This window comes from Chlorocebus sabaeus, chromosome 23 (assembly GCF_047675955.1).
Source record: "Chlorocebus sabaeus isolate Y175 chromosome 23, mChlSab1.0.hap1, whole genome shotgun sequence".
NCBI lineage: Eukaryota > Metazoa > Chordata > Mammalia > Primates > Cercopithecidae > Chlorocebus > Chlorocebus sabaeus.
Window position 1 is genome coordinate 51140296 of NC_132926.1, and position 72089 is coordinate 51212384.

Consider the following 72089-nt stretch of genomic DNA (forward strand, 5'->3'; position numbering starts at 1 on the left):
GTAGATCTATTTTTGAATTCTCTATTCTGTTCTTTTAATCTATGTGTCTATTATTTATCCAGTACCACACTGTGTTGTCTACTACTCTGAATCCTCAAAGTGTTTTTTCAAAATTGTTTGGGCTATTCTAGTTTCCTTGTCTTTACATACAAATTTTATAGTCAGCCTTCTTTCTCCCTGTTTTTTTTTTTTGTTCTTAGTCTACATGGCTATATCCAGTCACTTTCTTTCTTTCTTTTTTTTATTATACTTTAAGTTCTAGGGTACATGTGTTCAACGTGCAGGTTTGTTATATAGGTATACACGTGCCATGTTGGTTTGTTGCACCCATCAATTCGTCATTTACATTAGGTATTTCTCCTAATGCTATCCCTCCCCCTGCCCCCCACCCCTTGACAGGCCCCCGGTATGTGATGTTCCCTGCCCTGTGTCCATGTGTTCTCATTGATCAATTCCTACCTATGAGTGAAAACATGTGGTGGTTGGTTTTCTGTTCTTGTGATAGTTTGCTCAGAATGATGGTTTCTAACTTCATCAATGTCCCTGCAAAGGACATGAACTCATCCTTTTTTATGGTTGCATAGTATTCCATGGTGTATATGTGCCACATTTTCTTAATCCAGTCTATCATTGATGGACATTTGAGTTGGTTCCAAGTCTTTGCTATTGTGAATAGGGCTACAATAAACATACTTGTGCATGTGTCTTTATAGTCGCATGATTTATAATCCTTTGGGTATATACCCAGTAATGGGATGGCTGGGTCAAATGGTATTTCTAGTTCTAGATCCTTGAGGAATCACCATACTGTTTTCCACAATGATTGAGCTAGTTTATACTACCACCAACAGTGTAAAAGTGTTCCTATTTCTCCACATCCTCTCCAGCACCTGTTGTTTCCTGACTTTTTAATGATCGCCATTCTAACTGGTATGAGATGGTATCTCATTGTGGTTTCGATTTGCATTTCTCTGATGGCCAGTGATGATGAGCATTTTTCATATGTCTGTTGGCTGCATAAATATCTTCTTTTGAGAAGTGTCTGTTAATATCCTTTGCCCACGTTTTGATGGGGTTGTTTTTTTCTTGTAAATTTGTTTAAGTTATTTGTAGATTCTGGATATTAGCCCTTTGTCAGATGGGTAGATTGCAAAAATTTTCTCCCATTCTGTAGGTTGCCTGTTCACTCTGATGGTAGTTTATTTTGTTGTGCAGAAGCTCTTTAGTTTAATTAGATCCCATTTGTCTATCTTGGATTTTGTTGCCATTGCTTTTGGTATTCTAGTCATGAAGTTCTTCTCCCTGCCTATGTCCTGAATGGTATTGTCTAGGTTTTCTTCTAGGATTTTTATGGTTTTAGGTCCAACATTTAAGTCTTTAATCCATCTTGAATTAATTTTTGCATAAGGTGTAAGGAAGGGATCCAGTTTCAGCTTTTTACATGTGGCTAGCCAGTTTTCCCAGCAGCATTTATTAAATAGGGAATCCTTTCCCCATTTCTTGCTTTGTCAGGTTTGTCAAAGATCAGATGGTTGTAGATGTGTGGTGTTATTTCTGAGGCGTCTGCTGTTTTCCATTGGTCTATCTCTCTGTTTTGGTACCAGTACCATGCTGTTTTGGTTATTGTAGCCTTGTAGTACAGTTTGAAGTCAGGTAGCATGATGCCTCCAGGTTTGTTCTTTTTGCTTAGGATTATCTTGTCAATGCGGGCTCTTTTTTTGGTTCCATATGACCTTTGAAGTAGTTTTTTCCAATTCTGTGAAGAAAGTCATTGGTAGATTGATGGGGATGGCCTTGAATCTATAGATTACCTGGGGTAGTATGGCCATTTTCACGATATTGATTCTTCCTATCCATGAGCATGGAATGTTCTTCCATTTGTTCGTGTCCTCTTTTATTTCGTTAAGTGGTGGTTTGTAGTTCTCCTTGAAGAGGTCCTTCACATCCCTTGTAAGTTGAATTCCTAGGTATTTTATTCTCTTTGTAGCAATGGTGAATGGGAGTTCACTCATGATTTGGCTCTCTGTTTGTCTGTCATTGGTGTATAGGAATGCTTGTGATTTTTGCACATTGATTTTGTCTCCTGAGACTTTGCTGAAGTTGCTTATCAGCTTGAGGAGACTTTGGGCTGAGACGATGGGGTTTTCTAAATATACAATCACGTCATTTGCAAACAGGGACAGTTTGACATCTTCTTTTCCTATTTGAATACCCTTTATTTCCTTCTCTTGCCTGATTGCCCTGGCCAGAACTTCCAACACTATGTTGAATAAGAGTGGTGAGAGAGGACATCCCTGTCTTGTTCCGGTTTTCAAAGGGAATGCTTCCAGTTTTTGCCCATTCAATATGATATTGGCTGTGGGTTTGTCATAAACAGCTCTTATTATTTTGAGATGTGTTCCATTAATACCTAGTTCATTGAGAATTTTTAGCATGAAGGGCTGTTGAATTTTGTTGAAGGCCTTTTTCTGCATCTGTTGAGATAATAATATGGTTTTTGTCATTGGTTCTGTTTATGTGATGAATTATGTTTATTGATTTGCCTATGTTGAACCAGCCTTGCATCCCAGGGATGAAGCTGACTTGATTGTGGTGGATAAGCTTTTTGATATGCTGCTGGATTCGGTTTGCCAGTATTTTAGTGAGGATTTTCACATGAATGTTCATCAGGGATGTTTGTCTAAAATTCTCTTTTTTTGTTGTGTCTCTTTCAAGCTTTGGTATCAGGATGATGCTTGCCTCATAAAATGAGTTAGGGAGGATTCCCTATTTTTCTATTGATTGGAGTAGTTTCAGATGGAATGGTATCATCTCCTCTTTGTACCTCTGGTAGAATTCGGCTGTGAATTCATCTGGTCCTGGACTTTTTTTGGTTTGTAGGCTATTAATTATTGCCTCAATTTCAGAGCCTGTTTTTGGTCTATTCAGAGATGCAACTTCTTCCTTGTTTAGTCTTGGGAGGGTATATGTGTCCAGGGAATTTATCCATTTCTTCTAGATTTTCTAGTTTATTTGCACAGAGCTACTTCTAGTATTCTCTGATGGTAGTGTGTATTTCTGTGGGATCAGTGGTGATATCTCCTTTATCATTTTTTTATTGCTTCTATTTGATTCTTCTCTCTTTTATTCTGTATTAGTCTTGCTAGCAGTCTATCAATTATGCTGATCTTTTCAAAAAACCAGCTCCTGGATTCATCGAGCTTTTGAAGGGTTTTTTTTTTGTGTGTCTCTATCTCCTTCAGTTTTGCTCTGATCCTGGTATTTCTTGCCTTCTGATAGCTTTTGAATTTGTTTGCTCTTGCTTCTGTAGTTCTTTTAATTGTGATGTTAGATTGTCAATTTTAGATCTTTGTTGCTTTCTCTTGTGGGCATTTAGTGCTATAAATTTCCCTCTACACACTGTTTTCAATGTGTCCCAGAGATTGTGGTATGTTGTGTCTTTGTTCTCATTGTTTTCAAAGAACATCTTTATTTCTGCCTTCATTTTGTTGTTTACACAGTAGTCATTCAGGAGCAGGTTGTTCAGTTTCCATGTAGTTGTGTGGTTTTGAATGAGTTTCTTAATCCTGAGTTCTAATTTGATTGCACTGTGGTCTGAGAGACAGACAGTATGTTGTGATTTCTGTATTTTCACATTTGCTGAGGAGTGCTTTACTTCCAAAGATGTGGTCAATTTTGGAATAAGTGTGATGTGGTGCTGAGAAGAATGTATATTTTGTTGATTCGGGGTGGAGAGTTCTGTAGATGTCTATTAGCTCAGCTTGGTGCAGAGCTGAGTTCAATCCTGGATATCATTATTATCCTTCTGTCTCGTTGATCTGTCTAATATTGACAGTGGGGTCTTAAAGTCTCCCATTATTATCGTGTGGGAGTCTAAGTCTCTTTGTAGGTCTCTAAGGACTTGCTTTATGAATCTGGGTGCTCCTGTATTGGGTGCATATATATTTAGGATAGTTAGCTCTTCTTGTTGAATTGATCCCTTTACCATTATGCAATGACCTTCTTTGTCTCTTTTGATCTTTGTTGGTTTAAAATCTGTTTTATCAGAGACTAGGATTGCAACCCCTGCTATTTTTGCTTTCCATTTGCTCGGTAGATCTTCCTACATCCCTTTATTTTGAGCCTATGTGTGTCTCTGCATGCGAGATGGGTCTCCTGAATACAGCACACTGATGGGTCTTGACCCTTTATCCAGTTTGCCAGTCTGTGTCTTTTAATTGCGGCATTTTTTGCATTTACATATACAGTTATTATTGTTATTTGTGAATTTGATCCTGTCATTATGATGTTAGCTAGTTATTTTGCCTGTTAGTTAATGTAGTTTCTTCCTAGCATCGATCGTCTTTACAATTTGGCATATTTTTGCAGTGGATAGTACAAGTTGTTCCTTTCCATGTTTAGTGCTTCCTTCAGGAGCTCTTGTAAGGCAGGCCTGGTGGTGACAAAATCTCTCAGCATTTGCTTGTCTGTAAAGGATTTTATTTCTCCTTCCCTTATGAAGCTTAGTTTGGCTGGATATGAAATTCTGTGTAGAAAATTCTTTTCTTTAAGAATATTGAATATTGGCCCCCACTCTCTTCTGATTTGTAGGGTTTCTGCCGAGAGATCCACTATTAGTCTGATGGGCTTCCCTTTGTGGGTAAACCAAGTTTTCTCTCTGGCTGCCCTTAACATTTTTTCCTTCATTTCAACCTTGGTGAATCTGACAATTATGTGTGTTGGGGTTGCTCTTCTCAAGGACTATCTTTGTGGTGTTCTCTGTATTTTCTGAATTTGAATGTTGGCCTGCCTTGCTAGGTTGGGGAAGTTCTCCTGGATAATATCCTGAAGAGTGTTTTCCATCTTGGTTTCATTCTCCCTGTCACTTTCAGGTATGTCAATCAAACATAGATTTGGTCTTTTCACATAGTCCCATGTTTTTTGGAGGCTTTGCTCCTTTATTTTCACTCTTTTTTTCTCTAAAGTTCTTTTCTCACTTTATTTCATTAATATGATGTTCAATCACCAATACCCTTTCTTCCAGTTGACTGAATTGGCTCTTGAAGCTTGTGCATGTGTCATGTAGTTCTCATGCCATGGTTTTCAGCTCTATCAGGTCACTTAAGATCTTCTCTACACTGTTTATTCTAGTTAGCCATTCGTCTAGCCTTTTTTCAAGGCATTTAGCTTCATTGTGATGGGTTCGAACATCCTCCTTTAGCTCGGAGAAGTTTGTTATTACTGACCTTCTGAAGCCTACTTCTGTCAGCTCGCAAAAGTCATTCTCTGTCTAGCTTTGTTCCATTGCTGGCGAGGAGCTGCGATCCTTTGGAGGAGAAGAGGTGCTATGGTTTTTAGAATTTTCAGCTTTGCTGCTCTGGTTTCTCCCCATCTTTGTGGTTTGATCTACCTTTGTTCTTTGATGTTGGTGACTTACAAGATGGGGTTTTGGTGTGGATGTCCTTTTTGTTGATGTTGATGCTATTTTTTCTCTTTGTTAGTTTTCCTTCTAACAGTCGGATCCCTCAGCTGCAGGTCTGTTGGAGTTTGCTGGAGGTTCACTCCAGAGTCTGTTTGCCTGGGTATCACCAGCAGAGGCTGCAAAACAGCAAATATTGCAGAACAGCAAATAATTGCTGCCTGATCCTTCCTCTAGAAGCTTTGTCCCAGAGGGGCACCCACCTCTATGAGGTGTCAGTTGGCCCCTACTGGGAGGTGTCTTCCAATTATGCTACACGGGGATCAGGAACCCACTTGAGGAGGTAGTCTGTGCATTCTCTGAGCTCAAACACCGTGCTGATTCTCCAAGTTTTTATCCTACTTACTTTTCTTCTCCTCTTTCCTTTGCTACTTTCTAATATCTAAATATTGGAGATACCTAGGATTGAGTCCTTGCTTCTTTTATTTTTCTTATCTAACATTCATTCCTAATGTCATCTCACTTCATATCATGGATTGAAACAAGAGCTATTAATACATACACTAATAACTCCTCAAATTATATCTCTAAAATGTTGTGCTTCCCTGAAATCTAGACTTGTAACAACTACCTACTTATCATTGCTACATGGATGTCAAACTTAACTGGTCTAATATGGAACTCTTCACCTTCCTCCCCAAACTGACTTTATTTTCATTTTAGGAAACAGCATCTTTGTTTTGCTTGTTGTTTAGGTCAAAATTCTTAGAAGAAGTCTTAAGCTTTTCTTTTTCTCTCACCTCTTCATCTGATCCAACAACAAGTGATGTTGGCCCTAATTTCAAATTGTAACTGGACTCAAAGCATTCCTCATTTATTTTTATTCCACTGTCTTGTTCCCAAGCCACTATCATTTGTCTCTTAGATTGTTGTGGCAGCTTCCCAGCTGCTTCTTATTTCTCCTATCCAGTTGTAGTCTTGTTAACACAGTGACTGGAAAGCTCCTGCAAAAACATGAGTCAGTCATGTCACTTCTTTCCTTACCAACATTTCCTGGCTTTTATGTCACTCAGAGTCAAAGTTCTTTTTTTTTTTTTTTTTCCCAGATAGTCTGTTGCCCAGTCTGGAGTGCAGTGGCATGATCTTGGCTCACTGCAACCTCCACATCTGGGGTTCAAGTGATTCTCCTGCCTCAGCCTCCTGAGTAGCTGAAATTACAGGATGCCACCACGTCCGGCTAATTTTTGTATTTTTAGTAGAGATGGGGTTTCACCATGTTGGCCAGGCTGGTCTCGAACTCCTGACTTTGAGTGATTCACCTGCCTTGGCCTCCCAAAGTGCTGGGATTACAGGTGTGGGCTACTGTGCCCGGCCAAAAGTCAAAGTTCTAGATGTCCCTCAAGGCTTCTGTGATCTTTTTCTCTTATTTCTGAGAACTTATTGACTATTCTTCCCCCATTCACCCAAATCTAGCTGCCTTGACCTTGCTGTGTCCTTTTCCCGGAATACACTTTCCTCAGTAAGCTGCCTGATTTGCTTTTCAGACTCCTTCATGTCTTCATGTAAATGTTTCATTCACAGTGAAGCCTTCCCTTGCTACCCTAACTAAAATTTGCACCCTTTCAACAGTCCCTTTCCCATTTCCCTATTTATTTGTTTTAAAATCACTTATCCCATTTAGCATACTATTTAATATGCTACTTATTTTCTTTTGTATTTTTTGGCTGCCATCAGTGGAATATAAGCTTCAAGAAGATTTTTGAATGCTTGATAAATATTTGCTGAATTAAAGAATGAATCTATTTTTATTTATTTTATTCTTAGATCAAGTTCCCTAGCAATCCATTTCTCTCGTAACAGTTACAATGATATTTTAGAAACATAAACTCAAACATTTCTCTAACTTGAAATGAAAATGAAATCTTTCACTGGGCCTGCAAAGCACTGCGTGATGTGACTCCTGCTTACTTCAGAGAATTTATCTTGCTTCACTCACACCCTTGCTACAAGCTCCAGACACCTGCTTTTCTTAATGCTCTTGGAGGACACCACATTCCTTTCTGCCCAGGAGCCTTTACATGCCTGGTTCTTTCTGCTTAGAATACCTCCAACCTCTGCCTGGTTCTTTGGGTGACTTTAATTTCAGTCAGAGGTTAGTTTTTAAATATAACTACTTCATTATTAAAACTGCTTTTGCTGAGGTTAAAAGGGATAAAATATACTTAAAACATCAGAAAATCCAGTGACAGCATGATAGTTCCCAGCTTCATTAAACGAATTTTATTCAGGGTGTTTAGTACTCCTTATATTTATTCAAGATTTTAGTGTATTTGACTACAATATAGATTTTCACTTGGGTGTACTCACAGATACAAGGGAGTATCTCTATTTTTGGGCAAGAGATTAAGAATAAAAGAGGAAGAAGGAGAGGGGAGACAGAGAAGATGAGAGAGGCAGATGCTGTAATAGCAGTCTTCTCTTGCATCTGACAATATAAAGAGGAAGATGAAACAATCCCTACAAACAAAAAAGAGCATAGTTTATGCGCCAATCTTAAAACCGCCAGGCAGTGTTACTTTATTGATCCTTGCAAAGTCAGCAAAGTAGATGTTAGGAACTGTGTTTCTTTATTGTGCTTCTCAATTCTTTGGTGAAAAGCATGTCCTTTGGGACCTACTGCAAGGAGGCAATAGCAAGGAGGTGTGTGGATAGTAGTGCATAATGAATCCACTCTAACATTCCTATCTCTCTGGGCATTTAGATTTTGTTTCTTTATATTCTAAGAAATTTTTGGCATCTCAATCTCACATTAAATACATAATCTTGGCTGGGAGTGGTGGCTCACGCCTATAATCCCAGCACTTTGGGAGGCTGAGGGGGGCGGATTGCCTGAGTTCAGGAGTTCAAGACCAGCCTGGCCAACATCGTGAAACCCTGTCTCTACTAAAAATACAAAAATTAGCCAGGTGTGGTGTCACATGCTTGTAATCCCAGCTACTTGGGAGGCTGAGGCAGGAGAATCGCTTGAACCCGGGAGGCGGAGGTGGCAGTGAGGCAGAGGTGACAGTGAGCCGAGATCGTGCCATTGCACTCCAGCCTGGGCAACAAGAATGAAACTCCATCTCAACAACAACAACAACAACAACAACAACAACAACAGCAACAACAAAAACCCCCAAAACAAATATATAATCTCTGGTAAATATATTCATATTAATAAATTAGGTCCCACTTAAAATTATATTCCATCCTCTGATCTAGCACTCTTAACATCCATTCCCACATTCGCAATTATCTTGGAGTAAAAGTGGTCTCCTACCTTCTCAGACATTGCAGTATCCCCTAGAATCACTGGACTTGACTTATATGAGTAGATGTAATAAGGCATCTTATTAATAAGATGCCTCTAGCAAAGCATCTGCTTCAGATGGGTTATTACAACGTCTCCAAGCAAGAGATGATGAGTCTTCTCAGAAGAGACTCAGAATGACCCAGGGATCAATATTCTTACTTTCATCTAAGTCTACCCAGATGTCCTCATTTCAAGGATCTGAGTTCTACTCTTTTCACATTAGTGTCCTACCTTTCACAAAGGAGAATGTGAGTCTGTGAATCAATTTCTGTTATAATTCTTCAACCTGCATAATTAAATTTTGTGTCTGATTTTAAGCACTATCTATAATCTTTAAGAAATAAAAGATTCTCTTGGCCTGCCATAGAAGTTCTCATTTTCTTGAACTTAGATTTAAAAAAATCCTTATTTATTGCTTTTTGTAAGCTTTCCAGGAGGCATAAATAAATAAATAAATGAATAAATTTGTTTCACCCCACAGTTTTGTAGTCACCACTACTGCCATAAAAGTCAAATACAGGAGCCCCCTTTTTTCCAGGACATTTGCTTAAAGGTACCTCATTTCACTGTATTACAGATTACAACTTAAAATATGATACCATTGTATGACAGATGATCAGTATCCCATTTTTAATTGACAGGGAATTCAGCACAACATTCAAGGCTAATGGAATGACAAAAGTCCTGGGATTTTATTTTTGAGGATCTGTTTTCCGATCTCACTCATAGTGGCAAATGCTGTATCAGTTGGGTTCAGTTAGGAAAAAGAATTGCACTAGGAATTTCTACACCATAAGCTTACCACTAAGAATTGAATGCATAAGTATTTGGAGGGTTGACAAATCAAAATCAAAGCATGGAAGTCAGTTAGATAAAACAATTACAGGAACCAGCTGCTACCTCTGTGTCCAAGCAACAAAAGGATACTATAACCTAGGATTTTTGAATGAGGGGTCCTGCAGAGTTTGGTCTCAGAACTTTGCATATCTGGATTCTGCCGGTAGTTGTGAGGGAGTGTAATGGGTTTAATTTCATCAATGTTGGAAGTTACTGGCAGCTAGAACCAACTGTTGATGCTGAGGTGAATTGCCACTGCTCTGGCAACACAGGCAACAATGGCAAAAATCCCAAGAAAACAAAACAAAACAAAACAAAAACAGAAGAAAGCCCTTCTCCACTCCTTCTGGCTTCCAATCCCTTCTATTGCCTCTTATTGACAGACCTAAAGAGCTGGCTGACAAGTGAGTCTGGAAAATGTAATTTGCAGGTTCTCAGTGCAAGTGTTACGTAAGAGAATATAGAAGAGTAGAGCTGGATGACAAAAGGTACATGACATTCAACAAAAGAGTTATAGAGGCAGTGATTTTTTGAAACTGCCACCTAAAAGATGAGTAGGAGTTAGGCCAATAGGTAGAAAAAATATTCAAATCAGAGGGAACCACCTATGCAAAGGCCAGGAGAAAGAGAGAAGGGCATGTTTAGGTCACTAAAAATGAAATTCATACCATTTTCTTTATATGGCCCAGGAAACTAGTTAATGGACACTCCTAGTTAGAGACTGAGATCTAAGCAATGGTTCTTATGTTACTGCTGATGTGTTCTGATATTATTACACTAACAGAAATTTATGGATTCACAGACCATTCACATTTTCCAAATTCAGCATCTAAAGAAACTGCAAAAATTTTGGCTAATGTTTGTAATTTTGTCCATCTGTTCTTCTTTCTCTTTCTCTCTCTCTACACTCTCTCTCTCTCTCTCTCTCTCACACACACACACACACACACACACACACACACACAAGGCCCTTTGTATCTGTGGATTCTGCATCTGTGGATTCAATCAACCTCAGATAAATAGTATTCTGAAAAAAACCTACTCCAAAACAATAAAAGTGATACAAATAAAAAATTCAGTATAACAACTATTTACATAGGATTTTCATTGTATTAGGTATTATAAGTAATCCAGAGATGATTTAAAGTATACAGGAGAATGTGTATAGGTTAATATGTAAATACTACACCATTTTATATAAACAACTTCAGCATCCTTGGATTTTGGTATCTGTAGGAAGTCCTGGAACAATTTCTCCATGGACACTGAGGGACAGCTGTATACACACACACACACACACACACACACACAGAGTTTAAAAACTTTTTTTGGAATAAGAAACACTAAAGGAAATCAAGAAAAACCAGATTCATGTAATGTTCATGTTTTTCTGTTTTAGAGGTTTATTTTTCATAGAAATTTTCTATGAAAGGTAATGTGCATTATATTTCAAAAGTTTTCATCTATTTCTTTTCAGTCCTGGTGAGAAGAACTATTTTATATAGCTACATGATATAAGGTGATTTCAGCTTGTGTGACTGCAGCCCAGTGATTTCAAAGACTTTTAATGGTATCAAAGACTACATGTGGGGTGAGCCTCTGAGAATAGGGGTGCTTGCTTCATGCACCTGATCTGCTGCGCCCGCGGGCTTCAGGAAAGGGAAGAATGCCCAAACTGGTTGTCTAACTTAGGCTACTGTGTTTTACTACTTAGATCTGTGCTTATATAGACATCTGGAATGGATACCTGGGTACCAATATCCTATGGCTAGTAAGGCCTTGCAAAGCATTTCTGATTTTTACTTTCTTTAGAACTCATTGAAGCATCAGATTCCTCAGAACTGGCTTGCTCCATGTACTGAGTACATGATACATGGCACATTAGCTACAGGATGACATACTGATTTATGCATTTATGGTTTTGTTCAATCATCCATCATCACTAATTGTCAGAGATAAAGGTTTAATGTGTTTCTGTGACTTCCCGATGTGTCATTCTCTTTTGCTTTTAGGATCTAAAAAACTTGAGAATACTTTCTCTTTTTTTGCTCTTTCATATAATTTTTCTTATTGTCACCTTGTACATATTAGCTGTGGTTAATTAAGAAAGGCTTTTCCAACTCTACTGTTTTCTTTCCTTATGCATTATGTAACTAAGGCATCCAGCTTACCTAATTTTATCCTTCATTATAAACAAAAACAAGAAGCTCAATTAGAAAAAGAAAAGAACCTATTATACCTCTTCCCAGGTGTCTGCATTTATTAGAAGAAATTATTTCTAACAGAACGGGGGAGAGAGATGAAAACACACATTTTTGGATGATTGTGTGGGGTCCTGGGAAAAAGTACGACCATCTCTTGTTGGAGAGTGTATTAGCAATCACAGCTGTTCATTAGTGGTCAGACTTGAGTAATTAAGAGATTAATTAGAAGAAGAGATAAAAATGTGTTCACATTCTAAGAATAAATCACACTAATGAATAAATAAATACATTCTGATGAATAAATGAACACATTTATGCTTTAATATATGTGAATTTCACTGTTAAGTTCTGCAGATAATCTCCAAGCATTTATTAATAATAGATACATCACATAGATTGTATTCAAAGCAAAAAGCTTTGTGTTGTATTCAACCAAAATGAAAAAGCTGCTATGTAGTTCCACATTGCAAAGAGTGCTATCAGTCACATCCCCATAGCACTGGGTAAGAAAAGACACCTTCCATTTCATTATCACACCTGGCATACCTCTTTACCTGCCTCTTATCCATCTAGATAAAGAAAATAAAAGGATCTTTGAGAAAACTGAGTTATCAGTCTGTGAGAGAGTGCTGTAGATTCTCCTTTTATTTTTGGATGTAAAGAGGGTAGATTATTTTGATTTAAGCCAAGTGAAGGAGTGACACTCCAAGAGATCCACTCACAGAGACTGGGTGTGTCTGAAGAAGGTGTGAATGGCGCTGAATTGAAAGTTGGATGTTTGCTTATACAGTGGGTTTGAAATCAGGATGTGGAATATGTGAGACTAGGGGAAAGAGAGTTAAGCATTAAGGAAGTTACACCTCCAGTGTTTAGTAGGTAAAGGACGATTCTCTCATGGACTAGATGGGCACTGTGAAAGGGAACTGGGCTTCAGCCATGTTGCTGGAAGCAAGAGGTCATGGACTATATGGCTGAGGGGTGGGAAGTCAGGGTGGATTGCGTGAGGTCTCTCTGAGTAGATTGTCTACATCAAATAACTGAGTGTTCTCTGCGGGGCTTCCTGAAGAGTCTGCACATACTCTTACATGTATGATAGTGGGCCCTTGAACGTCCGTGACACAGAAAGCATCAACCATCAAGGAGCATGAGGAAGTCAGAGATATTCTCCCCTCTCCTCCTATTTTCACCAAGGTTCTAAACCATGGAGAAGGGGCAACCCAAAAAAGGGAGAGGGGGAAGAGGGAGAGAAGTAGAAGAGCTGACACTGTCACTCTCCAAGTGCTGGCCAGTCCTAGCTAGGGAAAGATTAGTGCATTAAACTGCATTTCAGGGTTAAGTTTTGAACTGTGTTTAATGTTACTAGACATTTAATGTTACTAGACTCAGGGTTGTTTTATAACTGAAATTGACTATGAAGCTTTCCATTCTGTCTGAAATGTCTTTAAGTGGAAGGCAAAGGAGACTTGGTATAATTCATTGAAGAATAAAGGTTGGAAAGAAACAAAAATTCTTCTCATGGCTATAGTCCATTGAGTCAGACCATTCAGTATAGCGTGAAGAACTGTATGGTCTTATTCCTGATAATTTCTCTAGAATCATCTTCTAACATAATCTTCTGAATTCAGGTCACTTTAGTTCTACTGGCGCCAAGATCTCTCCCATCTTAGATTGCTGTTCCCTCTGCCTGGAAGGTTCTTCCCTGGATCTTCACAGCACTGGCTCCTGTTTCCCTCAGCTCAAATATCCGTGTCTTAGAGAGGTATTTCCTGACTGCCTGTTTAACTTCGTGAGCCTCCCTGGTGCAGTTACTTCATATCATTACCCTGTTTATTTCCGTCATGCTATTTGTCACTATCTCTAATTATTTTACTTACTTGTTTACTTGTTTATTGGCATTGTATCTGTCTGTTTTACCTCTGTGTGTCCCAGTGGCTGGGCTATAACCACTCAATGAACATGGATTAATGAATGAGTGAAACAAGCTTCAATAATTCAAGATAACCTTAAGGTTATTTGTAAACAAGCAGAAAAAAAAAGGAACCCAATTGCTGTGTAACCCTCTTCCAAATGTAAACTGGTGGCTAATGATATAATTAATTGGGGCTCTACCTTAAGGCTTTTCACTGTAGGGAAACAGATGTTTCATCAGTTCTGGTTTCCTTGTGACAAAATCATTCCCTTCAGAAAAAAAAATGAAATAATAATTTGTGTTTACGATGTATTAGATGCTTTAAATATTTACTTATTTACTTCTACAAACTCTTTAAGGTCAGCATCGCAGTTTTGTAGATTCAGAATCTAACTATTTCATAGAATTGGAATCTAAGACTTCCAATGAGTATGTGACTAGTAATTTGTTGTGTCAGTACTGCATGCCAGCCTGTTTGGCTTCAAAGTCCGTGGTCTCCCTGTAACATTGTATTACTTTCCATCATAAAAATCTCAGGCCACTAGTGACATCATACATGACATCACTGGTGACTTTATGGACTTGAGATGGCCCTAACTCACTGTTTATGACTTTGGTTACAGAATCAAAGGCTTATTATAACAAAGTCTTGGATTGGTTTATCTTGTTTTGCATGTATTGTTTGGACAGAATCTTAAAGCCCTAAAGAATATAAACTGTAGAATCATCTTTCACTAGTTGTCTAAGACAAGGATTGTCTGTGCAAGTGATTTACTGGGAAGTGTTTCCAGGAGAAACTGCTAAGGGTGTGAGGGAGGTAGGACAGAGTAAATCAGAAGCCAAGCAAGGGGCTAGTTTCAGGCAAAGTCCTGGGGAGGGTGTAGTGAATTCCTGCAGTGGCATTGCTGAGTAGAAGATGCATCTCAGCATTGTCTTGACCTGAGGGGAGGAGATGGGCTTCCATATTTCCCTGCTAGTCCTGGGCTGGAGGATGAAGGTTGGGAGGTACAGAGGTAAACCTCTAGGTGTTTCTATGGCTTCCTGCTATTGCAGCCCAAGCTGTGCCAGGACTCAAGAGCACTTAGTGGAAGACAGTCCTGCATAGAGAACTTTGGAGGTAAAAGCACACGAAAGCCTGAAGAAGGATATGTGGGGATGGCAGAAGCAGTCCTGGGGAATTGGGGAAGCACCAGTCAGTGCCCACTATATCGATCATAGCTGTCTCATTTTAAAGGAAAATTTAAAAAGTCGTCTCGTACAATACAAAAATGGAAAGTTTATATTTGGTCATGATTGGGCTATTTCATTTAAGCTCCAGTGATAATTCTTCTCAGCTGGATATTTTTAAATGAAGGTAGAGAGTGACATGGTGTTTGCCAAGTTGGCCTTCAGTGGAAATGGCATGTGGTTCCAGTTGAGACCTGGAGCCATAGGGAACAAGGCATGAGAAAATGCATCGGTCACTGATTTACACACATTGACTGCCCTCTGACTCTGTCTTTATTGTCTCTTCACCCCTAAACCTCGGCACATTTATTGCTTCAGAGGCCAAATGTGCTCAAGGCAATCTATGGGATGCTTTTCTTTCTGGCTGCTTCTTTGTACTGAGAACTTTTGTAGTTCTTTCATCACTCACAGTTAGACTTCATTTCTGTTCTACAGTTTTCTGATCCTCCCTAGCAATTCCTTCCTTTGACATGCCGGCAGAATTTGGCTCTCTTATTCTTTAGCTTTCCCTGTCTTGTGTCTCTGTGTGTGTTTAAATTACCATCGTGCCCTTATTTTTGTTGAAAGAACTTAAAATGACAACTCTGATAGTGCATCAACTTACTTTTATTTCTTTATGTTCCTTCCCAAATTCAATACTTTCATTTTTCCTTTTGTGTATAAATTACTCTTTAATAGCTTCAGTTTAATTTGCTTTCAATTTTTGTTACAGCTCAAATTAATTTAACGACAAGAGGAAAACCTAAAAGAAGTTTAAATACCGTGGAATCCAATTCATGATTATTTGTCAGGGTTGAATTCAATTTACAATTATTTCCCAGAAGTGATTCCTTATCTCAGAATAAAGGTAATAATAACATTCTAAATATTTTCATATGCATTTCGCAAATTATTGACTAAGCAGTAAATGCTGAATTTACTCATGATGCTTAATTTTTTGTGTCAACTTGGTTGCCCCCTGGTTCCCAGATATTTGGTCAAATGTTATTCTGGATGTTTCAGAAGGTGTTTTTGAATGAGACTAACATTTAAAGCAATGTCTTTCGAGCACAGTAGATTACCCTATATAATGTGGGTGGGCCTCATCCAGTCAGCTAAAGACGTTCATAAACCGGACTGACCTCCCTTGAGCAAGAGGGTATTCATCAGACTGCCTCTGAACTCAAACTGCAACTCTTTCCTGGGTCTCCAGCCTGCTGGCCTACTTTTGGACTTGTTAAGCCTCCACGGTCACATGAGCCAATTTCTTAAAATCTATCTATCTATAAATCAATCTATCTATCTATCTATCTATCTATCTATCCATCTATCTATCTATCTATCCATCCATCCATCCATCTATCTATGTCTGTTTATCATGTTGGTTCTGTTTCTCTGGAGAACCCTGATTAATACATCTAGCTACGGTTTTGTTTTGTTTTGTTTTGTTTTTTAAAAGACAGAGTCTCACTCGATTGCCCAGGCTGGAGTACAGTGGTGTGATCTCAGCTCACTGCAACCTTCACCTGCTGGGTTGAAGTGATTCTTCTGCCTCAGCCTCCTGAGTAGCTGGGACTACAGGTGCATGTCACCACACCTGGCTAATTTTTGTATTTTTAGTAGAGATGGGGCTTTTCCATGTTGGCCAGGCTGGTCTTGAACTCCTGACCTCAGGTGGTCCACCAGCCTTGGTCTCTCAAAGTGCTGGGCTTACAGGTGAGCCACCATGCCCAGCTACATCTGGCTATTTTAAATTACTCTGTTAAAACCCTGTCCTTTCAAAATGGGAAAATGTTTTAGGTGAAAGGGTTTGATCATAATGTTTCAGACATCATAAATGCTGAGGGTGGTCTACTTTTGATCATTACTATGGTTCGAGTGTGTCCTCTAAAACTCATGTGTTGAAAACGTAATCCAATGCAATTGTGTTGGGAAGTGGGGCCTTTTGGGAAGTGTTTAGGAGATGAGGGATCTACCCTCAGGCATAGATTAATGTTGTTATAAAAGGGCTTGACAGAGGCAGTTTGGCCCTCTTGCCCGTTTATCCTCTGCCATGTGAGGACAAAGTATTCCTCCCCTTTAGAGGACACAGTGTTTAATGCACCATCTTGTAAGTAGAGAGCAGCCCTCGCAAGAGGCCAGACCTTGATTTTTTACTTCCCAGCCTTCAGAATCATGAGAAATAAATTTTACTTCTTTATAAATTACTTAGTCTGTGGTATTTTATTATGGCAGCATAAATGGACTAAGACAGTGATTTGCAAATAAATGTACACGTTAAAGGAAAATGGTAGCAAAGGCCAGATTCCACCATCCTTAGCCATTAGTTTTGACTGAGTTTTATGCTTTGTCACTTTTCAGCCCTCTCTGCAGTGAACAGGCTATAGACTGTCTGCCTTCTGAAAAAGGCTTTAGTATTTTTTTGGTCAAATTTGATTAATGTACAGTCTTTTTTTGGAAAAAAAAATGGTAAATATCCAATGTTAAACTATAATCTGTATTAGAATAGTACTTAAATATAAACAAAATAGAAATAAACAAAACTCTTCTATTTGGTTCACTGATATAACCCAGCATCTAAATTAGTGTCTGGCATATATTAACTGTATGAGTTCATTCACTGGGGAATGAATGAGTGGAGGAATGATTTTAGTTCTTACAGAACTATGAAATTCAAAGCAAATTTCAATATTAAATGTATAAAAATCCAATAAACTGAGATATTTAATAATATTAATTTTGTGTATGATATTGTTTTATAAAAATTAAATTTCTGCTTTCAGTCTGAATGTGGTACTATTGTTATAGTTTGAAAATGTTTGGCTTTAGCATTTCTGTTAAAATCACATGACTCAATTCTTTTCCAGTTTTATTTTATCCTGAATTACTATAGCAAAATCTATATTCACATGTTGTCTTTTGGTTTTTAGTTTATATCAATGCATTATTTTAATATACATACATCTAGTGGTGTGATGGCAAATGTTTACTAGCTCTTTGACAAAAACCAAAGTTTGATAACATAAAGGATGTGCAGCACACATAATCTTTATTGTAAATTTCATATAGCTAATTGATTCTCACAGAATTTTTTTTTATTTTGGGGGAGTTCTTTTATCTTATATAATCGATCAGTGCAATTCATGAACAAGTGTAGTTCCTATCTGAATATTGAATGGTATTTTTGTTTACATTAATGTAACATCAAAGTGAAATGATAAAGATGTATGTTGGAAGTTCACTTTTAAAAAAATCAATACGGTGAGCAACTTACTTACTGAATCAGCTAATAGTGTTTGAATACTGGAGGAATATTTTTTAATTAAAAAATATTTAAGACACACTTTGAAATTTAATCTCCATTGTTAACATTTTTCTACCACTTTCTTAGGTCTGGACAATCAAGAAACAATAAGTCAAATCTTGATTTGCAATGTGTGCTGATTTCAAGCTACCAATGTGATATCACTGAATAAAGAATGGGAAAAAATGAGCAGTAGCACACCATTCCATGTGTTTCTACCATACAGATACATTAGATGTAAATAATCTCAAGGGTATATATAATAGTAAAATAATTAGGAAGTGATAAGCTTTGAGTGTTTATTACTTTTCCTTTTCATATAATCTATTTAATTTTAAGTTTATGCAATTTGATTTTTAATAAAGGTTCTGCTTAAAAATGAGATCTACCATAATTATGCACCTCTCTCACTATCTCATGATAATTAAAGTGATATTATTAGATGCTAAAGAGACCATAAATGCAAACAAAGGCAATACTGTGGGGCAATACTTCATAATATGGTGGTCATCCAGAGGCTTTACAATGTGCCTATGTACTTCTTTTTAGAATTTAAAAATTCGTATGGGAACTCTAGAGCCACAGGGAATACGTGTATGAATCCCAGGGCTCTTTGGCTTCTCACTGGCCCAGTGCTAAATTTTCCTCCAGAAGGCAGAGGAGTGCTGTAAGGGGACTCACATGTGAATGTGATGCAGCAGCATCTCCCTTTAATGCTGCTGCCAGGGCATCATCTGTGGAATTTAGAAGGGCCCAATAGTATCTTACACTTTGAAGCAGCTAGAAATCCCATTTAACACCCTAATCAATAAGGAAACTCTTGAAAAGTGAGAAGGCTGTGACAAAAGCCAGGTGAAATTTAAAAATTGCTTCCTTCATAAATTACTATCCCAGCATGTCATTTCTAGGACAGATTCAGATATATGAGCTGAGATTTTTCTTACAAATTCTTTGAACTAGAGATCTAGATCTCAAGATTTAAAAAAAGTGATGGGCATTCCTAGAAAAGAAGTGATGGGCATTCTTCTTGCAAAGAAAAGAAAGTGGAAGTAAGAGGAACTGTTTATAATATGGACAGCTTTTAGGCAACGTCCTTTCTGCCTGGAAACTACCTATTTGCAACTGAATATTTGATTCAGAATGGTGTGATGTGTGATATACTCTGGTGAAGATCTTTTCTTGGAAAGAAGGACAGTAGATGGTTGCCTATGATAGAGAAGTAATTGTGAATATGCCTATGCTTAAGTAACTTTATATTGGAGGACTTGGTCACCTAGATATTTAGATTATTTGCTTTAATGAGAATTTTAAAATCACTCATAGATTTTTGAGAGTATACATTTTGTATGCAGTCTTGAAGTTGGTGATTTATATTCCTGCATCAGTACTTCAGAAGATCTCTTAGCATCTTCAGGAATATTACTCAATTTTTAAAATGGTATTTTGTATTAATTTTTATTTTTAAATACATTAATATGTCAAATTTAGAGAAGAAGATTTCAAACTTACTAAATAAAATCAGTGCCCAGTTAGGGTTACAAGAAGGGTGGAACCTGGTTTCTCTGCCTTGAACACTTTTTGCTCAGATGTCTTTCATGGCTAATTTCTTTACCTCCTTTAGGCTTTTGCTCAAATGTAGCTTTCTTATTCAGACTTTTCTGCTACATTAATCTGTTTTCATGCTGCTGATAAAGACATACCCAAGACTGGGCAATTTTACAAAAGAAGGAGGTTTATTGGACTTACAGTTCCACGTGGCTGGGGAGACCTCACAATCATGGTGGAAGGCAAGGAGAAGCAAGTCACATCTTACGTGGATGGCAGCAGGTAAAAAGAGAGCTTGTGCAGGAAAACTCTGCTTTATAAAGCCATCAGATCTTGTGATGCTTATTCACTGTAATGAGAACAGCATGGGAAAGACCTGCTCCCATGATTTAATTACCTCCCACTGGGTCCTTCCCACAACATGTGAGAATTCAAGATGAAATTTGGGTGGAGACACAGCCAAACCATATCATCTGCCTATTAAAAAAGCGTATACCCCCAGAAAATCCTGTTCCCTTCCATGATTGATTTTTCATCTTAGCATTTATTACCACGCAATGTACTATACCTTCTTGTCACTCTTTCTTATGGTCCAGACATAGGAACATAAAAATACATTTTAAACAAAATTGTATTTAAATAATAAATATCAGTTTGTATTTTTTTTACTGAATGATATAACTCTGGGTATTTGTCGTTGTTTGCACCTCACTATTCCTAACTGCTGTTTATTAGTATTCCCAATAAAGATATACCATAATGGTTTATTTATTCTCTTGCTGATGAACATTTCTCCCCAGTATTTTTGCCATTGCAAAAAATGTTGCAATAAAGATCATTTTACAACCTTCCTTTTACATAGTCACAGGTTTTTTAAAGAATATTTAAAAGGGAGTAGAATTTTGGGGTCATGGGATATTGTTTGATTTGATCTATTATCCATAAAGAAAAATCACTTCAAAACATCCATTTATTATTACATTTATATTAAAACAAATTTATTATCTCTTATAGTTCTCTTGGTTGCTTGGGCTCGGTTGAGTGATTCTCATCTGAGTCTTCTTGTGGTTGTAGTCAGATGGCTATTGGGCCTGGAGTCAGTCATCTGAAGGCTCGAGTGGGCTGATAGGCAAGAAGGCTTCTTTATTTACATGTGTGGAGCCTCATTTGGGATGACTGGAACTGATAGGCGCTAGTCAGACATCTTTCTCTTTCTATGTGTCCTCTCTACATGGCTAGCTTGTCCTTCCTTATAGCATGGTGATCTGAGGATAGTCAGACTTCTTACATGAGAGCTAGCTTCACCCAGAGCAAGTGTTCCAAGGAGTAATGTGCAACGATTCTTATATCCTGGACCTGGAAGTCCCTCAACACCATTTCAGTTGCATTATATGGTTAAATAGGGAGAGAGGGGAGGGGACTACGTAAAGATGTGAACAGTGCAAGATAGGGCTCATTTAGGGGCCATATTTGGAGATTAGCTACCAAGGACATGGGTTTCTCATTATATTTTAGCAGGTTGGGATTAGAACTAATGTCAAATTAAAATGGAGATTTAGTGAAAAACAAGCTGCTAATTAATAGAATAGGTGTATTTAACCTTGTAATGCTACTTATATAGTGACTTCCTACAGTCCCTGAAATGATTTTGTGTTCCCAGTTGGTCCACGCAAGGTGTTTCCAGGGAATTAAGCAATCTAGATCCAAGAGTCTAGACATGTCAGACCTGGAAATGACCCATATGTGTTTTTAGTTTCCTTTTAACACTTTATAGATGGGGGAAATAGGGTTCAGAGAAGTAAGGGTTACAGTTCAAGGTAATTAGTATAAGCAGTTTGTAGCAGGACCAAAAAATAGTACTCAGGACTCTTTCTGTGTTCTTTCCCTTATGTTTTATTTTATTATAAATCAGCTTCAGTGAGTAATAGTGAGTGCATCTACTCTAGGAAGATGTTTGTATTCATGTAAGTTTAGTAATACTGGAAGTGGTGTAGGTGGTAACTTTTATTACTTAGTAAGTAGGGTGCAAGTTTAATCCTTTTTTATAAACTATTTGCAATGTTTTTTAAAATGACCTATCCCTTAGAAATACTACATGCATTGCTTAATTTCACTTGGTAATATGTTCCAGGGAATAAAATAAAAATTTTAACATATGTTTTGTATGTTTTGTGGTTGAAAAACCAGGGATCAACTTGTTTCGCAAAACTGAGTCTAGAAGCTGGCTGGGAATGATTTTTGGGTCCCAGTTCATGGTCCACCACTGGGTGGTGAGTGTTGGAACTGCCAAAGAAACAGGGATGCCTGGTACCTGGGATGAGAAATAATTGGAATATACCAGGCATGATACTTCTAAGAAATCTATTTTGGTTTTTGGAATACAAATATATTAATTTCTTCTAAAACTTTCCTAGGAGATATGATGCAGATGTTATGGAGGGTGGGTGGGCACTAAATGAGTTCCATGGTTCTCTTGGAGTTCAGATGCTGTTCATTGGCATATCCCAGATTCAGAGCTTGAAGTGGAACTGAGCTATTGAGCTCAACTACTCATCAGGAATTCTGTTGGACTGGCAGGAGATAAACCTGGATGATTACCAGAAGCAGCTGTGGGCCAGATGGGACTGGCAATGCTTGCTGCAGCCTAATTCCCAGGACCTTCTGTGCTCAAGAAGAAAGGCATATGCTTTGTCTCCCTGCTGCCTCCACCCAAGACCAAGCTAATTCCACCCTTCGTTCCCTTCTCTGTTCTCTGTCTTCTCCTCCCACTCAAACTTCATTCAGCATCAGTGCCAACTTAAGAGTTCCTTTGTAGCTTTCTCTGGCAACTCCGTCACTCTCAAATCTATTTCACCTGTTAAATTTTTTTTTTCAAAACAGCATTAAAAAGTGAGTATATTTAATCATACCAGCTCATAATAGAGCAAATTGATGAATAGATTAATAATTCATGTTCCAGCATTAACTGGCAACAGAGAAAGTTGGTCACAGGAAGGCAGAATAACTTCATTTTCTAAGAGTTAGAAACTCTTAGAAACTTAGAAAAGGGGCTCCATAATCATTTGGCATCTACTTGATGATGTATCTGTGTTTAGAAATCTCCTAGATTCCTTGTTTAAGGTCTTGGTCAACTGTGGCCACAATGTAACACAGTTGTTTGGGGTTACTCTCTGTACTAAGCTGTCATCTGCATAGGTTCCTTTGTGTGTGTGTGCAAGGTAATCTTGAATCCTTGATGATCCTTAGAGCCACCCAATACTCCTGCCCCATTTCCCAATTTTAGCCATTACACAGTCAGTTATACAACGGATACACTTGGTATAGACAATTCATCATTAACTGTGCTAAATCTAGTTTGGCATTAATGGAAAAGTTGATAAAGTTGGTATCAATTAGGATGTGCTATGGTGGGCCCAGCTGTGTATTATATTGTAAGAATAAGCAAGAAGAGGGTTGGGAACTTCTCTTTTCTTCAGTGTGCTGGTATCTTTCTTTCCTTTCTTTTTAGGTTTCAATCTACCCTTTTTTTAAGCCTCTGATCTCTGAAACTAAGCATTCACTTTATGGTTGCATAATTCCTTGCTTTTTGTTGCTTCTCTATGTTCATCCCATACTCTTACTTCTTCCAGAATCCTTACCTGTTAGATTATTTAGAAAAATGTTTGGAATAACTTTTCCCCTTGGGTTAATAGTTGCTCTACATCAATGTTTCAACTCAGTAGGTGTGTGTTAGACTCATCTGGGCAGCTTGCAAAAATGCCTATTTCCAGACTATGGTCCAAATCAATCAAATCATAGTCTCTGAAGGTGAGACTCACCCACTTGCTTATTTAAAAAAAAAAAAAAAAATCCCTAGGCACTTTGGGAGCCCGAGGTGGGTGGATCATGAAGTCAGGAGATCGAGACCATCCTGGCTAACATGGTGAAACCCCATCTCTACTAAAAATACAAAAAAATAGCCAGGTATGGTGGCAGGCGCCTGTAGTCCCAGCTACTCGGGAGGCTGAGGCAGGAGAATGGCATGAACCCAGGAGGCGGAGCTTGCAGTGAACCAAGATCATGCCACTGCACTCCAGCCTGTGCGATAGAGTGAGACTCCATCTCAAAACAAAGAAACAAACCAAAAACTCCCCAGGTGATTTCAATGTTTAGCTAATTTGTATACTACTATGTATACACTGTAAGTCCGAAGGGGGAAGGGATGGGAGTTAAACTCTTTTTTGTATGCCTCATGGTCCTTAGCACAGGCTTGGTCACAGAGTGGTGATTCACAAGCCTTAGTGCTTGGTTCACTGCTGGGAGAGCTCAGTGCTCACAGGTGTGATGAATCAGGTACTTGGTTGCCACACTTCTTTAGCAGTCCAGAGAGGCAATGACCAAGGTGTTAAGATATAGGCTCTGGATTGAAATCTGGGTTAAAATCCTGGGTACCACTAAGTAGCTATATGACCTTGGGCAACTGAATTGAACTCTTTCTGCTTTAGCTTAACCATCTGCAAAGTGGGAAAAATTATACTGTTTACCTCATAAAATTCTTTTGTGGATGAATTTTTTAAAATTGCAGTAAAAACCATAAAATCTCAATTGACAAATTTTCAATTGTATATAGTACAATATGTTTAACTGTATGGATATTGTTGTACAGCAGATCTCTAGAATGTTTTTCATTTTTGCATGCTGAAACTCATACTCATAGTATGGCAATTCCCTATTTGCTCTTCCCCTCAGCCTCTGGCAATCACCATTCTAATTTTTGCTTCTATGAGTTTCACTGTTTTAAATACCTCATGTAAGTAGAATCATTTGTATTTGTCCTTCTGTGACTGGCTTATTTCACTTAGCATAACATCCTCAAGGTTTATCCATACTGTACCATATGACAGTATTTTCTTCTTTCTAAAAGGCTAAATACTATTCCATTATATATTTATACCATCTTTTCTTTATCCATGCATCAATTGTCAATGGACAATTAGATTGTTTCCATCTCTTGCTTACTGTGAATAATGCCACAATGAACATGAGAGCTCAAGTATCTCTTGCTGCCTTCAAAATTTTCTCTTTGTCTTTGACTTTTGACAGTTTGATTATAATGTGTCTCTGTGTGATCTTTGGGTTCATCCATGACGGACTCTGTTGGGCTTTGTGAATCTCTATGTCCATTTTCTTTCTCACATTTGGGAAGTTTTGGGCCATTATTTCTTGTAATTCTTTCTTTCTCTGTTTTCCTTGTGAGACCCCATAATGTATATATATTGATGTGCTTGCTAGTGTGCCATAGTCCTTGGCTTTCTTCCCTCTTCATTTTTCTTTTTGTTCCTCTGTTAGGATAATTTTAAATGACTTGTCTTTGAGTTCATTGATTCTTTCTTCTGCTTCAAATCACTCTAGTGAATTTTTAAAGTCAGTTATTTTATTCTTCAGCTCCAAATTTCTATGTTTGGTACTTTGTAGTATTTTCTATCTCTTTGCTGTTTTCCTGAGCTCATGGGGAATCCTTAGGAAGATCATTTTGAATTCTTTGATAATTCATACACCTGTGTTTCATTAAAGTTGGTTTCCCGAGATTTATTTTATTCCTTTGGTTAGGCCGTGTTTTCCTGTGTCTTTAGATGCCTTGTTACTTTGTGTTTGGATGCACACATTTGAAAAAACAGCTGCCTCCCCTAGTATATACTGGCTTCATACGGGGACCTTCACAAATCAGAGTGGCTAGTGATTCTGGTGACCTCTCAAAGATTTTTTGGTGATGTGTCTTCTCTGGACTTGTGCATGTAAATTCTTAATTACCAGTTTTCTTTTTTCTGAAGCTCATTATCTCTTCCTCCCTCTGGTGTTCATCTGGAGTACTGCAGGTTCTCTGGAGCTGTCATTGGTCACCCAGGTTTTATTCTCAGTGGCACCCTGTCAGGGTCCCAATAGCATTCTGAGTCAGGTTAGGCAGAAATTCATTTCTCAGGCAGATACTGGAGAAGCTGGAACATTGGACACATGTTCCACTACCTCCTTTCCCCCTGAGGGAGAAACTACCAAGTTGCATCAGCCTCTGTCTTCTGCACCACAGGTCCTTGGAGTAGCAGTAAGCTACTCAGCTGGTTTTTTTTTTTATTATTTATTTTTTTATATTTTATTTATTATTATTATTATACTTTAAGTTCTAGGGTATATGTGCATAACTTGCAGGTTTGTTACATATGTATACTTGTGCCATGTTGCTGTGCTGCACCTATCAACTCGTCAGCACCCGCCCAAGGTTATTTATAGATTCAATGCCATCCCCATTAAGCTACCAATGAGTTTCTTCACAGAATTGGAAAAAACTGCTTTAAAGTTCATATGGAACCAAAAAAGAGCCCGCATCTCCAAGACAATCCTAAGTCAAAAGAACAAAGCTGGAGGCATCACGCTACCTGACTTCAAACTATACTACAAGGCTACAGTAACCAAAACAGCATGGTACTGGTACCAAAACAGAGATATAGACCAATGGAACAGAGCAGAGTCCTCAGAAATAATACCACACATCTACAGCCATCTGATCTTTGAGAAACCTGAGAGAAACAAGAAATGGGGAAAGGATTCCCTATTTAATAAATGGTGCTGGGAAAATTGGCTAGCCATAAGTAGAAAGCTGAAACTGGATCCTTTCCTTACTCCTTATACGAAAATTAATTCAAGATGGATTAGAGACTTAAATGTTAGACCTAATACCATAAAAACCCTAGAAGAAAACCTAGGTAGTACCATTCAGGACATAGGCATGGGCAAAGACTTCATGTCTAAAACACCAAAAGCAACGGCAGCAAAAGCCAAAATTGACAAATGGGATCTCATTAAACTAAAGAGCTTCTGCACAGCAAAAGAAACTACCATCTGAGTGAACAGGCAACCTACAGAATGGGAGAAAATTTTTGCAATCTACTCATCTGACAAAGGGCTAATATCCAGAACCTACAAAGAACTCAAACAAATTTACAAGAAAAAAACAACCCCATCAAAACGTGGGCAAAGGATATGAACAGACATTTCTCAAAAGAAGACATTCATACAGCCAACAGACACATGAAAAAATGCTCATCATCACTGGCCATCAGAGAAATGCAAATCAAAACCACAATGAGATACCATCTCACACCAGTTAGAATGGTGATCATTAAAAAGTCAGGAAACAACAGGTGCTGGAGAGGATGTGGAGAAATAGGAACACTTTACACTGTTGGTGGGATTGTAAACTAGTTCAACCATTATGGAAAACAGTATGGCGATTCCTTAAGGATCTAGTACTCAGCTATTTTTTGTTCTTAGTGATTCCCAAACATCGAAAATATCCTGTATCCCACAAGTACCCAAAATAGATGGAACAGAAGCCAGGCCCGCAGGCAGCCCTCTGAAAAGCTGGAAATGTCGGATAGAGACGGCAACTCTTTTCCTCCCCAGCAAGAAGTCCGGAGTTAGGAGTTTTCTCCCACTTGTGCTGTGCTGAACTGGGGGTAGGGGAGAATGGCAAGTGAGTTTGTTATAATTCTTACCATCACCTTTTGCTTAGTGGCTCCCAACTTGGTGCTGTTTCTTGTCCATGCTCATATTCTTGAAAGACAGAAACCAGTCCCTTGGGTAGCCCCACAAAATGTCTGAATATTAGGCCTATGTTCCAGTCTTCTCTTTCCTTCCCCAGGAAGATGCTCGGAGTTGAGAATTACCTCATGATCACTCTGGGCTATGCTGGGGATATGGGCTCTGTTGAGTGATTGCCACAAATTTTCCTGTTGGTCAGTGTGACTGGTTTCATGCTTCCCCAGGGTGCAGGAGCCTCTGATCTAGCTTCTGGATTTCTCACAAAGGGATCTGGTCCATGTGTTGTTGTTGAATCATTGTCTGTAGGGGAGAAGAATGGTTTGGAGCTTCCTATTGTGCCATATTGCTGATGTCATCCCCCAAGGAAGAGTGTTAACACATAAATGACTTAGAACAGTTCCTAGGATTTAATCAGCACCCAATAAATCTTAGCCACTTTTATTCTTCTGCCTTAAGAAGGCTGAATTTTTTCTTATATGCCCTATTACTTATGTTACTTTGAAAATTGATAAAATTGATACAGTGTTAATAAAAAAGTACTGGTATGTTGACTACAACTTCAAAAGAGAAAACAGAAGAACTAAAATGAAGCCATATTTGTTTCTTTTGAATCACTAACACACTAGTCAGTATAATTACTGGCTCTTTTAAGATTGACAGGAGAAGTATTGATGGGCAGTAAGTAAACATCAATGCTGCTTTATGACAGTTTCTGAACAGCAGAAATTTCTGTGGTCTGCAAGTACTGTGATCCAGAAGGAATTAGACTAACAAAACTCATAAGACAAATAAGTAATATCATCAAACCAGAACCTCTTGGCAAACTATAACAGTGTCAGTTCTTTTTTTTTTTTTTTTTTTTTTTTTGAGATGGAGTCTCGCTCTGTCACCCAGGCTGGAGTGCAGTGGCACAGTCTCAGCTCACTGCAACCTCCACCTCACGAGTTCAAGCAATTTTCATGCCTCAGCCTCCTGAGTAGCTGGGACTACAGGTGCATGCCACCATGCCTGACTAGTTTTTTTTTTTTTTTTTAGTAGAGATGGAGTTTCACCATGTTGGCCAGATTGGTCTCGAACTCCTGACCTCAGGTGATCCACCTGCCTCGACCTCCCCAAATGCTGAGATTACAGGCATGAGTCACTGTGCCAGCCTAGAGTCGGTTCTTATTGAAGTTACTTAAAATGCCACTGGACTTCTGTGGTAAGACAGGCACTACTTGGTTTCAAATCTTTGTTTAGAAAGGGTTTGTAGATGGCAATAGTGGGCGTATGTATTCATATTCCTCTGTAGATATAATATATGTCATTATAGAAATTTCTAAAGCATCGCTATGGTTAAGACACTATATCTGAACTGAAGTACTTTTGAGAGTAATAGGGCGCCAGGATAACAGGTCTAGAGCACCCCAGAACTTATAGTCACCCTATGATCACCAAGAAACATCAAATCCTTTCATGGTAGAAGGAAGATGTTAAAGCCTGTGAGATTGCCCCTCTCTTGGCTCTCATCTGAAGACTTCTCCATTTTGGCCCTGTTTTCCTATGTGTCTGGACATTTATACACGTCTGGCAGTGGCTGGTTGCCATAGTTAAGTACAGTTCTTGATTTTGGGCATGGGTTAAAAAACGATTGTAGCAGCTCTATGGAGTTGAAAATTAAATATACATTTAATTTTGGACATGAAGGATGTCCTTTCCTTCAATTGTAATGAAGAATATATTAGATATATTTATGTCTATATTTCTATTTATATATGTATCTGATCATCTATTTTTTCTTTTGGCCTGATATGCTTTGGTTCTGTCTTCACCCAAATCTCAACTTGAATTGTATCTCCCAGAATTCTCACCTTTTGTGGGAGGGACCCAGGGGGAGGTAACTGAATCATGGGGGCTGGTCTTTCCTGTGCTGTTCTTGTGATAGTGAATAAGTCTAATGAGATCTGATGGGTTTATCAGGGGTTTCCACTTGCTTCTTCCTCATTCTTCTCTTGCTGCCACCACGTAAGAGGTGCCTTTTGCCTCCCACCATGGTTCTAAGGCCTCCCCAGCCATGCAGAACTGTAAGTCCAATTAAACCTCTTTTTGTTCCCGGTTTCGGGTGTCTTTATCAGCAGTGTGAAAACGAACTAATACGTGATCCAAACATGTTAGAATTTCTTCCTGAGCCCTGCACTCTCTCACTAATTAGAAAGAACTATTCTTTGGTGATAATCTAGAGAGAAATCAAAAGTGAGCAACACAGTCGGGGGAAGACCACGTTAGAGGCCTTTTTCGCCCAAATTTTTCTGTGATGTGACATTAATAGCACTTAATCACTTAAAAAATTGTTCCAAAATCTCCCTGGAGCCTCTTAGGATGCTTTTATTTAAAACTAGTAGCTTCTGGAACATTTTCCACGGTTCAGCTCCCATGGGTTCCTATGTGTAGTGCAGAGCTTGAGAAATATGTCAATACTTCCCTTAAGTCAGAAATTAGTTTAGCTTCTTGAGGTCACGGACCAGATGTACTGTTGCAGTTTTATGAGATTGTACTTCTCTGCATGGTTTATGCTCCTGTTTTTAATTTTTGGAAAAAAGATTCTCTGGTTGCTGCTATTCCACACCCGACATGCTGAGTCCTGCTTTTCCTTCTTCACTGTTTAAAACAGGGTGATGTTTTTCTGCATTACACAAGTGACCTTGAAATGGAGACACTGATCTCAGGGGTTTAGGTTCTATGTATTTTCTCCTGTTAAAACCAAGAAATTTAGTCATGGAATGCACTGGCTTACTGAAAGTTCCCTGGGGCTTTTGACTATGCTGCTTTGAATTTCCTGCATTCTTTGTTTTTAAACTCTGTGTGTGTGTGTGCTCGCGCGTGCGCGTGCACGTGCATGTTCATGTGTGTGTTTTGTGCACCTTGAATATAGCATCAAGGCAAAATTTCTGGAGAGAACAATGCAAAGAAGGTACTTCTCTAGAAAAAGGAAGTCTAGATAAAATAGTCTTTCTGGGTTTCCAAATGCATTGTGTTTTATATCTTTTGTTTCTTGAAAATTTTTGCTTCCTAATAGATTACCTCTAAAATCTTTTTATATAAAACTAGCTGCAGCAAGGGCATTAAAAAATCTCACATCTGTGTGGAGTTATTTTGGGGGAAGTCAATTGAAAAGCAGAATAATAATTAAATAACCTTTGAATAAATCTTACATTCTGGGTTAATCTGAATCTGCTTTCCCCTGTGTCCAGCAGTTTGAATGTTTTGAGTCAAGTAAAGGCAGTGTGAAAGAGTGATTAGCATGGGTGAACTTTTGGACATGCAAGGCTCTTTTAGGTCCAGATAAGCAGTATGACAAAGTGGTGAAGAGTCCTGGCCACAGCTGGACATTTCCAAGTTTGAATTCCTAGACCTGCTCTTACTGGGGCTACCTTGGACATGTTACATAGATTTCCTGGGTCACAGTTCTCTCATCTGTACAGATAATGATACCTAATTCACATGGTTGTTGTGATGGTTAAATGAAATAAAAGCATAAAGCCAATTAACTGACACATTAAAGTATTCAATAAGCAAAAGACATGTTTTCTCATTTATGATGCCAATGAGTACAGGGGTGCAGTCTGACCTTGCAGAACTACTCAGCTCATTTTTATTCTGCTGCTTTTACTTTCCCAGTATTAGGAAAAGCAAACCTTCACACCATGATTCAAATGAAATCTCTTGAAAATGTGAGGATCATTTAAATCACTAACCTATGTTGCTCTTTTCCAATACTTGCTCATAATGCTTATACCCTTCAAATAGTGGGGATACAGTTATAGGGCCTTTGTTAAATAAAGTACTTTGTTCCAAAAAAACCCCCACTAAAACTGCAGACAAATAGAATTGCATAAATCAACATAATACCTATTTTTATTACTGAAGGAGCTTGCACATTTCTTTTCAGTATCTTTAAAACTCGTATTAAAAGTTTTACAACATTGATTTATTAAAAGTGATATTTAATATAATTTTGTTCAACTCTGTAATGATAATGGCTAGCATAGGATGCTATGTGTTGGGCATTGTACTACGTGCTCCATGAGGCCTGGGGTCTCACAACTATATTCCTTGTTATATCACCCAATTAATGAGTAAGAAAATGGAATCTAAAAGAGGTCTAGCAAAACTGCCAGCAAAAGGCAGAACTGGCGTCTGGAAACTTGACCTTGAAATGTTCATGGTGCTAATAAGGCCTCTTTACCAGTCTGCCTAGATAATAAGATTGAGGATGACCACCTACCTGCTTTCGATCTGGTAGTCTAGAATTTTAGTAGTTGTGGCTATGCAGAGAGTGCCTATGTGAAAAGTCCCCTATAAAAACCTTGAGATCAGAGTCCTACAATGGCTTTATTGGCAGAAACATTATACATATGTTGCTGTATTTCACTGTTGGAGGGGCAGTGAGCTCTCTGTGGCCCTTTCTGGGAGAACATAGGAAGCCTGCATGTGAATACAACCAGACTGTGTCTGCTGTATTCTATGCCTTGTCGATTTGGCTCTGTAGCCTTACTGTGTTGTAAAAAAGCTTTGCCATGAGTACAAATCTATACTAAGATCCATCAGTTCTTCTAGGGAGGTGCCAAATGTGTGGGTGGTTATAGAATTGCTGAAACAAGTGGTAGTCAAAGTCTGACACAGGTGTGGATGTGACTCTTGAGAGGACAAATTATCCATCAGTTAGGAACTTTATTTACATCACCTTCCTAAAAATTGCAAATGGTATTAGTTAGTAGAGCTGAAGTTACAGCCCTTTTAGGAGCCTCAGCTCCAACACCTCATGTTGGGTCATTGTATGGAGTATAATATGCACTTTGTAAACTATATGCATACAGACATACAATGGTTAAAAATAGGCCAGTATGTCCAATGTCTGTCTTCTTTTTGTGTGTATCCTGTGTTTTTATTGTTTTGCAGCTGAATGCCAAACATAGAAGATAATTAAAAATATTCAGCTGTGTGAAAGTGAAGATAGGGCTTTAGTATAAATGGGAAACATGAATTTTTAAAATAAATGCTTAAATATGACTTGTGTTCTACAAACATCTGGAAGCTAGGTCTGTATAGCTGAGCTGTCTCATCTCTGGGCCCATCATGATGATCATGATCCTTCCTCCCACACAGTAATCAATGCATGGGATCAGAATGCCAATGGCTAAAGATGATCACAATGAACTCCCTTTCTAGAGCTTTTCCTATTCCTCTCCGATTGTTTATCTTCTTAAATAAGATTTTAGATGGTTTTATTTTTTTCTTTGAATTTCCCCCTTGCTTTTAAGCCATATACAATGTGTCTGTTATTCTTACAACAAAGAAACCTGACATTTATAATCAGTATTATAACATTTTGAATATACCAGTGATATGGTTTGGCTCTGTGTCCTCACCCAAATCTCACCTTGAATCGTAATCCCCACATGTCAAGGGAGAAACCTGGGAAGAGGTGATTGGATCATGGGGGCATATTTCCTCCTTGCTGTTCTCATGGTAAAGAGTGAGTTCTCATGAGACGGTTTTATAAGTATTTGACAGTTCCTCCTTCACATGTTTTCTCTTGTCTGCTGCCATGTAAGATATTCCTCCTTCCCATTCTGCCTTGATTATAAGTTTCCTGAGGCCTCCCAAGCCATGTGGAACTGTGAGTCAATTAAACCTCCTTTGTTTATAAATTACACAGTCTCAGGTAGTATCTTTATAGCATTGTGGAAATGGACTAATACAGTAAATTGGTACCACAGAGATTGGGGTACTGCTATAAAGATAACCTGAAAATGTGGAAGCGACTTTGGAACTGGGTAACAGGCAGAGGTTGAAACAGTCTGGAGGGTTCAGAAGAAGACAGGAAGATGTGGCAAAGTTTGGAACTTCCCAGAGACTTGTTAATGGTTTTGACCAAAATGCTGATAGTGATATGGACAATGAAGTCCAGGTTGAGGTGGGTCTCAGATGAAGATAAGAAACTTCTTGGGAACTGGAGCAAAGGTCACTCTTGCTATGTTTTAGCAAAGAGACTGGTGGCATTTTGCCCCTGCTCTAGAAATCTATGAAACTTTGAACTTCAGAGAGAGATGATCTGGAATTGAAACTTATGTTTAAAAGGGAAGCAGAACATAAATGTTTGGAAAATTTGCAGTCTGACTATGCAGTAGAAAAGCAAACCTCATTTTCTCAGGAGAAATCCAAGCCAGCCATAGAAATTTGCATAAATAATGAGGAGCTGAATGTTAATCACCAAAACAATGGGGAAAATGTTTCCAGGGCATGTCAGAGACCTTCATAGCAGCCCCTCTCATCACAGACTTGGAGGTCTAGGAGGAAAAAATGGTTTCATGGGCCAGGGCCTTGGGTGCATGTGCTGTGTGCAGCCTTGGGACTTGGTGCCCTGTGTCCCAGCCACTCCAGCTTTAGCCATGACTAAAAGTAGCCAGGGTATAGCTTGGGCTATTGCTTCAGAGGGTGCAAACCCCAAGACTTGGTGGCTTCCATGTAGTGTTAGAATTGAGTTTTGGGAACCTCCACCTAGATTTTGGAGGATGTATGGAAATGCATGGATGTCCAAGCAGAAGTCTGCTACAGGGGCAGAGTCCTCATGGAGAATCTCTGCTAGTGCAGTGCAGAAGGGAAATGTGGGGTTGAAGCCACCACACAGAATCCTTGCTGGGGCACTGCCTAGAAGAGCTATGAGAGGAGTGCCACCATCCTCCAGACCCCAGAATAGCAGATCCACTGACAGCTTGAACTGTGTGCCTAGAAAAGCCACAGTTACTTAATGCCAGCTCATGAAAGCAGCTGTAGGGGCTGAACCCTGCAAAGTCACAGAGGCAGAGCTGCCCAAGGCCATGGGAGCCTACCCTTTGCATCAGTGTGCCCTAGATGTGAGACATGGTGTCAAAGGAGATTATTTTGGAGCTTTAAGATTTAATGACTGCCCTGCTGGATTTTGGACTTGGATGGCCCCTTTGTTTTGGCTAATTTCTCCCGTTTGGAATGGGAGCATTTATTCAATGCCTTTACCTTCATTGTATCTTGGAAGTAACTGACTTGATTTTGATTTTACAAGCTCCTAGGTGGAAGAGACTTGCCTTGTCTGAGATGAGACATTGGACTTGAACTTTTGGATTAATGCTGGAATGAGTTAAAACTTTGGGAGACTGTTGGGAAGGTATGATTGTGTTTTGAAATGTGAGGACATGAGATTTGGGAGGGGCCATGGGTGGAATGCTATGGTTTTGCTCTGTGTCCACACCCAAATCTCATCTTGAATTGCAATCCGCACGTGTCAAGGGAGGGACTTGGTGGGAGGTTATTGGATCATGGGGGTGGTTTCCCCCATGCTGTTCTCATGATAGGGAGTGAGTTCTCATGAGATTTGGTGGTTTTTAAAAGTGCTGTTCCCCCTTCACTTTCTCTTCTCTCCCCTGCTGCCTTGTGAAGAAGGTGTCTGCTTTGCCTTCTGCCATGATTATAAGTTTCCTGAGACCTCCCCAGTTATGCAGAACTGTGAGTCACTTAAAACTCTTTCCTTTATAAATTACCTAGTCTTGGGTAGTATCTTTATAGCAATGTGAAAACAAACTAATACAACCAGAAATCACAACTAATTTGTACATATCCACAAGATTGTGAGGGGGTAAACAATAGCAAATAGGATCTCTGAGTTATAAAATTGTGAAAAAACTGTTCTCACTTGCTAGTTTTTTGTTTTTCTCAATTTCACAGAGCAAACATTACTTTCATAATGAGGTAATGTATTAATGTTTATTATTTATTTTGAAATTTTGAAATATGCTGGGATCTTGGGAAGGTCAAGCCCATTCATCAAAATATTTCTTTTTGGGAAGAAGTTTACAAGACCCTATGTTCAAGAACATTTAGGTGTTAGAGTCATGAAAAAGGTTGGGGTGAACCCCTGAGTCCCACTGAGGAGGTGGCAAAGAATGTCCACACTACAACATGTGAATATCCAAGTGCTTTTTATAGTGTAAGGTAGTAGGATTAATTTTATTGATGAGGTATCAAAATCACACTATTTGATAAACACACAAGCACTTCTAGTCATCAATAAACTACTTTTGTTTTATAGAATTTTATAGTAGAAGCAACTTTAAGAAATACTTGTTTTAGTAAATATTTCTTCCCAAGATGAGGAGGCTTAAGCCTAAATAAGTAAAGTGATTTTTTCCTGAGTAGTAATGAAAGAGTGGAAAAATCAGGGTAGAAGTCCGTTTGCCTAGGTTCTGGGTCAGTACTCCATGGCTGTGTTTAATTTGCCTTAAAGTGACATTTTTCACTAATTAAATGTCAGGTTTTGGCTTAGCTATCTTTTCTAGGCATTACAAACTCAGCACAGTAAAGTAATTGTTTGCTTCTAGTTGCTCAAAGAAATTAGATTAAACATTCTGGATTAACTTTACTCTTTTTGTAAGAGACTACCCAAGAGACATTATAAGAAACATTTCAAGTGTGAAAATGCTAAAGCTGGACATCTAGAGAAAGTAGGAGTGGAAAGTGAGTCTGAGGAATAATTAATAGATTTTAGAGAAGTAGATCAAATAATCAATTGGGCAACTGTTTTATGAGTTGTTGGAGTCGAACTTAGTGAGCATATTTCCTGTGAACCCCCAGTTATTTCCAATAGCTCTGGGACTGGCTTTACAGGTACTCCATTTCCAAGACTACTTTTTTTCTTTTCTTTTCCTTTCTGTTTTTGCACAGTGAGAGCTGCCAATGCCAAAGCAATTGACAATGTTTCATGGAAAAAATAAAAGCTCTCTGTAGTGGATATTAATGGTAAATTATTTTTAATGATTTTTCAAATTACAATTGAATCAGAAAAGTTATTATTTGACTTGTTCTGTTGAGTAAATATTAAAAGAGTTACACTACATCTGTCTCCGCCACACTTTCTGAACCTTGACAGTCAATTTCAAATGCATTTTCTATTTTGTCCTTATTCTGGGTGTAGGAAACTTACATGGCAGAGTCCCTGGAACTGGACTCTCTCTTTCATTTCACCTCTTTCCACACCGATTTGTTAGCTATTTAAGTATGTAATAGGATATAGATTTTTTCATTTCTACCTGCCAAAGAGAAACTTGAGTGGCTAAAAAAATCCAAAAAACCAGAAATAATTAAATGTAGCTTTTGAGAGCTCATAAGTAAAATTACAATTTCAATATAAAAGGAAAAAGGAAAGGCCTTGAATGAAGTGACTATGTTTTCCTCAAATATGTAAGCTAAATCACATATACATCTTTGATACCTAGAATAAAATTATTTCCTTGTAAGTTCACAAAAAAGCAATTTATAAAATAATTTTAGGTTTATGTTAGAGGACATCTGACCAAATATAATACTAAGTGTACACTGCCATGAGGCCTGAAAATCAAGTTGGTTTTCATTGTGAATATCAAGTCTTTGTAGACACTATCTTGTGTGTTGTATGCCTGACCTTCCACAGGCTGGAGAGGTCCATTTTTTGTCCTACTTAGGAATGAGTTCAATTCCTATGCATCAGTTCAACTCCTACTTTTGTGAAGATAGGTTTGGAAGCTAAGCAACTACCTGTTCTTCTGATGTGCAAGATTCAGCTTAATGATGGCTGGTGGGATGTCATGAGACTACTTTTGTTCATCTGTTTAGAGTTTAAAAGAAACATATTCAAATTTATACTTTCAGTTGAATCATGGAATCATGAATCTTAGTGCTAGAAAGAAATATATTGAGGTCCAATCTTCACTACTATCCAGTCTCCCTCATTCATACCTAAAAGAATTGACAATGGTGACATCCAATGATGACTTTTTGTTTCTAATTTGGGATACCTCTTTTATTCATAGAAGCATTAGAAAGTAAAAAAACATGTCAGATTTCTTAGGACTTGAACAATTTTGAAAAATAACACAAACTTTTCCCCTTCCATGTGTAACTAATATAAATTACCTCTTAGAAATGGAATGGCCATATTTTGAGGCATCATTTTCTCATATTAAATCCATCCATTTCCAGATGAAGACGGTATTGTCTTGTAGAAAATAGCCAAGATTTCTCCTAGGCTGGTGAGACAAGATTTTCCAAGTATCCTTTTAAATATATTCCATAAGTGTTGACTTTTTTTCTTTATAAATTATAAGAGTGATGCATTAATATATAGAGGGGGAGGGGAGGAAAGGAGATAGAAGAAGGGAGGGAGGGAGAGAGAGAGAGCAGGAGAGAGGGGTGGAGAGAGAGAGAGACACTAATTTTAAATTTTAATCTGCTGTTTACTGAATAGTAAACTATTCAAATGTGATTTAAAATTTCTCTTGACATTTATTGTATTTTGCCTTTCTATTATATTTGGTTTAACAGAAATACATAGTCTGGGGTCAAGTCACCTAATCTCAACCTTGATCTGAACCTTTTAAGTCACTTTCACAAGTTTCATAAAAATATACTATGAGAGTTCAAATAGACAATAAGAATTTTCTAATAGAGGATATTCTTGTATTTAAAATTCTAAGTCAGGGATGGGTGCTAACATTCCTCTTTCTAAGGTTATGTACAGATTTTAGATAAAATGGCCAGTACCTGTTCTGGCAGACCAGAGAAGCATCCTCTTTATGTGAAGAATGTGATCCTACTTTCACAATCCAGGGATGACCATGAGAATCTGGATGATCTTGTCCAGAGACCAGGCACTATTCATAAATTTCTCTCTGTTTTCCTTGCTTATGATTTCCTTCCTCATGGTAAATGACAGAGCTCCAGGTTTTATACCATCAGTCAAGCAGCCGTAGGAGGAGAGAGGAATGAAGTGGCATGGCTTCTCCTGTAAGAACAAGTTCAGAGGGGGTAGGCATCACTCCTTATTACAGTCTGTTGTATAAAATTTAGTCACATGGTGATGTGCAACAAAATACAGGGCTGAGAAATTTAGTTCTTATTCTGGGTAGCCATGTATGCACCAGAAATCAAGGGTTCTATTCCTATAAGTGCAAAGGAGAGAATGGATCTGAGGGGAGCCACTAGCAGTCTCACCGATACTCTTTGGTAGTTAGAGTCATCTTGGGAACTCTAAAAATACGTAATACTGGGCTTCAACCCTGGAGATTCTGAATCAGTAGTTCTGGTTTAGGCTCACTGGCTAAAATGTTCCCAGGATGTATCTCAGTGATGAGGTAAATCACCAGAAAGTTGTATTCCAGTGGAATTGCCTTTTCAGAAAACCTATTATGCTCTCAAAGCTTTCAAAGGGAGAGATATGATAAATAGCTATATGTGAAGCATCTCTGCACTTTTTTGCAAGTAGAACTTTTGTCAAGGATATTATGCATTATGTTGTTTAGTCCTTCTTATGTAAAGGAGGACTTATGACTAATTTCTTTCAGCACTCAGACCCAGGTAAATGCATTTATTTTCCTACACACTAATGTTGTTGTATTAGACAATTAAACCTGTGCGATCCACTTATTTTTTCTCTTTGTTTCAGCTATGGAAAGCAAAGAGCTTCGATGTTCAGGTGTTGTAGCTTTTCTTAGAATTTGTGCAGATAATTTCTTCTGTCTTCTGACAAAAATGATAAAAATAGGAGTTTCTAAGTTTTGTAAATTTAGAATACATTGTGAATAATGACAATAACATTTAATTTAACAGTGCTTATTTTGTGAGAAGCACTATGCTAATCATCTTATAACATCAACCCGGGTGTATCACCAACTTGTATAATCCAACATGGTTCGGTTTCTACATAGTGTAACTTTCAAATAAACATTGTCCAGCCCCATTTATTAAATAGAGAATCCTTTCCCCATTTCTTGTTTTTGTCAGGTTTGTCAAAGATCAGATGGCTGTAGATGTGTGGTATTATTTCTGAGGGCTCTGTTCTGTTCCATTGGTCTATATCTCTGTTTTGGTACCAGTACCATGCTGTTTTGGTTACTGTAGCCTTGTAGTACAGTTTGAAGTCAGGTAGCGTGATGCCTCCATCTTTGTTCTTTTGACTTAGGATTGTCTTGGCAATGCGGGGTCTTTTTTGGTTCCATATGAATTTTAAAGCAGTTTTTTCCAATTCTGTGAAGAAACTCATTGGTAGCTTGATGGGGATGGCATTGAATCTATAGATTACCTTGGGTAGTATGGCCATTTTCACGATATTGATTCTTCCTATCCATGAGCATGGTATGTTCTTCCATTTGTTTGTGTCCTCTTTTATTTCACTGAGCAGTGGTTTGTAGTTCTCCTTGAAGAGGTCCTTTACATCCCTTGTAAGTTGGATTCCTAGGTATTTTGTTCTCTTTGAAGCAATTGTGAATGGAAGTTCATTCATGATTTGGCTCTCTGTTTGTTTGCTACTGGTGTATAAGAATGCTTGTGATTTTTGCACGTTGATTTTGTCTCCTGAGACTTTGCTGAAGTTGTTTATCAGCTTAAGGAGATTTTGGGCTGAGATGATGGGGTTTTCTAAATATACAATCATGTAAATGGTGCTGGGAAAATTGGCTAGCCATAAATAGAAAGCTGAAACTGGATCCTTTCCTTACTCCTTATACGAAAATTAATTCAAGATGGATTAGAGACTTAAATGTTAGACCTAAAACCATAAAAACCCTAGAAGAAAACCTAGGTAATAACATTCAGGACATAGGCATGGGCAAGGACTTCATGTCTAAAACACCAAAAGCAATGGCAACAAAAGCCATAATTGACAAAGGGGATCTAATTAAACTAAAGAGCTTCTGCACAGCAAAAGAAACTACCATCAGAGTGAACAGGCAACCTACAGAATGGGAGAAAATGTTTGCAATCTACTCATCTGACAAAGGGCTAATATCCAGAACCTACAAAGAACTCAAACAAATTTACAAGAAAAAAACAACCCCATCAAAAAGTGGGCAACATATATGAATAGACATTTCTCAAAAGAAGACATGCATACAGCCAACAGGCACATGAAAAAATGCTCGTCATCACTGGTCATCAGAGAAGTGCAAATCAAAACCACAATGAGATGCCATGTCACACCAGTTAGAATGGCAATCATTAAAAAGTCAGGAAACAACAGGTGCTGGAGAGGATGTGGAGAAATAGGAACACTTTTACACTGTTGGTGGGATTGTAAACTGGTTCAACCATTGTGGAAAACAGTATGGCGATTCCTCAAGGATCTAGAGCTAGAAGTACCATATAACCCAGCCATCCCATTACTGGGTATATACCCAAAGGATTATAAATCATGCTACTATAAAGACACGTGCACATGTATGTTTATTGCAGCACTACTCACAATAGCAAAGTCTTGGAATCAACCCAAATGTCCATCAGTGACAGATTGGATTAAGAAAATGTGGCACATACACACCATGGAATACTATGCAGCCATAAAAAAGGATGAGTTTGTGTCCTTTGTAGGGACATGGATGCAGCTGGAAACCATCATTCTTAGCAAACTATCGCAAGAACAGAAAACCAAACACCGCATGTTCTCACTCATAGGTGGGAATTGAACAATGAGATCACTTGGACTTGGGAAGGGGAACGTCACACACCGGGGCCTATTATAGGGAGGGGGGAGGAGAGAGAGATGACATTGGGAGTTATACCTGATGTAAATGATGAGTTGATGGGTGCTGACGAGTTGATGGGTGCAGCACACCAACATGGCACAAGTATACATATGTAACAAACCTGCATGTTGTGCACATGTACCCTAGAACTTAAAGTTTAAAAAAAAAAAAAAAAGCTATAATTCCAACATCAGGAATTAAGAATGGAACATCACTTTAGATCCTATTGGTATTAAATTATGTATGAGGATACTATAAAAATTTATTCCAGTGAATTTTAAAAATGGCACAACTTAATTACCAGTAAAGAATGATTTGCCAAACTGATGCCTATTTCTGACATGAGTAGAAATAGAATATATGAGCCATCATTTTGTAACTCACCTATTCATATTCTCAGTCTATATTCAAATGGGATGTTTGTTTTTTAAATAATTGATTCATGGGAAAAGAAAAACAAAAAAATCGTTGTCCAGCCAACAAATGTAACTAAACACAACACCCAACTTTTACTTAGATCTCTCAGAGATGAACATTAACAGGAATACAGCTAATTAAACACAATAGAAGGTCCTTAAGTGTCTTTCTTCTTAATCTCCTGAATCTTTTATGACTCAGCAGTTGCCAAGTTTCCCCAACTCTCTCTGACATTCAGTGAGTCTTTTTCCCTTTTCTTTTTGTCATTCCTTTGTAGTAACACTTTGCATTATCTTTCTGTGACAGAGGACAGAACTTCCACTCTCAACTTCTGTTGACTGAGCAACTACATTCTAGGATGGCTGGAGGACCAGGCAACTCCAGGCTTGCTGGTTCTTCCCCACTTCCCACAGATGAATTTTGTGGATCTTTTTGAATGCATTGATCTCCTCTCAATGCATTTTCTACCTGGCTCTGCGTTTGAGGTATCCCCATGAGAAGACATGGAGGTTTTGTAAAATTAAGTGACTTCTCCAAAGTCACCCAGCTAAGAATCAGGATATTGAAGTCCAAGGAGTGCGGCTTCAATGTCTATATGACTAGACACTCTGTTCTCTTCTTATACTTTATATGGCTGGGACGACAGCAAAGTTATTCTTTTCATAGTTTGAAAGCATTTCGAATATTATCTTCTAGAAACAGTATTACCTCTTCAGATTACTCATCAGAATTTATTTAATTACTTATTTTTCTTCCAGTCTGCCATTGCACTCATCATAAGCTCAGTGAGATAGTTTTGTCTTTTTCACTACTAAATTCTCACCATTATATGCAATATTGTGTTCAGAGTAAGCAAAAAATAAATACCCATTGAAATAATGACTAGATCACTAGATGAAAAGAGTGAGTTACCTTTCCCTACAACTGTGGAAATTTTTTGTCACTAATAGTGTACCTATCTTTATAATGTGAAGTTTTCTTGGAAATGAAAAATAGTTACTTGTCACAAAAACTTGAGACCTTTGGTATATAGTAATGAGATAGCCTGCTTTCATGGCTCATAACTTAATTGTGAAGGAAATTACAAAAGGGTAGTTAAAAACAAAGTTTTTGTCTGTGGCAACACTATATGTGACATAGTGAAGAAAACAGAATTTTAGAGCCAGTAAAGAAAGGTATAAATCCCAGCTGTCTTATCCAAGACTGTGGCCAGTCTTGGGTAAGAACATTAAATAATTTAAACTTTAAATTCCTCATTTTAAATTGGAAATACTACTTATTCAATGTCATTGTTTATTTTTTAGTATCCAATATGAGATGTATGCAAAAGGTCTTTGAAAAATCTGAATATGTTTATTATGTAAATTATTAAAATTTTAACTTGTTAAATGTCGTGAGTAATGACTGCATCATCTCTGGGTTAAAAAGTACACAATAGTGTCCCAACTGTGTTCTCTGCTTTTTTCCATTAAAATATCAGAAGAAAGGAATGTGTGGGGCTTTTTTTTTTAACTTTCTTCATTAATTTTGAACAATAACTATGCCTGTTATCAAATGCATTTCCATTGATGAGTTCATAAACTGAACAATATGCCTATCACATCCCACATTTCACAGACTGTTATAACATTTTTGGTTTTATAAATATGGTTTGGTAATGTTGTTCTATAGTATTATACAAGGTTTTCTGAAAAAATGAAATTTATTTCACTAAACAATTAGCAAGATAAAAGTTATTTTCTAATCATCTTGTCAAAAAATAAAATTTGAGCAACAAACAAAACATAATATCTCCATTTGGTTGAATTAAACAGTTACAAATCTAATCTTATCAAGGTTATTAAAAATCATTATGTACATTATGTATTAAAGCTTTATCATAATGAAACATTTTTAACTAAGAGTCTCCAAAATGAACAATAACTGCACTTTAGCAATGTCAATAATTCAAAATATGAGTTAAACAAAATTAGGATCCAAGACAATTAATTCTAAATATATTACAGATTATAAACCATAGGGAAGTGGCAAGCCTCTATGGTTATATTGCATATATATTAGCAATTATATTGAAAAGTTCATTTGAAAACAAATATATAAAAGCTCTAACAAAAAACCGTAGACATTTCTTAAATACAAATTTTGATGAGTCCCAGTTGCACAGTGCTGATACTATTTTTCCAATGGATTCCAAGAGTCTGTTCCCACTTTTATTCTGTGTATTGCAATGAAATAGTCAGCTTTACCATAACACTTATGGAAAGCACAATTGCAAAGAATGGCTGATATCCTTGTAACTTACCTTTAAAACTTAAGGTAAGGTTTGAAAATGTATTTTGCCAGCATAATATACATTGAACTGGTGCACATGTCTAAGAAAACTATCTCGCAAATATATATTCATTAGATCATTGCCTTCTTGGGGTCCACATATCACTTGTGTTAAAGATAAGCACCATCTGTTCAGAATGTTTTAAAATAAATGCCCAATCTCATTTCATTGTGTTTTCTCCCCCATGATCTTCATCATTAGACTCACCTAATTTATTTTACATCTGTATTATCTGCATGACTATAGACACTCCAAATAACAATGTCTCATTTAGGCATCATTTTGATCTGAACTCTCTAAGTGTTGGAGGATAAATTTGATTAACTCTTTGAGAAGAACTAGACCCAAACTCCTTTATAAAGTACATAAAATTTGTAAATCATTAACTTAAGCACAAACACAAAAAGACCACATATAAATATACCTTCTATGTGCCTTTTGGTCCATTAACAACTATCTCTTAATGAGGAGTGAACAAGACTAATGTATGTTTCCTACTTCTATTTGGGACTTTGCAGTTGGAGTGGGGCATTTCATTTAGCATTATTTGCTCAGTCGTTTCTGTGGCTCACACACAATCATAACTCACATCATTCCACGACATTGATACTGTACAGATATATTGGGCAAGGCTTGCTTTACTGAAACCAATAGGAAAAAAATGACTCTGGGTAATTCAAGCAGAAAATGGAGGTAGCTACACAAACCAAAAAAAAAAAAAAAAAGTCCCAAACCAAGCAATTATGGTTTTGGGAAGCAGGGACACAAAGGCTGGGTCTGGCACCATAGTAACTGAAGTGCATGGAGCCAATGTTAGGGTGCTGCTCTTTTTGTGAGTCGGCCCATGTCCCCATGGGACCCTGTGTCTTTCTGTTTGAACTCCAGATTCTCAGGAGAAACGCATGGACTCATCTGACTTTTTTTCTAGTGTTTTTAACCTCTATTTTCACCAGTCATGGGCAGCAGGGTAGTGGAACAGCACAAGTATGATGGTGTTGGCATTGCTGTGAGCCAAGATGTACCCTAATTTTGTGTTTGTCACAGTTGGTCACTCTCATCAGGGCTGATATGATCATTGGAAGAATTTTTTCTCTTTATACTAGTAATTCCCTAAAGTTCAGCATTCAAGCACAGAATCTTTATCAGGTTTACATCTACAGCTCTGCTTATTTCTATTTCCATTAGTTCTTGCTCAGATTGTGCAATGCTACAGTTATGACTGCTGATGCCCAACTATGACAAAATGCTCCCTTCTGTACTTCTGGAGCAGGATGGACTCACCCACCTTTTTACAAACAAGAATAAACTTTTGAGCTGAATGAATCTTTGAAAGATTCTCCTCCAGTACGCACAAGTAATTTACTCTGCAGTTAAGTCCTGTCTCCACTACCAAATATTTTCCTCCCCATTTCTACAGATCTGTTAATAATGGCCTATGGGCCTCCTGGAGTTTTGCTATTTAATTATTTTATGTTGGTTAATGCAGAAAATGAATCTGGACAGTACTTTATTTCAATCTGTCTTCAAGGTCCTGGAGAGATTTACTGAATATGGCAAGCTTTGTTTAATGTTCATTCAGTTCTTTCACGTCCACTTACTGTGGAAAAGAATGACTGAGATGAATGGTGACTCCGTGGCATATTTACTTGCCCAGCTGGAAAATTGTTGCTGCTGCTTTCCGAAAAACTTTCCAACCTAAATTAAGGCCATGTTCCTTGAAGTTAAAATGGGAAAAGACAAATCTATACTATAAAATATATATTGTCTTTTTTTGAAATCATACTCTTTGATATATTTTTTTTCAATTTTATAGCAGTAAAGTTTCAATGAACTCAAAATGATATTTTTGTTTCATCATTTAAGGAGTAGTGCCAGCAGACATAGTATCTATTTCTAGTTTTGACTCATTGCCTGACCTTAAGTAGGTCATTTGAGCTTTTAGGTCCTTCATTAATGAAATGGGATTATTAGTATTTATATTCTTAATGGAAACCAACAGAATTTTTATATGAAGAATAATTGGCATGGTTGAGAAGGTGTTGGTTGCTCCCACCACCCAAAGGATTCACATTTTTACCATGTTTTCAAATTACTTGAAGATTTTGACTATCTTCCAATCTTTTCTTGTGTTTAAAAGACAATTCTGATGATGACACTTCATGTTCTGATCATTGCGGTACTCAAGGATTGTACATTAAGGCTAGCGCAGTGGCTCATGCCTATAATCCTAGCATTTGGGAGGCTGAGGTGGGCAGATCACTTGAGGTCAGGAGTTCGAGACTGCCCAACGTGGTGAAACCCTGTCTCTACTAAAAATACAAAAATTAGCCGGGTGTGGTGATGTGCATCTGTAATTCCAGCTACTAAGGAGGCTGAAGCACAAAAATTGCTTGAACTGGGGAGGCAGAGGTTGCAGTGAGCCAAGATTGCCCCACCGCACTCCAGCCTAGGTGACAGAATGAGACTCCATCTCAAAAAAAAAAAAAAAAGGGTTGTACATTAAGCATTGGCCACCTGATGCCTCAGATGCCTTCATTATGGAATCACGATTGCCTAAGTGAGCTAGAGACTATAGGCTTATTTTGATTTGTGCAAATCTAGGAAGTTATTTGGGGTACTAAAATAGTTTCTTAGTATTATGAAAACCCTTTCCTTATTCCAGAGTCCATTGAACCTGATCATATTGATTATATTTAAAATGTTTCCATAATTCTCTCTGTTATAAATGGAGGTTAAAACAAAGATTATGGGACACAATCTGATACCAGAACTATATTTTTCTGGAACTTTCTTCAGCTGCATTCTTTCCCCCTTATGAATTTACAGTTGAAAGACATATCTTTTTACTATCCAATCACACAGAATCTAATTATATATTGTTTTGCTTCTGCTCTTCTTTGCTGTAGATGTTGTAGAAACTTGAGCACACTCCAAAACTAAGTATGATTCAAGAAAGGCTAATGCTTTTCACCTTTAGTTTTCTTTTACAGTTTTTGTTTCTAAGAACGGTATATGCCATGCTTACTTTGCTTATGTTTTAAAGTGACTTTATTTATAATGATCACAGCTACTATATCCCAATTGCCAAGAATTTGATAGGAATCATGCTAATGACTAAATACATATTATCTAACATGTAGCATCAGTATCTCAGTTGTCATAAGACAAGGTTGTTATTCCATAGGTATTAGATATGTGCTGATGATTACATAAAAATATTGCTTTGTGATTGTAACATCATTGTAAGTGGATAATCTGCTTAATATTGGAAGTGGAATCATTTTCTTCATTATTAATTTGTTCTATTACCTATGTCTCATAATAATTTGGGTAATACATAAAGTTCTATGACATTTAAAGTTATAGTCATGCAGAAATTGCTTGGTTGTTCCTATAAAGCTAAGTAGGTAAACAGACATATTTTGAAGAAAAACTTCAGGGACATCTAAAATACTAATCTAGACTCAGAAATGTTTAATTTCATTCCATTTGGAAGTCATGTTAGTAGTGGTTAAGTACATAGGTTCTGTACTCCAACTGCTAATGTCTAAATACATGCTCTGCCACCTTCGTACTATATGACTTTGGGCAAGTTACATAACTTCCCGTACCTTAGCTTTCTCATCTGTAGAACAGAAACAACAGCTTCTTATTAATTGATCTCCCTTATTCTGCTGCTCTTTTTAATATGTACTCCAGTGTCATTGGCTCCTTATGTCTCTCATGATAGAGTCTAATATACATTGTACAACTGGATTATCCCAGGAAGTACACCCTAATTAAAACTATTGTGTCAGTTTGAGTTCAATGAAGTGGAACTACTATGAATGATGCAGAATAAGAGATTATTCTAATACTAATTTAAGATTGTGTTTGAAACGAATGGGCTTTGAATTTTAGCCAATGTTTTCCTGCTTGTTTTGAGATATTGTTTTTTTTTTTTTTTTTTAGAAATGTAATGGATTAGAGTGATAGGATAAAACTGCAGAAATGTCCCAGGCATATTTGTATGGCAAAGTTGGCATTTCATATCAGTGGAGAAAATATAAAGTATTCAATAAGTAGTTTTGAGGAAATTGGTTATTCATTAGGAAAGAAGTCAGGCTATATGTCTAGTACATGTTATTCACAAAAATTCTACATGTGATAAGGATTTTTATATCAAAATCCTGAACTATAAAAGCAGTGATAGAAAACATATGACTATGATTATGACTTAGATTATCATAAACCATATTAATCAAGGCACAAAATAGTGATTGAGATTGATAAATATGAATTTGATGTCAAAATTAGAAGCTTCTTCATAATAAGCAACACAATAGGAGAAAATGTTTTCAATGTATATAAACTAAAATTGGATTCATATCAAGAGTATATAAAATTTCTGTAAGTTGAGAAGTGGTATAGCCTGAATGTTTGTGTCCTCTCAAAATCCCCAAGGTGATGGCATTGGAAGGTGGAGCCTTTGGAAGGTGATTGGGTCATGAGGGCAGAGGAGTCCTTGTGAGTGGAATTAGTGGCCTTATTAAAGGAATTGCAGATAGATAGCTTGCCTTTTTCACCATGAGAAGTTACAATGAGAAGACAGTCTAGGAAGTGGGCCGTTGGCAGACATCAAATCTGCCTTGATCTTGGATTTCCCAACTTTCAGAACTGTGAGAAATACGTTTGTGTTATTTATAAGCCACTTAGTCTACGATGTTGCATTATAGCAGCTCAAACAGACAACTAGACAAGAGAAAGAAAGAAAACCCGTAGAAAAGTGGAAAAAAGGCTACAAATGTGGTAATAGTGGTTTGCCTCTTCAGAGAGACCTGGCATTTGGAGTGGTAATAAAAGAGGGATTTAGTTTTATATATAGGATTATGATTTTTTTCAAAGATAATCTACTAATGAATTATTTTATCTTCATATATTCTAGGTATTAATTTTTTTTCTTCAAATGTGGAACAAATAATTTATTTAACTATGTTTTTCAATTAATGGGAAATTTATTCATTTCCGTAGTTTTGCTATCCAGACTACTGTAATGAGTATCCATTATGTATCTCCCTAAGAACATGAGGGAGATTTTTCTTCAAGATAGATTCCACGAATGGAACTTCTGGCTCATGCCTGACACTCAAGTTTAAGTTTAGAAAGTATAGATAAATTGCTTTCCAAAGCACATGGGACAATTTATACTTTCACAATCAGCGTATACCTGTTCTAGTTTTTCTGTGTCCTTGCTAACAATCAATACACTAATTCAAAGTGAGAAATATGACAGCTCAATAGAAATATGGGCAAAGTCTATGGATACTCATTTACTGAAAAATAAACATAACAGCCAGGAAAAATGAAATTATGCTTGTTCTCACTCATAATCATGAAAATACAAAATATAACAACCGTGGGGGTACCCTTTTTCAATCATCTGTTTGGCAAAAGTTAAAAAAAGTTGCGTGAATTTTAGGAAATGCATGCCAATATTTTCACCATCCAGCAAAGTAAGATAAAAGACTTCTAGGTAGGTTTTTGAAATTAGAAAAAAAAAGTTCTATTTAACGTAGTAGACAAATGACCCAGGGAACTTGTGCAGAGAAGTGAATAAGGATGGATCCAATGTTGAAAGTCAAATATAGCCAAGCTCTGTCAGCAAACTGATGGCAGCAGAGCCTTCCACAGTCTTCCTGTTATTACAATTAGATTGGGTAGAACCAGAAAAGGCCGAGGCTCCTAAAAACTGGCAAAAATCCAGAATCGAATAGAAGAGGTGGGGCCCCTTGACAAAACTCAAGGCCTAGTGGTCAATGTCGAAGATATGTGCAGTCAAGTTGAAATATGAGTATCTCGTGGAAAAACTGGAGAGTGAGAACTCCTGAATTTTTTAAGGGGTTAGGAGAGAAATGTCCCTAAGCAAGTTTAGAGTGCTTTCTTCAGCAGTAAGGGCTTGTTTCTGTAACCATTATAAGAAGAATATACATTTAATGGACCACTGCACATGCCTGGAGAATCATAGTTTGATGTTGAAAAGGCTGCAGAAAAATTAGGGGCATTTGGAAAGTGAGCTTGGTCCTAAGGCCAGTATCTTCCGGGCACTATACTGTTAGATTAAGCCTTGTAAAAACTATCTGGGACCTTTCGCTCGGAATTATGATCCAGAATTTTCAGGATATTTCCCAAGAGACCTGTGGAGCCATAGGCTACACTAAGTAGGGTTGTGCTAAGCAATGTTGGAAGTGAATTCTAATATACTCTATTTTTCTAAGTCAGAGATCACTCTGTATCTTGGGAATATCGTGAACTGGAATTTCTGAAGGGAATTGAGGGAGTGAGTTAATTAGGCACACATCTGAGATAGTGTGCTCAAATTTCTACAGACCAGATAGGAATAGGTATGCTCATTGTGAACAATGTGAGCCTCTCCTAGGTAGTCAGCCAGTTTTGCTACAGGCAGACTGAGGAGCAGTGTGTGTCTACTCCCCTGATATATTACCCAAGTAGTAGCATGAAGCTACAAATAGAAGGAGGAAAAGGAAACAGCTTCTTATTTGCCCAACCCAGAAGTGGGAAATGAAGGTGTGGTTAGAACTCAGTTTAAACAAGAGGAGAAAGACCTCCTTTATCCATAAATGAAACATAGGTTGTACAAAAGATGTGAAGCACTGAATAGAATTATAATGTTACAAAAATTTCAGATCACTATTTAGAGGATGAGTTTTCATTAATCTGTGAATCAAGAAAACATATATTGGTATTTCAAAATCTTTTTGTGTATCTGATACATGTGGGTTATTCTGAACTGAATGAAAGGAATAAGATTGGGGACACCATGACTTGAGCTCAGGATACCCATTGCCAAGGAGTGAGAAGTGGTAGCTTTTAGTGTTGTGTTTAATTTTAGGGAGTGGGTATCATCAGTTACATTTGGCTAAGGAAGGTAAGGCAGCTTTCCTCAGGTTCATCCCACTGGAATACATTAGGTAAGATTTTTCTAAAGTGAGGTTATGTTTCATTGGTTGATGAAGAGGAACACTGGGATCTAAACAGTTTTGGAAGTACTGGTGTAATTAGATAAAATATTTGTACAGTACTTGGAAGACTATGAAGGAACCCTGAGAGAAACAACTCCTAAAGATGCCAAGGTGCTTCCGGGAGAGGATCATTCCTGCTACCTATCTGCGAGGTATGCAGGGAACATAGAGTTCTCTAGTAGGAAAAAAGCCAGTTCCTGAAGATCCTTTGGCTTCATCCACAGCCTCATCCAAGTAGCATTAGATAGCTAAAGCTGTTTATGAAACTCAGTAAACATCATAGTACTGATCAAAGAAGATCAGTACTATGTAGTGGATCAAAGAAGACCCTAGATAAACAAAAGCATATTGCTGAGTTAATTCAAGGATACCATCAGTGTAGAGGCATCTTGCAAGTCTGCATCCAAGACATTGAAAATAAGATCCATTTGATGGGTATAGAATAATTTACATACATGAGTCACATGATAAAGATTAACAATTTTTTTATACACTAAAAAAGCTATTTGTTTTGACTCTCTTGCTTTTTCCCCCTCAGAAATTTGCTATCCCATCCCTCCTTTTCCCACAAATAATCCATATTAACTACATACAATCTCTTCCTTCAAATTAGTAGAATTATATAAAGATATAGGTATATGTGTGCAAGTATACAAACATACATATATAAATATACATATATGTAGATATGAAACCTATTTTTTGTTACTGTTTTGTAAAATACTTTTTCATATGGAAAATGCTGTGAATTTGGTAAAACTTTCTGCCAGGACCAGAGAGGAGTGAGAGAGAGAATCCCCTTTTGGGGAGTGTTTGTTTCACCAGACACTAGAGAAGGTGGTCATGTGCAAGGCTTAGAGTCTAGAGCGAGGAACTTGTACCAATTAAGGGCCTGAGTTTTGAATGAATGGCAAGAATGATCCACTCCATAGCATGTATATCTATGTACATTTTTAAGAAGTTGGAAGATGGGCTGGAATCTGAATTAGGTAACTGTTTTATAAATTCTTCTGGATTGAGTGTGAATCATGATCAGCCAGTAGTAAGGTTGTTTATTAATGGATAACCCTTTGTGTCTTCTAAACCAAGTACAAGTGCAGTAGTTCATTATGCTCACTGGGGTAGACCCCTGCAACTTCAAATGGTGGCTGGAAGGGCCTTGGCATCCCAGTAGAGTGCCCAGGTGCACCAGAGTTGTGGTAGAACCCCACAACAGTATTCTCTTTGTTCGGTGGCATTGAATTTCTGAGCATAATATTAGTGTCTCAGGAAATCCTTCCCAAGAAGTTATTTCCAGCTGGCAGCTAGTAATTTATTCCAAATGTCTGAATGAGCTGAAGAGAGTTTCCTCTGGTCTGAAGTTGCTTGTCCTGGCAGACAGATGTCTGTACTGCTTCTTACTTTTTAAAAAATTTGTCTCTGCTACACAAGGCTTAAAGATCTCTCACCTTTGTGTCGTTTGCCTGGAGACAGCAAAATAATGAATCTGAATAGGAGACAGATCCTATCACAACTGCTCTCCATAACTCTCTTATTTATTTTTCCTGACACAATGATTTTATCTTCATTTGTATCCCTCATTATGGATTTTTCTTTTATTTTATACTCAGTAAGTTTGGCCTTGGCAGCATCAACTCTACTGTTTGGAAAGCTCTTTGAATTTGAATTTGAGGCTTAAGCCACGGTTGAAGTTGCCTTTGGCAACTTCTTTTTCAGACAGACAGATTTCTTCAGTTTCCCTAAAGGACGTCTAGGGCACTGAGATGAGACCATGTCCTGGACAACACAAAGACCTCTCAACAGATGTGAGGTATGCTCAAAGGCAGTCTAAACTCCAAATTTTTTAAATGGAAGGAAGTGAGTGATCTAAAGTGATTTTCTAAAAACAATCATTGCCTTACAGCTCTAGGGATTCAGCAAGCAAAGTATTTAATGCTTGTCATTAATAGGATATACCTAGGTAATTTCTGATGCTTTTGAGATATAATAATAGAATTATTTAATTAGAAAAGTTTCTAGGGTTTTATTGAGATGTTGTAGAGTGGGAGTTTTGAACAAGTATTATTGCATAGAGATGGTCTTTGACTTATGATGGTTTGACTTCGGAATTTTCAACTTAATGATGGTGCAAAAGCTATACTCCAATAGAAACTGTGTTTTGAATACCCCCACAACCATTTTGTTTTTCATTTTTTAGCACAGTATTCAATAAATTACATGAGATATTCAAAATTATATTATAAAATATCCTTTGTTTCAGATGATTTTGCCCAACCGTAGGCTAATGCAAGTGTTCTGAGAATGTTTAAGGAAGGCTAGGCTAAGATATGATGTTTGGTAGGTTAGATGTGTTAATTACATTTTCAACTTTTTTGGTATTTTCAACTTATGATGGGTTTTTTTTGGTGATGTAACCCAATTGTAAGTCGAGGATCATCTGCATACTGATTTGTTAATTAACATTTTAAATTTCCTCTAATTAAATATTAAAAAGCGTGTATCTGATTTATTTTTGTCTTTTCAGCCCTAACAGTACAGAAAAGTCTAACCAATTCATTTAAAAAGATCTTGTCACCTGTAGGATCCTGTTGAGTCCCTGCAGAATGCCTCTGATGGATGCCACTGCTCAGGTCTTGCTCAATAATTACCATTTCCCATGCCCAATTTTTTCCTTGAAAACCTTTCCAGGGGCCCTCTGAGGCTTTTGAGGCTTTTGTCCATAGTAAACAAGGCTTACCACTATGTGTCCTACTTTCTGGAATGCTTTGTCCCATTATTGCTTTAACTTAAACTTAGTTCTTGAGGACCTTTCCTCTTGCATCTTTCTCAAGTGAATGCGGCTCATTTTCCTGGTGAAGTTCACACATTTTAGCTTCCAATGTCTTTTCTGAATCCTCATTTTTCCTCCTGCATGAAAAAAAAACTACCTCTTTGATGTTCGTACTCTTCCACATGATAATTGCTTATTATATGGCTACTCTCTGTTGGCTAAAACACTTTGGTCATCCTGCTTGCAAAATTCCTCTCTGCCCCAAATTATGCCATTGTGCCGAATGACTTCAGAGTTTACAGGGCCCCATTTACTATGGTTTGAATATGCACTCCAAAGTACATGTTCTGGAACCTTAATTCCCAATGCAGCAATGTTGGGAGGTGGAAACTTTAAGAGGTGATTATGATATGAGGGCCCTACCGTCACAAATGAATCAATGCCATTACTGTGGGAGTGGGCTCATGATAGAAGGATGAATTTGACCTTATTTCCTCTCTCTGTCTCTCACACTTGCTGTATGATGCCTTCCTCTATGGGATGTTCCTCACGAGATGCTAATGTCATGCTTTTGGATTTCTTAGCCTCAAGAGCTACGAGCCCAATAAACTTCTGTTCTTTATAAATTATTCAGTATGTGGTATCCTGTTATAGCAGCAGAAAACAGAGTAATACAGAAAATTGGAGCCAGACGTGGTGACTCATGTCTGTAATCCCAGTACTTTGAGAGGCCAAGGCAAGTGGATCACTTGAGGACAGGAGTTCAATACCAGCCTGGCCAACATGGTGAAACCCCATTTCTACCAAAAATACAAAAATTAGCTGGGCATGCTGGCGTGCGCCTATAGTCCCAGCTAGTCGGGTGGCTGAGGTGGGGTAATTACTTGAACCTAGGAGGTGGAGATTGCAGTGAGCCGAGATTACCCCACTGTACTCCAGCCTGGATGACAGAGTGAGAGGCCCTGTCTGGAAAAAAAAAAAAAACAAAAAAAACTGGTACAGAAAAGTGAGGCTGTGGCTATAACAAATGCCTGAAAATGTGGAAGTGGTTTTGGAGCTGGGTAATGGGTAGAGGCTGGAAGAATTTGGAGGAGCAGGTTAAAGAAAACCTGTACTGCAGTGAATAGAGCAATAAGAGTGATTCTAGTGAGGGCTCAGAAGAAGAAGAGACCTTCACTTCTGGAAGAGGAGAAGTGGAGAAAGTTGGAATCTTCTTAGAGATTCCTTAAGTAGTCATGGCCAGAACGTTGGTAGAAATATGGACAATAAAGGTCATTCTGATAAGATCTCAGATGGAAATGAAGCACAATGTATTAGAAAGGGAATAAATGTCGTATTTCCTATACCGTTGTAAAGAACTTGGTGGAATTGTGTCCATGTCCTAGGACTTTATGGAATGTAGAACTTATGAGCAATGAACTAGGGTATCTGGTGAAAGAAATAGCTAAGCAGCAAAGCATTCAGGCTGCTGCATGGCCACTTTTAACTGCATACAGTGAGATGTCACTTCTTTAATTTTAAAGGCTTAAACTGTCTTTCCACATCAGCCATACACTTCCTTATTCACCTTGTGGATCCTGTGTTACCCTGAATCCCATAACAGTAATTGTTTTACCACCATAATACCTAACACAGATTAAGCACTTACTATGCACTAGGGCACTGAGCTGTAATTTTTAGATTTATTGTTTTATTTAATTTTGAAATCAACTCTGTGAAGTAGGTACTATTTTGGTTCCCATTTTACTGAGAGAGAAAGTGAGGCTCTGAGTGGTTAAGTAAAGTATTCAAGACCATACAGTAAGAAAATGGTAGAACTTGGATTAAAAACAATTATATCTGTGCAAAGTTCAAGGTTTTAACTCCCACAATATAAACATTATGCTCTCTAACGCTACCACCCACTCTCAGTACCTGTCATTCGGTGCCATTACTCCTGATCCTTAGTCTTATGGTGAATTCTAAGAGCTCCTTGGGCTGCCTGATTCTTCTATACATCTTAGCTTCTCTCCATTTTCATTTTCTTTATTACTAAGTGTAGATCCTGTGGACTATCATTGAACTATGCTCTCTTGATAGGTTCTCCCACTTTCTTTCCTGTTGTCCTTCACTCACACCTGCCTAGAGAATCTCTAACCCACTGTACAAATGGGTGGCCAAGCATTTGGGAGAAAAATCACCCAAAAGTGTAAAAATGCAAATCTTACTTCCTTTATTTAGTATGTAGTAAAAGTAACTCTTTATTCTGCCATAACAAATTAGTTTCTCATTTAAACAACTACTGATTGACAGAAACTATATCTTAGTCAGTTTAGGTATTTTCCCTCTTTTTCTGAAATTGTATCTAATTTTCAGGGAATTTACATATCTTAAAGTGAAAGTTGGGAGGTGAGGGTGGGAGGAGAAAGACCTTTCCTTGTAGTTGTCAAAAAACCTCACTGTAATTCATTGAGATGTCTGCATTTAGGTTGGTTTTTGGCACAGGAGGGAGGTGACTGCTTCATTCTGCCTCATTGCTTACTTTTAAAAAAATTCAGTAGCTTTAGGGGTACAAGTGGTTTTCGGTTGCAAGGTGAAGTCTAGAATTTTGGTGTCCCCCATTACCTGACTAGCGGACATTGTACCCAGTTTTTCATCCTTCCCTCCCTTCCCACCCTCCCCTCTTCTGAGTCTCCAATGTCTCTTATAGCATTCTGTATGTCTTTGCATGCCCGAAGCTTAGCTCCCACTTATAAGTGGTATTTGGTTTTTGATTCCTGCATTACTTCACTTAGAATAATGGCCACCACAGGGCAATCAGGCAAGAGAGAGAAATAAAGCGTATTCAAATAGGAAGAGAGGAAGTCAAATTGTCCCTGTTTGCAGATGACATGATTTTATATTTAGAAAACCCTATTGTCTCAGCTCCACAACTCCTTAAGCTGATAAGCAACTTCAGCAAAGTCTCAGGAGACAAAATCAATGTGCAAAAATCACAAGCATTCCTATACACCAAGAACAGACAAACAAAGAGCCAAATCATGAATGAATGCCCATTCACAATTACTACAAAGAGAATAAAATACCTAGGAATCCAACTTACAAGGGATGTAAAGGACTTCTTTAAGGAGAACTACAAATCACTGCTCAATGAAATAAAAGAGGATACAAACAAATGGAAAAACATTCCATGCTCATGGATATGAAGAATCAATAATGTGAAAATGGCCATATTGCCCAAAGTAATTTATAAATTCAATGCTATCCCCATCAAGCTACCATTGAGTTTCATCACAATTTGAAAAAACTACCTTAAATTTCATATGGAACCAAAAGAGTCCATATAGCTGAGACAATCCTAAGCAAAAAGAACAAAGCTGGAGGTATCATGCTACCTGACTTCAAACTATACTACAAGGCTACACTAACCAAAACATCATGGTACTCATACCAAAACAGATATATAGTCCAATGGAACAGAACAGAAACCTCAGAAATAACACCACACATCTACAACCATCTAATCTTTAACAAACCTGACAAAAACAAGAAATAGGGAAAGGATTCCCTATTTAATAAATGGTGTTAGGAAAACTGGCTAGCCATATGCAGAAAACAGAAACTGGACCCCTTCCATATACCTTATACAAAAATTAACTCAAGATGGATCAAAGACTTAAATGTAAAATACCAAACCATCAAAACCCTAGAAGAAAACCTAGGCAATACCATTCAGGACATAGACATAGGCAAAGACTTCATGACTAAAACACCAAAAACAGTTGCAACAAAAGCAAAAATTGACAAATGGGATCTAATTAAACTAAAGAGCTCCTGCACAGCAAAAGAAACTCTCATCAGAGGGAACAGGCAACCTACAGAATGGGAGAAAATTTTTGCAATCTACTTGTCTGACAAAGGTCTAATATCCAGAATCTACAAGGAACTTAAGCAAATTTACAACAAGAGACAACCCCTGCAAAAAGTGGGCAAAGGATATGAATAGACACTTATCAAATGAAGACATTTACACGGCCAACAAACATATGAATAAAAACTCATCATCACTGATCATTAGAAAAATGCAATTCAAAACAATGAGGTACCATCTCATGCCAGTTAGAATGGCAATTATTAAAAAGTCAGGAAACAATAGATGCTGGCAAGGTTGTAGAGAAATAGGAACGCTTTTACATTGTTGGTGGAAGTGTAAATTAGTTCAACCATTATGGAAGACAATGTGGCAGTTCCTCGAGGATCTAGAGCCAAGGAAATACCATTTGACCCAGCAATCCCATGACTGGGTATATACCCAAAGGATTGTAAATCATTCTACTATAAAGACATATGCACACGTATGTTTGTTGCAACACTATTTACAATAGCAAAGACTTGGAACCAACCCAAATGCCCATCAATGATAGACTGGAGGGAGAAAATGTGGCATTATGTACACCATGGAATAGTATGCAGCCATACAAAAGAATGAGATTATGTCCTTTGCAAGGACATGGGTGAAGCTGGAAGCCATCATCCTCAGCAAACTATACAGAAACAGAAGACCAAATACCACATGTTCTCACTCATAAGTAGGAGCTGAAAAATTCAACACATGGACACAGGGAGGGGAACAACACACACTGGAGCCTGTCGGGAAGTGGGGGGCAAGGAGAGGGAGAGCATTAGAACAAATACCTAATGCATGTGGGGCTTAGAACTTAGATGATGGGTTGATAGGTGCAACAAACCACATGGCACATGTATACCTATGTAACAAACCTGCACATTCTGCACATGTATCCCGGAACTTAAAGTAAAAGAACAAACAAACAAACAAACAACAAAATAATGGCCTCCAGTTCCATTCAGATTGCTGAAAAACACATTATTTTATTCTTTTTTTGTGGCTGAAGAGTATTCCATGGCATATTTACCACATTTGCTTTATCCACTCATTGATTTATGGGCACTTAGGTTGATTTCATATTTTGCAATTATGAATTGTGCTGTGATAAACATATGTCATCACCTACTTAAAGGCACCTACAATTCTGTCACTCACTGGGCCATTTTTTTATGCTAGGCCGTGGCACTGAGGGATTTAGCAACATCCAGCATGATGTAGTTTCAGAAACAATGGATAAGTTATGTGCCTGTGCCCACGAGCCTAAGCAACCTCACAGAGTCTCTCCCACTGTGCATGCCAAACCCGCGTGCCAGTTTTCTAAAACTTTTGACCTCAGCTGCACTTGAGATATCTCCACATTCCATCTTATTTATTTCATTTATGTGAATGTCTCAGGGAATTGTGGTGATGATGGTGAGGGTGGAGGGGATGACAGGCTACCATCTTTTTGAAATCCCCTGTGGGTATTCTTGGCTTCTTATTCTTTCTTTACTTTCCATCAAATTTAGACTCTATCATTAAGTTCTGTTGATTTTTATCTTGAAGTCATCCCTTAGTCTTGGACCTACTCCCTAAGGTCCCATTCATACTGCCACTCTGCTAATAGATACCCCTAAATGACCCTATCGTGTCTCTCCCACATTGTTGCAGGAGCCTCCGAATTTGCACCCCCACTTCTGGGTCTGTCTGCTTCCCACAGCAATGTATTCTACATATTGCAGCTAGAAAACTCTTTGTAAATTGCGAATCCAATCACATAACTTCTTTTCAAGAAATCTTTTTGTAGCACCCAAAATAAAAAAGTTCATATGCTTTATGTGGGTTACAGAGGCCCCAGTAACCCAGCCCCTGGCAAACTCTCTAGTCTCATCTTCAGATACTTCTTCCTGTCCTCCACTTTGGGCTTTAGACATGCACTTAGACCTTTTTATAAGCTGTTCCCTTTGTCCTTAATTACCGATCCTCACTTGTGCACCCATCTGGAGCTTATTTTTTCTTTACGTCTAAACTTAGACTCAATTTCCAGACCTCCTGAGACAGGATCAGTGCCACCCTATATGCTTCCATAAGTGCTTATCAGACTGCCTTGTTAATGCCTGTTCATTGACTGCATCTCTTTCCTGACTGTGAGATCCTGGGGATCAGGCATCATGTGGGTGTTCATTATCATTAAGTTCTTACAGAGAATAGTAGATAAAAATCCAGTAATTTAGACTCTCCTGTTTTTCAATGACACAAAATGTAAGATAAAACTGTCTTATTTTTTACATAAGCATCCATGTATTTAATAAAAAACTTTTGGAGGGCGGAACAAGATGGCCGAATAGGAACAGCTCCAGTCTCCAACTCCCAACGCAAACGACACAGAAGACCCGTGATTTCTGCATTTTCAACTGAGGTACTGAGTTCATCTCACTAGGGAGTACCGGACAATCAGTGCAGGTCAGCTGCTGCAGCCCGACCAGTGAGAGCTGAAGCAGGGCGAGGCATCGGCCTCACCTGGGAAGTGCAAGGGGGAAGGGAATCCCTTTTCCTAGCCAGGGGAACTGAGACACACAACACCTGGAAAATCGGGTAACTCCCACCCCAATACTGTGCTTTAAGCAAACGGGCACACCAGGAGATTATATCCCAAACCTGGCCGGGAGGGTCCCACGTCCACAGAGCCTCCCTCACTGCTAGCACAGCAGTCTGCGATCTAACCGCGAGGCAGCAGCAAGGCTGGGGGAGGGGCGCCCGCCATTGCTGAGGCTTAAGTAGGTAAACAAAGTCGCTGGGAAGCTCGAACTGGGTGGAGCTCACAGCAGCTCAAGGAAACCTGCCTGTCTTGGTAGACTCCACCTCTGGGGACAGGGCACAGCTAAACAACAACGACAACAACAACAACAACAAAAAAGCAGCAGAAACCTCTGCAGACGCTAACGACTCTGTCTGACAGCTTTGAAGAGAGCAGTGGATCTCCCAACACAACAACAACAAAAAAGCAGCAGAAACCTCTGCAGATGCAAACGACTCTGTCTGACAGCTTTGAAGAGAGCAGTGGATCTCCCAACACGGAGGTTGAGATCTGAGAAGGGACAGACTGCCTGCTCAAGTGGGTCCCTGACCCCTGAGTAGCCTAACTGGGAGACATCCCCCACTAGGGGCAGTCTGACACCCCACACCTCACAGGGTGGAGTACACCCCTGAGAGGAAGCTTCCAAAGTAAGAATCAGACAGGTACACTCGCTGTTCAGCAATATTCTATCTTCTGCAGCCTCTGCTGCTGATACCCAGGCAAACAGGGTCTGGAGTGGACCTCAAGCAATCTCCAACAGACCTACAGCTGAGGGTCCTGACTGTTAGAAGGAAAACTATCAAACAGGAAGGACACCTACACCAAAACCCCATCAGTACATCACCATCATCAAAGACCAGAGGCAGATGAAACCACAAAGATGGGGAAAAAGAAGGGCAGAAAAGCTGGAAATTCAAAAAATAAGAGCACATCTCCCCCTGCAAAGGAGCGCAGCTCATCGCCAGCAGCGGATCAAAGCTGGACGGAGAATGACTCTAACGAGATGAGAGAAGAAGGCTTCAGTCCATCAAACTTCTCAGAGCTAAAGGAGGAATTACGTACCCAGCGCAAAGAAACTAAAAATCTTGAAAAAAGAGTGGAATAATTGATAGCTAGAGTAATTAATGCAGAGAAGGTCATAAACGAAATGACAGAGATGAAAACCATGACACGAGAAATACGTGACAAATGCACAAGCTACAGTAACTGACTCGATCAACTGGAAGAAAGAGTATAAACGATTGAGGATCAAATGAATGAAATGAAGCGAGAAGAGAAACCAAAAGAAAAAAGAAGAAAAAGAAATGAACAAAGCCTGCAAGAAGTATGGGATTATGTAAAAAGACCAAATCTACGTCTGATTGGGGTGCCTGAAAGTGAGGGGGAAAATGGAACCAAGTTGAAAAACACTCTTCAGGATATCATCCAGGAGAACTTCCCCAACCTAGTAGGGCAGGTCAACATTCAAATTCAGGAAATACAGAGAACGCCACAAAGATACTCCTCGAGAAGAGCAACTCCAAGACACATAATTGCCAGATTCACCAAAGTTGAAATGAAGGAAAAAATCTTAAGGGCAGCCAGAGAGAAAGGTCGGGTTACCCACAAAGGGAAGCCCATCAGGACTAACAGCAGATCTCTCGGCAGAAACTCTACAAGCCAGAAGAGAGTGGGGGCCAATATTCAGCCTTCTTAAAGAAAAGAATTTTAAACCCAGAATTTCATATCCAGCCCAACTAAGTTTCATAAGTGAAGGAGAAATAAAATCCTTTACAGATAAGCAAATGCTTAGAGATTTTGTCAACACCAGGCCTGCCTTACAAGAGACCCTGAAGGAAGCACTAAACATGGAAAGGAACAACCGGTACCAGCCATTGCAAAAACATGCCAAAATGTAAAGACTATCGAGGCTAGGAAGAAACTGCATCAACTAATGAGCAAAATAACCAGTTAATGTCATAATGGCAGGATCTAGTTCACACATAACAATTTAACCTTAAATGTAAATGGACTAAATGCTCCAATTAAAAGACAGACTGGCAAACTGGATAAAGAGTCAAGACCCATCAGTCTGCTGTATTCAGGAGACCCATCTTACATACAGAGACATACATAGGCTTAAAATAAAGGGATGGAGGAAGATCTACCAAGCAAATGGAGAACAAAAAAAAGCAGGGGTTGCAATACTAGTCTCTGATAAAACAGACTTTAAACCATCAAAGATCAAAAGAGACAAAGAAGGCCATTACATAATGGTAAAAGGATCAATTCAACAGGAAGAGCTAACTATCCTAAATATATGTGCACCCAATACAGGAGCACCCAGATTCATAAAGCAAGTCCTTAGAGACTTACAAAGAGACTTAGACTCCCATACAATAATCATGGGAGACTTCAACACTCCACTGTCAACATTAGACAGATCAACGAGACAGAAAGTTAACAAGGATATCCAGGAATTGAACTCATCTCTGCAGCAAGCAGACCTAATAGACATCTATAGAACTCTCCACCCCAAATCAACAGAATATACATTCTTCTCAGCACCACATCACACTTATTCCAAAATTGACCACGTAATTGGAAGTAAAGCACTCCTCAGCAAATGTACAAGAACAGAAATTATAACAAACTGTCTCTTAGACCGCAGTGCAATCAAACTAGAACTCAGGACTAAGAAACTCAATCAAAACCGCTCAACTACATGGAAACTGAACAACCTGCTCCTGAATGACTACTGGGTACGTAACGAAATGAAGGCAGAAATAAAGATGTTCTGTGAAATGAATGAGAACAAAGATACAGCATACCAGAATCTCTGGGACACATTTAAAGCAGTGTGTAGAGGGAAATTTATAGCACTAAATGCCCACAAGAGAAAGCTGGAAAGATCTAAAATTGACACTCTAACATCACAATTAAAAGAACTAGAGAGGCAAGAGTAAACACATTCAAAAGCTAGCAGAAGGCAAGAAATAAGTAAGATCAGAGCAGAACTGAAGGAGAGAGAGACACAAAAAACCCTCCAAAAAATCAATGAATCCAGGAGTTGGTTTTTTGAAAAGACCAACAAAATTGACAGACCACTAGCAAGACTAATAAAGAAGAAGAGAGAGAAGAATCAAATAGATGCAATAAAAAATGATAAAGGGGCTAGCACCACTGACCCCACAGAAATACAAACTACCATCAGAGAATACTATAAACACCTCTATGCAAATAAACTAGAAAATCTAGAAGAAATGGATAATTTCCTGGACACTTACACTCTTCCAAGACTAAACCAGGAAGAAGTTGATTCCCTGAATAGACCAATAGTAGGCTCTGAAATTGAGGCAATAATTAATAGCCTACCAACCAAAAAACGTCCAGGAACAGATGGATTCACAGCTGAATTCTACCAGAGGTACAAGGAGGAGCTGGTACCATTCCTTCTGAAACTATTCCAATCAATAGAAAAAGAGGGAATCCTCCCTAACTCATTTTATGAGGCCAACATCATCCTGATACCAAAGCCTGGCAGAGACACAACAAAAAAAGAGAATTTTAGACCACTATCCCTGATGAACATCGATGCAAAAATCCTCAATAAAATACTGGCAAACCGGATTCAGCAGCACATCAAAAAGCTTATCCACTATGGTCAAGTGGGCTTCATCCCTGTGATGCAAGGCTGGTTCAACATTCACAAATCAATAAACATAATCCAGCATATAAACAGAACCAAAGACAAGAACCACATGATTATCTCAATAGATGCAGAAAAGGCTTTTGACCAAATTCAACAGCCCTTCATGCTAAAAACGCTCAATAATTCGGCATTGATGGAACGTACCTCAAAATAATAAGAGCTATTTATGACAAACCCACAGCCAATATCATACTGAATGGGCAAAAACTGGAAAAATTCCTTTTGAAAACTGGCACAAGACAGGGATGCCCTCTCTCACCACTCCTATTCAACATAGTGTTGGAAGTTCTGGCTAGGGCAATCAGGCAAGAGAAAGAAATCAAGGGTATTCAGTTAGGAAAAGAAGAAGTCAAATTGTCCCTGTTTGCAGATGACATGATTGTATATTTAGAAAACCCCATCATCTCAGCCCAAAATCTCCTTAAGCAGATAAGCAACTTCAGCAAAGTCTCAGGATACAAAATTAATGTGCAGAAATCACAAGCATTCTTATACACCAGTAACAGACAAACAGAGAGCCAAATCATGAATGATCTTCCATTCACAATTGCTTCAAAGAGAATAAAATGCCTAGGATACCAACTTAAAAGGGATGTAAAGGACCTCTTCAAGGAGAACTACCAACCACCCCTCAGTGAAATAAAAGAGGACACAAACAAATGGAAGAACATACCATGCTCGTGGATAGGAAGAATCAATATCGTGAAAATGGCCATACTGCTCAAGGTAATTTATAGATTCAATGCCATCCCCATCAAGCTACCAATAAGTTTCTTCACAGAATTGGAAAAAACTGCTTTAAAGTTCATATGGAACCAAAAAAGAGCCCACATTGCCAAGACAATCCTAAGTCAAAAGAACAAAGCTGGAGGCATCACGCTACCTGACTTCAAACTATACTACAAGGCTACAGTAACCAAAACAGCATGGTACTGGTACCAAAACAGAGATATAGACCAATGGAACAGAGCAGAGTCCTCAGAAATAATACCACACATCTACAGCCATCTGATCTTTGAGAAACCTGAGAGAAACAAGAAATGGGGAAAGGATTCCCTATTTAATAAATGGTGCTGGGAAAATTGGGTAGCCATAAGTAGAAAGCTGAAACTGGATCCTTTCCTTACTCCTTATATGAAAATTAATTCAAGATGGATTAGAGACTTAAATGTTAGACCTTATACCATAAAAACCCTAGAAGAAAACCTAGGTAGTACCATTCAGGACATAGGCATGGGCAAAGACTTCATGTCTAAAACACCAAAGCAACGGCAGCAAAAGCCAAAATTGACAAATGGGATCTCACTAAACTAAAGAGCTTCTGCACAGCAAAGGAACTACCATCAGAGTGAACAGGCAACCTACAGAATGGGAGAAAATTTTGCAATGTACTCATCTGACAAAGGGCTAATATCCAGAACCTACAAAGAACTCAAACAAATTTACAAGAAAAAAACAAACAACCCCATCAAAAAGTGGGCAAAGTATATGAACAGACATTTCTCAAAAGAAGACATTCATACAGCCAACAGACACATGAAAAAATGCTCATCATCACTGGCCATCAGAGAAATGCAAATCACAATGAGATACCATCTCACAGCAGTTAGAATGGCAGTCATTAAAAAGTCAGGAAACAACAGGTGCTGGAGAGGATGTGGAGAAATAGGAACACTTTTACGCTGTTGGTGGGACTGTAAACTAGTTCCACCATTATGGAAAACAGTATGGCGATTCCTCAAGGATCTAGAACTAGAAGTACCATTTGACCCAGCCATCCCATTACTGGGGATATACCGAAAGGATTATAAATCATGCTGCTATAAAGACACATGCACACGTATGTTTATTGCGGCACTATTCACAATAGCAAAGACTTGGAATCAACCCAAATGTCCATCAGTGGCAGACTGGATTAAGAAAATGTGGCACATATACGCCATGGAATACTATGCAACCATAAAAAAGGATGAGTTTGTGTCCTTTGTATGGACATGGATACAGCTGGAAACCATCATTCTCAGCAAACTATCACAAGAACAGAAAACCAAACACCGCATGTTCTCACTCATATATGGGAAGTGAACAATGAGATCTGTTGGACTTGGGAAGGGGAGCATCACACACCAGGGCCTATCATGGGGAGGGGGGAGGGGGGAGGGATTGCATTGGAAGTTATACCGGATGTAAATGACGAGTTGATGGGTGCTGACGAGTTGATGGGTGCAGCAGACCAACATGGCACAAGTATACATATGTAACAAACCTGCACACTATGCACGTGTACCCTAGAACTTAAAGTATAATAATAAAAAAAAAAAAAAAAAAAAAACCTTTTCCCATGAGGGTTGTTAGAAATTGAAATATGTTTTTTTGGAGAATTGGTATGTTAACTTCTGTCCTATGTCTTTTATATTACATATTATTAAACAGCAATTAGATGCCACTATACCTCAGAATAACTAAAAATAAGAAGATTGATAATACTACATACTGGTGAAGATGCAGAACTGCTGTAACTTTCATAGATTGTCGATGGCATGTAAATTGGTACAACTGCTTTAGAAAGCTGTTTAACTTACCTACTAAAATTGAATATTTGCATACTTATCAGTTAGTCATTCTCATGTACTGCAAAAGATATGATGATAATGTTCACAGAAACATTATTTGTAATGGCCCCCAAATGGAAACAGTCCAATTGTCCATCCACAATAACACAGATGATATGTTCATTTAAAAGTAAAATGCTATATATTTATCCTATGAAATACCATATAGCACCAGTAATGACTAGACTGTAGCTACACACATAAACGTTGCTGAATCTTATGACTGTTTTTATTTATATAAAGTTCACTATAGACAAAACTAACCTATAGGATTAGAAGTCAAGAGAGTAGTAGCCTTTGAGGAAGAATAGTGATTCGAAAGGTGCATGAAGGGGAATTTTGGGGTGTTAGAATGTTCTGTTTCTTAACTTGGATGGTAGTTATATGGCATATTTATTTTGTGATAGTTTGTATTTTATGATTTATGTACATAAATGTATAATTTGTGCACATTTCTGTATGTGTGTTATACTTCAACAAAAATGTAGGCACCTCCCCAAACCAAGCTGATAATTGTTTATCTGCATGAAAGCAGAAATATGATCAAATATAAATTAGAAGAGGCCACCTTTACTATGTTCTTTACCTAAGTATACAAGTTTTACCAGCATAAGGCCAATACTGTTCTTCTGGAAGCTCCATAAAGGCTCCTTTAAGCATTATAATTTCAAAGTAACCTATCAGGAGAGCATTACTCCAAAGCAGAGATTCTTAACTTTGTAGTTCCATTGGCAATTTGGTATGAGACCTATAAATTTCTTCCCAGAAGGAAGAAACATTTCTAAGTGTATAAAATAAAAAGAATGCATGTGAAATTACAAAGGAAATTCATTATAGTGTAATTATAAAAATACAAAAAAGTGAATTTTAGTTAACACATTAAATAATATGACAGCACATTTATGCTGTGGTTTGAATGTTTGTGTCTCCTCCAAATTCATTTAATCTTCAATGTTTTCAATGTTATAGTATTAGAAGGTGGGGCATTTGGGAGGTAATTAGGTCATTAGGGCTCCACCTTCATGAATGGGATTCATGCCTTTATAACAGAGAGGCCAGAGAGATAGCTAGCCCCTTCTACCATTTGAGAATGCAGGGAGATGTATCCTATGAACGAGAAAGTAAACCCTCATTAGACATTGATTCTGGCGGTGTTTTGATCTTGAATTTTCCAGCCTTCAGAACTATGAGCAACAAATTTCTGTTGTGTATAAGCTACCTAATTTTTGGCATTTTTATTATAGCAGCTGAATAGATCAAGACAATTTAAATATAGGCAAATTACAGTTAAAATTTATTTTTAAGAGGTAGGTCAGGGTGAAGGTTATTGACACACTGCTATGTCACTTTACAAAAGGGTGCATCTTACAGGAATTTAAGCAATCTCATTGGAATTGTCCAGTTTTGGGAAACTTGAAACAGTGATGAAGATGACTTATGTCTGTCCATGTCTTGATGAATAAACAATTATAGATAGAAAATATCAGAAAGCAGAGTAGATGCCTGGACCACCAACATAAGATTGCCACCATTTTGGTGATGGAATGACTTCTAGGTGCCAAGTAGTTGGCTAGCCATGTATCCTGAGTGGCTATAAGTAGAAAGATCACAATTGCATATCATCTGGTAGCAGTTCTAATAGCCACTGTAATTTTTAAGTATTGGTGAAAAAAATATTTGAAGTATATGTAATAACTCTCCTGTGATATGAAAATATCTTTGGTTTCTATTGATGATAAAGTCATAAACACTGCTAATGCTTCCATGGTTTGTTGTCCATTTTCATGATGAAGGAAATGTTACATTTATTTAGAGGTTAGAGGTTAGCGAAGTAAAGATGAAAGTAAAGATGCAATTTTTTTCCCATCCAAGTATGAGTTCCCTGAACGATAACCTAGGTTAAGAACTGCTGCTCAAAAGTGAAGGTAGAAGTTACAGGAAAACGGTGAAACAAACAAAGATTGTCAGTAATCACAAGCAACACTTTAGGCTTTTTTTAAAGACCAGGTAAAGAGCTGAGGGTAATATTAAAGGTAAACAAAATGTTTAACATATTCAGTGCTCCCAGGAGAGCCAAACCTCTGAATAAGAAGCCAGCTGTTGACCCCATTCCTTTATTGTTTATGCTAAGTCATCTCGGTGGGATTGGACACTTGGAAGCGTAAACTGACAGATAGAAACATTTGAATTTTTTCTTATATAAGTTATCTCCGCATACATGTAGCTTACAGAATAAAATGGTTTAATAACTCCTGCTCGTTATTACAGTCTTAGATCAGCCTAAATGTCACCTTCTTTAAGAAGCCCTTCCATGGTCCCTGCTCCCTCTTCCCAAAGCACCTGAAATTATGCTATATGGTGCGCTCACCACCCTGATAGTTTTGTTTTAGGATTTGTTCTTTTATTTCACTACCTTTTAAGCTCCATACAAAGGCACATATCTGTCTTATTCTTGCTTTATCCCTAGCAAATAGCAGTGTCTCAAATATGGTATGCACTCAACAAATATCTATGGGACAAACAAGTGAATAAGTAAGTTACTGAATGCTTTCTCAATCCATCTCTCTCCTGTTTGTTAAAGTTAGTTATGATGGAGATATGGGGAAGGGAAGAAAGAGTAGAATGGTAGGAGTTCTGATTCATGGAGAACAATGACTTAATGCAGAATAATCACTGCATAACAGGGCTTTCAAAAATTTAGAGGTTGGGATATCAACATAGCAAACAGATAAAACGTCCCTGACTAATAGAAGCATTGACAAAAGCAAAAGTGAAAATGCCTCTTCTTTTGTATGGGCAAGCCTCTTAAATCCTGTGTGTGTTCTCCTCAATTTTACCTAAGAGCTCATAATTTTTATTAACCTTTTAAAGTTAGGTAACTAACCTAGTAAAATACAGAAGTGCAGTTTGATGAAAATAACCGTTTCCCAAGGCTTTCTGAGAATTACACTGCTGAGTAAATTAAATTCACTGTAGAGGAGATCAGCTGTGACTAATCTAGATTTTTTTTTCCATATTATTCTTGATTTATTTTTCCCAAGTCCACCAGACAAAACCAGCTTTCCTTCTGAGTGACTGCAATCTATGTTTTAATGCAAAATGATGTTTGTATTCCAAATGAGTAGCTCGTGTAACAGGAATAGGGTAGTTTTTTTTTCACCCAGTTTGGCACTGCTGAAAAGGCAAGATTTGTGGCCTTGATATATATTCTTGATTATTGTTGCACATTGTAAAATGTGTGTTTTTATAACGCCACAAGGACTAGGGCAAAGAAGAATGACCATCAGCACTACTCTTGTCCTTTAATTTTATTTTATAGCTTTATCATTTGATAGTCTTCTTAGATGAACTGAACTTATGTCCCTAATCCTTACAGAACGGGAGACGTATGCTCCTATATACTGGCAATATTGTTCACGATTATGAGACAGTAATAAAATCAAAAGATAATTGGCCTTGCCATTCAACTACTGCCATGAAGAATTCTACAACATAATTTTTTTAAAAAAGAAAACCAGACAAATAATATTTCCTATGGCATGTGTTCTTCAATAAATGAAAAGTCAGTAATGGATAACTCTACCTTGCAAGGAAATTAGTTTTCTAATCAGAGAGTACATTTTGTAGCTAATTAATTCCGGCTTGCAGGTGCTAAAAGGGGAATAACCAGAGTTTGCCCCAGTCTGTGGGTTCATGAGTGGAAGCATCCTATATCAAAACATTTCTTGGTTAAATAAACTCCCATGTGATCCATGAGGCTGGTCTTTGGGAGTTCATTCAGAAACTTTGTTGATCAAGTGCTGAATCAAGGCCAAGAATTTTTCCAAAGGAAAATCTTGTTCATGTGTGGAGTTACTCCTGAGCTGCACCTTCATATAAATGTTCCATGAGATAACATTAGCTATTTTTTATTTTGAATTAGCAAAATGTAAACTCTACCACCTGTTCTCTTGGTTTCCAGAAAATACAGATCTCTTCTCAGGCATCAGTAAGCAACTCCGCTGTACTCATCAGATTATTGAAACATATAGATGACTGCACCACCTACTCTTCGTCTGCCTGAGATAAATTTCATTTGGGGAAGGATTTTGAAGGAGAGATACCATTCGTCTCCTCTGGGTGCTTTTGGTCCTATTCTAGGCTCTATTTAGAAATGAAATAACTCTATATGAGTACCATGCTCATTTAGGCCTTTATAGAATCACCACAATTTGCTAACTTGTACCTTCTTATATTGCTCAACTTATTATTCAAAATTGTTTTAAGAAACAACTGAATGGTACCTATGTCCACTTCTGTTGCTATATTAGAAAATGTATATTAACAGCTAACTTTTGCCACAGAATTACCTATATAATGCTTCTGGAAAGAAATTTATTTTAGGATTTACTAACAAAGAAATCACCTCAAAATAAAATAAAACCCAAACTTTGTTTTCTTAGAAAAAAATGTTTTGCTTTTTTCTTTTAATGTACCTTGTAACACTATATTTGTTTTTTTTTTTTCCAGCTGCATTCTAGGAGACTCAGAATGAAATCTGAGGCATAATTATAGCAATTATATTAATCCTTGTTTAACACATTTGGGTACATTTTTTCTTAGTTTCCATTATTTCATTTTCTATTTTATTACCCAGGCATAAATCTTTTATGACAATTTTTATCAAACAATTTTAGAAAGAAATTAGGTTCATTATATTCAAACAGCCAACCTCCACAACAGAAAGGAGACATATTTACTTAGTGCACAGAAGAGGGACTGACCATGTAGGCACTAACTGGATAAATACAGATCAAATGGACAAAAGTCTATAATCAATACACAAGTATATATGTCCATAGAAGATTGCTTTCCCAGGTGGGAGAAGTGAATTATAGTTTTCCATTATCCTCAGCAAACTAATGCAGGAACAGAAAACCACATACCACATCTTCTCACTTATAAGTGGAAATTAAATGATGGGAACACATGGACACATGGAAGGGGCCGACACACACTGGGGCCTAATGGAAAATGAAGGGTGGGAGGAAGGAGAGAATCAGGAAAAATAACTAATGGGTGCTGGTCTTAATACCTGAGTGATGAAACAATCTGTACAACAACCCCCCATGACATAAGTTTACCTATATAACAAACCTGCACATGTGCCTTTGAACTTAAAAGTTGTAGAAAGACCTTTGATTGGTAAATTTTGTCTGGTCTGATGGGAAGTCATAATTCTGGCCCTCCATGATTGTGATGATTCCTGTAGTTGGACATGTCTCTGTGGGACCTATGGAACTATTACTAGAAATACAGGCTCCTGTGGGGCAGGAGGCATTTTAGCTGGTGTGTTTCATGCCTCCTTGCACCTGCACTGTTACCTGGGGGTTACCGCGACAGCCTTAACATTCCCTCAGTGTGACTGGACTTTTCATGTTTCTTTCTGATTATAGGCTCCTGATTATATGATTATTTGCATTTCTCTAATGATCTCCTTCTTCTTAGAGCATTAACTTCAGAAAGCTTGCACTCTGTCCCTTTGAAATATACATCTTCTACAACCTAAAAATGAATATCCTAAGGGTTTAGGAGCCATCCCTTTGAAATGTAGTGCTCAAGAAAGATAGGACTCCTCTCTCCCAGTGCTTGTGGAGAGGTAGGAGACTAACTTTGATAAGGGGCAATTAGTAAACAGAGATAGCCTAATAACATTGACCAACCTCCCCACTAAAGTCTTCCAGTACTTTTCCATTAGCTCATCACAACATTTAAAAATCCCCCTGCCTTTTATTCCAGAGGAGTTTAGTTCAGTCTCTGTCCATATTGCAGTAGTCTCGAATGAAGTCTTCCTCGCTATTTTTAACAGGTTTCCAGTGCAATTTTTTCTTTTACAGAGGGGAGGTGAGGGAGCAATGAGAACAGCTGCTG

At 38.0% G+C, this 72089-nt stretch overlaps 1 pseudogene; it reads right to left on the bottom strand.

Moving 5' to 3' along the window:
• Nucleotides 1-22785: 22785 nt before the first annotated feature.
• Nucleotides 22786-52244, bottom strand: LOC103245167 (rRNA-processing protein FCF1 homolog pseudogene; annotated as a pseudogene).
• Nucleotides 52245-72089: the final 19845 nt, after the last annotated feature.